The 64,074-nt window shown below is 36.7% G+C and overlaps 2 protein-coding genes across 2 annotated transcripts; one reads left to right on the top strand and one right to left on the bottom strand.

Annotated features, from left to right (window-relative positions):
• Positions 1-8,725: 8,725 nt before the first annotated feature.
• LOC128871762 (odorant receptor coreceptor) lies at positions 8,726-47,758 on the top strand. The gene is made up of 8 exons (XM_054113814.1): positions 8,726-9,083; positions 14,614-14,941; positions 15,372-15,508; positions 15,652-16,029; positions 17,285-17,483; positions 39,163-39,367; positions 42,132-42,287; positions 47,089-47,758. The coding sequence occupies exons 2-8, from the start codon at positions 14,646-14,648 to the stop codon at positions 47,137-47,139; spliced, it is 1,422 nt and encodes a 473-aa protein (XP_053969789.1). The 5' UTR covers positions 8,726-9,083; positions 14,614-14,645; the 3' UTR covers positions 47,140-47,758.
• Positions 47,759-59,840: 12,082 nt separating this feature from the next.
• On the bottom strand, positions 59,841-63,068 carry LOC128858001 (uncharacterized). The gene is made up of 3 exons (XM_054093893.1): positions 62,809-63,068; positions 60,316-60,752; positions 59,841-60,226 (listed from the first exon to the last, which is right to left on the bottom strand). The coding sequence occupies exons 1-3, from the start codon at positions 62,935-62,937 to the stop codon at positions 60,136-60,138; spliced, it is 657 nt and encodes a 218-aa protein (XP_053949868.1). The 5' UTR covers positions 62,938-63,068; the 3' UTR covers positions 59,841-60,135.
• Between the last annotated feature and the right edge of the window lie 1,006 nt (positions 63,069-64,074).

The raw sequence follows: 64,074 nt of genomic DNA, 5'->3' as shown, positions 1-64,074 counted from the left end.
AAATAACGGAAGTCAATGGAAGCATGCATGGTCGCTAAATGGATGTCCGTCTATTTGACGTAGATTAACACAATGACACGCGGGTGCCCCAAAGTAAGGGACTGCAAGAGATTATGAGCAATTCCGAGAATCAACTGGCGCACACAGGAGCGGAGAGTGCACGGGAGAGAACGGAAAAGCCATGGCGCGACCCAGGGGGCGGTAGTAGTGTTCTATTGTTATGACTGCACTTTATGTTGTGTGACTTAAGTTGTTGTTGTTATTGTTATTTTATTACTGCTCTTGGGGTTATTGGTGATGGCTCTACAAGTATAATTTTGTGTCGTTATTCGCTTGAGGTCAAAACGAAACATTGGAAATTACTTACTGACCCCTTCGCGCGCAATCGAAATTCACACTTTCTTATTGCCAGGGGATTTATTTAATTATACCTAGAAGGAATGTGGAAAGAATATTTGAAGTAAAAGGCTCTGACCATTTTCCGCTAGATATGCTTAATAAGTCATATCTCACAAAGTATACATCGGATTATATACATACGAGTATACGGCGATTTAACAGTTTTATGTTTGGTGAAGCCAAAATGGCCTGGTAAAGAGGAGCCTAAAATGAAGGTAAAGAGAGAGAAAATTAAATTCTAAATTCTTCAAAACCTTTACGATCAAGTTAAAAGATAATGTTAGAAGGTCGATAAAGAGACACGTTTTGGTAAGAAAATGGGAATAAAGTCGTGGATATCGTGAAGTTGGACCTGTAGCTTGCATTGGTTGGTGGAGAAAAAACTCAATGTATGGGTGCCACACGAATCGGTACAAAATAAGCGTTTGTTCCCAATTAGCCCCTGGGACTTAACATAAAGATAACATAGTGAAATCAGCCGTCGTCCCACTTTCGAAAGGGATGAAAACCATAAAAAAAAATTGTCAAATACCTCAATAACAGTAGTATAATTGCGGTGAGCTGGCCCAACGATTAAATTAAATTAACGGCAATCGGAACATAATCACCCATTACGAATAGCCGCCATAGCCGAATGGGCTGGTGCGTCACTACCATTCGGAAGTACACAGATTTGCAACTCCGAGCACGAAACACCAATTGATGGAAAAAGTTGTTTCTAGTAGGTTTCGCTTCTCGGCAGACAATAGCAAATCTCCGACATTTCTCACGACATCGGAACCCAAAACTCGTACCCTTGCTCTAGCAAAGGCAGGCCACTCATAGAGAAAGTGATTAGTGCTATCCGCCTCCTCCAAGCATGACAGGCATATTGGGTCCTCAATGATTCCAATGGTGATCATATGCTGTCCCTATGGGTTGTGTCCTGCAATGATACCGACCATCAACCGAACGTCTTTCCTTCTAAGTTTTAGTTTGACAGTTTTCTGTTCGGACTTGTCACAAAGCACTTTGCAGTTCGCAGTGTTCTAAACCGGACCATCGCTCCTTATGTAGATTGCCTATATAATCGCTGATCCAATTCATGATTCCTGCGGAACTGATTCCGATTATTGACTCTGGCCCTTGTGGGGGCACCGCTGATCCACGGTTGGCCAATTCATCGGCAATTTCGTTTCCTTGAACACTAGGGTGTCCTGGAACCCATATAAGTACAAGCCTGGTTTGTCTTGCGACAGAATTAAGCTTCTTCTTACAATCTTGAACCATCTTTGAGGTTTGCTTCGCGTTCTCCAGGGCCTTCAGTGCAGTCTGACTGTCGCTGAAAACTCCAATCTGTTTTCCGCTCCATCTCCTCTCGATTATCCATTCGGCTACTTTCAGGATGGCAAAAACTTCTCTTTGGAAAACAGTAGCCATTTCCCCCTTAGCATAGTGATGCTTATTATTATGGTTTAAGTAGCATCCGGCTCTATACCCAATTTCATTTCTGGACCCATCGGTAAAGAAAATATCCGTCAAAGCTCCCTGCGTGCATTCTGGATTGCTCCATTGCTCACGCAATGGAAATCTGACATCAAATTTCCTTCCAAATGAAACTGTGGGTATCAGGTCGTCTTTAGGTGCCAAAAACAGTGGATACTGCTCAGATAGCAACTTAAAGATTTCTCTGTGTCCCGAAGTTCCGTCTTCGTGCCAGAAACCATATTTATGGAGTCCACACATTGCTTTTATTGCTTCCTGTTGTTTCTTGAGATCCAGGGGGAGCAAATCAAGCATAGTATTTAGGGCATCACTAGAGGTTGTACTCATGGCACCCGTGATACACTTCTTTGCAGTCTGAATAGTTCCCGGATTGTTGACCAAACCATGCTCCGTCGCCACCAGACTACAGAAGCGTAAGTGATGATTGGTCTTAAGTGTTGTGTATATCCATAGGACCACAGCAGGTTTCAGACCCCAGGTTTTACCAAAGCTCGTTCTAAGAAAACCACTCCCATTCGGAGACGACGTAAAACTGTACTGTTCCACCGTTCGCGGAAAATATCAGAACGCAAATAAGGCAAGTGACTTGGCCAAATACCCAAAAAGGGAGTAAATGCTAATTATATATACCTATAGGCTTCTGCTCAGGTTCATAGGTATTCCAGAATATTAGTTTTTCAACAGAGGTGTTTACGAATAAAGAGATTTTCTAATGCATTTCCACTTAGTGATACCAAAACCTTCTCCTAATGACATAAAATATGCGTAATAACTTTCGTGTCTTTTGAGGATAATTCTATAATTTCACGATTGAAGAAGTATTCATAACCATTGGTAAAAAACGTAACCATCTCATTTTCATAACCTTCTCTCAATGTTCTTTTTGTACTATCAAGAAAATTTTGCAAATGCTTGAAAAGATGACTCATCATTAGTAGATATTTTTGGTCGAAGCTTTTTCACTTTGGAAATATTCTGTACTTCAATAATTAAGGGCGATTAGTTAAGCCACACTTGTGTAAGACAGCTATTGAAACATACAAAGAAGTACACCGTTTTCAATCCTTTTTCTATTAATGGTACCTTTTCGTTTCTCTAAAGGCTTTGAGTAGTATTTTTCAGAAATATTGACACCTTTTTCTTTATAATCGGCCAATAAGATGGATTTTGAAGGGAAAGAAAAAATTAAAAAAAAATTACAGAAACCATCATATTTGCAGGCAATTTCACAATTTCACAATATTTCCTCTTTCCAAAGTGAAAAGGCGTCGACCAAAAATATCTACTAATGACGAGGAAGTGAAGTCGCAACCTCTGTTTATTTTTTAAATATTTTATTGTAGAAATAAATCTTTTAAAGGATAAAAAAGGAGAAAATATCATTCAGGAGAATAAATCGACTGTGGTATATAATAACACTTAAAATACTATTTCATGCCTTTCGAGTTTACCGAAGAATTTCGTTTACATCTGAAACATGAAAATTTAGCCTAAGATTTTTTCTCTGAGCTCAATAGAAGTGTATAGGTGAATGAATATTTCCAGTCTGGCACACGTTTGAGCGTTCTCTCAAAAAATCTCAGCTGCACTACTCGCACTTGCTCAAACATCTACTTGCTTTTTCCTTTTTTCATCTATTTCTTTATTTCATATTCGAGCCTGTGCGTATAAATTCTTTACTTAAATAACATTGATTTTCTTAAAGTAAACATCGTACTTTTTCTTCATCTTTCCCTATCACTTATCTTGCCGCCAATCTAAGCCGGACCAAACGAAAAGAGTAGGCATGTTCTTTTATTTGAGGAATAAATCTGTTGGTGACACTTTAGTAACAAGAAAAATTAAAATTCAACTAGGCCAATTTAAGTATATTCGCTCCAACTTTTGCTTTAATTTACTTGGTCCATTTGCTTTCACTCAGCATAGTTAGCGATTGGTGGTGCAATCTGTTTTCTTTACTTCCTTTATAAATGAACTTTTATATGTGCTTTCGTCGATTTGCGGCTTTAGATTTTATAGTGAAAACCAGGCAAAAAGGGTTGAAATGAAAAATGGAACTTGAGCAAAAAACGCCATTAAATGTTGTATTTCATTTCTTTCCGGTTTCGCTTTTAATGCTGAATTTTCGAAGAAGAGGTTTCCCCCTACGTAATAAAAACTGCTAAGCGGTATAGAGGTCATTTACGCATTTCGCAGCCAAAGCTTCATTACCGAGTAAATGCATAGATACGTTGTAATTTCTCAAGGCAAGCGAAAATGAAATTAAAAAAAAAAGTCTACCTGTACTAGTTTTGGCTGCTCTGAATTCTAGTTATAATGGATCATATGGATGGATAGTTTTCCAAAATATTTCAACCCAACCGACACCTGCTTCACCTAGATAGTATCATACATTGTTCAGTATATTTAAAAGTAGACTTTAACGTGCCCAGCAAATTCGTTCACCTATTTGATCAGAAATTTCCGATAAACCGAAAGACAGAATAACGAATACGCTAAAGAATGAGGCTCGACCATAGATTATGACAAATTAAAATTAATACCATTTCTGAGCTCGATTATGCAGTTACGATCGGATTCAATTTCAATTTCAAAGTATGTATTTATATAAATCGGTTTTCAAAACTGGACTGAATATTTCCAATGCACACACCAACAATTGTTTAATGTTACGTAGCTGTCCTTATTGTCCAACTTCAAAAAGTTGCTAATTTATCAATGTTAAATGTTAATATCTTTAAAATCTTCAACATAATATCTTTAACACGTTTCACAAAGACTCTTTTGAGTAAATCCAGCCATAGTAGAAGCAGTAGAATTAGTCTGCATTTCTCAATCAGCGGTCCGAAATACAAATTTTTAGATGAGAAAAAATCTTTATCAACACGGCGTGCCAGCAACTTCTCAAACTGAGAGGAAAGTAGCGCCTGTAACCATAGATAATCGTCCTTGTGGGAGTATAACATTTTCTAAAACACGTTTTGATCCAAAAATGTTAAAAGGTCACTCTGAGAAAATTTTAGAGTCATTGAAAATTTGTTGATTCTTATAAAATTTGCTGTTTTGAAATTGCAAATCTCATTTTTTGCTCCTTTTGAGATTACGCAAGAACATCTACTTCTCTTAACTCTTCTTAACACTTCAAACCTTTTTATGAATTTTAAAAAGCCTCCGAATTTTTTGAATACAAATAGAAGCCATATAGTAATTTTATTAAAAAACATTAGAACATTTTTTTCAAAAAAAATTTTTTTTATGCATCCATTTTCAGCTTGAACTCTTCTATCATTCTCAGTTTTTTTGGAAAACTAATTTTAAAAACTGATAAAAGTATACTTCATCTTTACCAGGTTTGCTTACCCTCTTTTGCTCTAGATATACTTTCTAGGTGAGCAGAAAAGTGTGGTCTAGGAGTCGACCCAGACAAAACACAACTTATATTGTTCACTAGGAAACACAAAATCCCTCAACTAAGTCCAATTATGCTCAAGGGAGAAGCTCTGGTGATTTCGGAAGAAACCAAGTACTTGAGACTAAGCATAGATAGGAAATTGACTTGGAAGTCAAACATCGTAGAAAGAGTTAGGAAAGCGAACCTAGTTTTTTATGCCTGTAAGAGAGCTTTAGGTAAGACCTGGGCAATTAAACCTAAGGGTGCTCATTGGCTTTACACTGCTGTTGTCAGACCCATTCTTCTTTATGGAAATGTTGTCTGGTGGTGTGCTGTGCAGAAAAAAACCTAAACTAATTTATTGAATGAGGTGCAGAGATCAGCGGAATTAGCATTATGTGGCGTCGTGAAAATCACGCCATCCATGGCTTTGGACATCATGCTACATCTGCCACCCCTAGATCTCTTCCTCAAAAACTAAGCGGCCTATTCCGCTTTAAGGCTCAAAGCGAGCTCACAATGGAGGACTGTCACACATGGACATTCAATCATCTTAGACTCCTACACGGATATACCCAGCGACTGTGATTATCACCCGCCCATTCTTTGCTTCGAAAGGAATTTCCTAATTAAAATCCCTTCTAGACTGGAATGGCTTGAGGAAGATCCAACACCCAACACACCCATTAAGTTCTACACGGACGGATCTAAAATGGGCACCGGTGTAGGATCAGGACTATTGTGCGAAGAGCTTTCTATTAGTGAATCCTTTAAACTACCGGATCACTGTAATGTTTTTCAAGTGGAAATAAACGCTACTCATGAAGCTATAAATGGTTAAAGATAAACAGAATGTCATCAACGGATATCTGTATTCTTCAGACAGCCAAGTTGCCTTACGAGCCCTAAATGCATTCCAACCAACATCAAGGAGTATCTTACGTTGTCGCCAATCTCTAAATGAGATGGCCAAGCAATATCGAATAATCTTATGCTGGGTTCCAGGCCACAGAGATATACCAGGGAACTGTGGGGCAGACCAACTTGCAAGAGAAAGTACCTGTATGCCAGACATAAGTAATTTTATGGAGATACCTCTCGCAACTTGTAAGCTTCTCATTAAGGACGCACTAACCAGTTCTGCAAACCAAACATGGACTAGCGTTAACACTTGTGAAATAGCTAAATTTACGTTTGTCCAAGAGTATTATCATACTGAGTAGACTTCAAATTAGGACCTTAGTAGAGGCCCTCACAGGGCATTGTCTCATAGGAAATCATGCAAGGAGATGAGGCGTTTACACGCATGATTTCTGTCGTAGCTGCAGAAATGAGGAGGAGTTGGAAACAATTCAACACCTTTTTTGCACATGCCCAGCTCTAACCAGAAGCGGGAACCGATTTTTTAAATCCTACTTCTTAACGAATATAGATAATCTATACACTTTAGATATCAACAACCTTTTACGCTTTGTCAAAAGCTCAGGATGGTTCAATATGGAGAGGGAAATGTAGCCCAGCCCTCGCGGCTCACAACGGACCCATTTCATGGTCTAAGTCGCATCGTTGTCTCTATGTGCGATGCGGCTGCCAAACCTAACCTAATCTATAAATGGTAATCGAGAGATTTACCAAAGAAAAATGAGGACAGACTGGCCACATAGCGTGCTTCACGGATAACATATGGGCAAGGAGAATCCTAGAATGAAGACCTCGATAAGAGAAGAGGAAAACATCAAAACAGACATCAAAATAATAACGACAATTTAAAAAAAAGGCTTAACTTAGAGAAAATTGGAAATCAATGGAAGAGGCCTGCATTCAACAGTAGACGCAAACGGCTGGATGATGGCTATTATACTCGTATCATGATAGAAACAAATTTTTCTTCACGGTAAATAGAAAATGTCAGGTGCAGTTGATGTGGCCGCGGGCCATTCAAACAAAAAAGATTCATCAAAAATAGTTTATACAGTTTATAATAACACTTTAAGAAACTTTTTTCAGAATTTTGATTAATTTTATTGTCCTGCTGAAAAAATTCCGAAAATTTCCTTAGTTTTTTCGCCATTAATCCATCTATCCTGTAAGCAAATTAGTGAAGAAATATGCAATACTTACTACAAAATGTTTAGTTGGTTATATCGAAAAGAGAAGTGAGAACAGCTTTAGATTATTCCAAATTCAGTAGCACCACACTTGAATACAGGAACACGAATTATCCTTCAGGGACATTATTCAGCGCTCATCTGTGTGAATTCTAATACCTTTGAAATGCACGTTTATGAAAGATTAAATGCCCACACTTATTTGCATTTGTGAATAAATTTCTCCAGTACCTTTGTGCCCTACGAGGGTGCAAGACAATGTAGTTAAGTTTTTTTTTACCTACACCCCCGCTTCAGGCTCAATACCAATATTATCATTTGCATTTGAAATTTCTCTTCCCTTGGCCGTCATTACATGATCCCTTCGCTTTCCATATTCATCAACGTCCAGTTAACAAACAATATCTGCTAATACATGTGTATGTTTTACGTATGTGTGTCATGACCTATCAACGTCGCCATCGTTAAGACTTTCAATGACACACTATTAACTGTGAGTGCGTATATGTGTGTGTGTGTGTGCATGAGAGAATGTTAGAGTGTATGAGTATGTGCAATAATTGTGGGAATTTTGGGGCTATCACGCATCCGTTTCGATATCACATGCATACTAACTGCTCAACTGCAGACCCATTGCACACTCGCACTCACCGAAAATATCGGCTACATCAGTCGATTTTACAGGAATTTTTAATGACCTTTTCAACGCTAGTTTTCAATATCAATGGGTCAATGTGTACCAATCACTTTGAGTGTATGGATGCGTATAAATAACATATAAGTATGTATGCTTGTGTGCGTATAACTCGGTATAAATAAATGTCAGCGCTTGTGTAGCACGTGCCTATTTGCATATTTGTATTTGTACTCCAGTGATACGTTGGACTCAAGCGAACTTTAATTGATGTGCCTTGCAACCTGCGTCGCTACTAAGAGCCCCAACATTAGGCTACTAAACACACAACAATATGCATAAGCTCTTACACAAAAACATTTTAACCGCAAACAGGCTGGTGCCTTTGGATTTGCTCTGTCATGTATGTATGTGAGTTTGCTCCATCGAAGGCGCATATTCCCACTCTTCTATATGAACGTGGCCACGCACATCGTTATGGTGCTTATGGATGTATACAAACTTCAAAACGTAAGTAGATTTGCCCATTTATTATGAGCGTGAGAACTATTTTTTTTCGTTACTTATTGTACCGTTAAGGACACGTCGTCCATTTTATGAATGACCGCATGTGTGAGAAAATAAGCCGTTGCTGCTTGATTGATTTAGCAGTTTAAAGAAATGTTAAGTTTTTGTAGAAAATTCGCTGTCAATCGGAGTAGTGTTACATTTTCGTAACAGACGCGTTGGCAGCTGGTAATAGCTGCTCCAATTTGAATTATTAGAGAAAATAAAATTGAAAAACGAATTTTGGTGTTTATACAAATTGAATACTAATACGTATACATACAAAGAAAGTTATAAATTCAAAGTTCTTTAATTTTTCAACAAACAAAAAGTGAAGAGTGAATATTAAATTAGAGCTGAAACCTGCTGAAATTACAATTCTCCAACTTTGGTGTACAGAAAGTAGAAAAAATGGCTAAATCATAAAAAAGCTGCTTAACGGAATTACTAAACAAGTGATTTGATTAGTAAAATAAGAACCGGGGATTTGTGTTACAGAAATATAAGATATTGAATAAAGGTGATTTTTAATTAAGCTCGAAATTTCAAAATCATTTTAGGTTTATAAAATGCCTAATTTTAGGCGTAATGGATATGTTTCGCCTTTTCTTTTTAATTCCCCCAAGTTATTCGCCACTTTAATTATGAATGCACAATAATCTTACTTATATTATTTATTGTGTTATAGAGAGCAAGTGTCCTAAGAGAAGCAAGTTCACATAAAAAGCAAAAAAAACACATCATTTGTATTAGGCAAGGAGAGAGTAGACAACTATAATTGGGGATTTCTTTTAAATATGTGGTGTTTCTATTATTCAACTTATTAACTTCAAAGATAAACGAGTCTTAATGAAGAATGGCATCTTTCAACTCCTCCTTTGTAGAGCTCTGCTTATTTCCTTCGTACACTGCTCGAACCAATTCACCCCATACGCTCGCCATGATATTGAGATATGGAGAAATTGATCTGGCCACTCAAGAAAGAGAATACATTTTTCAGTAAACCAACTCAAAGTGCGGTGAGATGAATGACAGTCCGCATTATCTTCCTGCAAAATATCATTTTCGCTACAATGCATTAAAGAGAAATGGCAGCCAAGTGTACACACAGCTTCCCGCGACATCAGAGATCCACCGTCAAAAATTCTTTTTGAAAAATATTTTGGCTCTAACGGAAATCTCTCAAATACTTACTAAATCCATCTGGCCCATCGAAGCTAAATTTATTTTCATCAGGAAAGATAACCTTAAAAAAAATTTGGTGAAATTTGCAAAACTTATACATTTTTGAAAAGTTGGTTTATTTATTTTAAACTACACATTCCAACACGATCCATATTACGTCGAACGAAGGTTTGCCCTCTCACTTTGTGATCAGTGGTAAGTTTTGGAGGTGGCTTTATTTTAGAAAACTTAATACTCCCGGAACGCTTTTACCTTTATGCATTTCCGTCAGTTGTGTACCACGCAGCATTTTGATATAAAATGGCAAAATCTCTTCATTTCTTAATAACCGTACACCTAATTCTCTTTTTACACGATAGACACGTTCCCAAAAAGTTCGTGTAAAAAGGGAATTAGGAAAAAACAGTATTAAAAATTTCTTTTTAGAGTTCACATAAGAATTTATTTCATGTTTACATATTTTAGTTCATTAAATACATATATTTAAAAGAAGTAAATAATACTTTGAAAACAAAAAGAAAATAATATCTGAAATTCATTTATAAAGGGTTTTTCAATAAGGGCGGGTAGATGTGCAGAATGTCAATCGTGGCGTTTGCTGTGTGGCACGTAGCGCCGTCCTGCTGGAACCACATGTCGTCTAGGTCCATATGGTTCAATATGGACCATAAGAAATTGGTTATCATCGTTGTGTAGCGCTCGCTGTTGACGGTGACCGCCTCACCAACGTCGTTTTCAAAAAAGTACGGACCAATGACGCCGCCGGCCCAAAATCCACACCAAACGGTAACTCTTTGAGGATGCATTATAACCTGGTGAACCTCGTGTGGATTGGTGTCATCCAAAAATGCGCCTCGTCACTAAAGATGATTTTTCGCCCAAAACTGGGGTTCTCTTCCAAACGATTCGAAGCCCAGTTAGCGAACAAATGGCGTTGTCTATGGTCATCAACTTTGAGCTCCTGGGTCAGTTGGATCTTGTACGGGTGTAGGCCCAAGTCCCGACGCAAAATTCGCCAAGTTGAAGTCTGCGACGTCTACCGAAAAATGGGCACAATGCGCGCAACGTTCGCGTTAATCATTTTGATAATAAAGTTTTATCATTTGAACGTGCTGTTCAATCGTGTAACTTGCCATGATGATTTGGCATAAACAACTGAATAATAAACAAAAGATTTGACAGATGTCACCAAAACAAAATGGCTGTCACAGTGCGCCAAAATCGACCCGCGCCAATTGAAAAACCCTTTATAAGAAAAGTTAAAATAATATAAACATAATAAAATTTCATGATCTTTCACTTTCTGATAATAAACGTATGCGTTTGCATAAGACTACAATATCACTGCCATCACTAGAATTATTTTGTTCGTCATCTTGTGAAACTTTTTATTCTTAATTTAGTTTAATTTCCTCTATGAGATTCAAGAAAAATTCATAAAATATTGAAAATACAGTTAAAACACATACAATAAAACAATTCGTGTAAAAGAGATTTTTTTTAACTCGTGTTAAATTGAATTCGTTTAAAAAACATCCTTGTAAAAAGAGAATTAGTACTGTGCTTTTATACTCCTGCAAGATTTATATTTATCGAATACAAATGATGTGATTTTTGTTGCTTGTCAAGTGAACTTGTTTCTCTTACCACACTTGTCCAAACAGTGCATGTAAAAATATTTTCTCTATAACAAAATAATAAAAAATGAAAATAAAGTTATTGTGCTCTTATATTCATGCAACTGGGTTTATATGTGAAGTTGGCGATTCTAAAAGAAGCATCTTCATCTCTTCTACTAAAAGCCTGTGCCTTTTAGATTTCTTAAAAAAAACATATTACACAACTTTAGAAATACATAGGAACTTGTTTTAAATATCGACTCTCGCAAACACAGCGCATTTAGAAAAATCTAATAATTTGTACTTCAGTGCAGAATGTAATGACTATATGTGCGTATACAGTTAAGATTTGATTAAAAGTTATTTGTTCCAAAAAATTAGTTTATAAAGAAAAGTTTTGGTACATTTCCTATTTTCACTGGAACGTTTCAAAAGTATTGACGTAAAAAGTTTTGAATTTGTTGCACGGTGGAAATAGCTTTATTTAATATGATTTAGGAAAAGAAAAATACTGGAAAAGTTTCATATTATTTATAGTTCCAAATAGTTTTATAACCAAACTTCGATTCCTGGCAATGGTCCGATATTATCAATATTCTCGGTGGCTGACCAACCAGAACATATTTCACGTTTAAGTCCATATTAAAGGAACACATTCATTGCGTATAGGAATGCTCTTGGTACACTAATTTTTACATCGAAATTAATCTCATTTTCTATTCGATCGCATCTGAATATTTCGCCATAAAGTTAATATGGATTTCAGATCATAGGTGCTTTGTAGCATACTGCAGAGCTGATGAGCTGGTTAGTCAGTGTACTCCTGAGGTGCTCTGTCCACGTAAAGTGAGGGGGAGGTTCCTTTAGTCATCTGCAACCTGCTCATAGAGAGATGGGCCTCGAGTTTGCTTAGCAAGTGCTGGCTGAGAAATTTGAAATTTTTAAAGACCTTTTAGCCACGGGCGGACCGTAAGCATTTAAGAAAGCTTCGGGGCAAACAAGGCCACACCTCGCATAAGTGGTGAAGTGATATATATATATACGTCTAAACTGCAGTTGTTTTGGTCTATTCACTTCACAAGAAGCGAACACTGTCCTCAGTTCGTTGAGATCCATGATAACTTCACTGTCCAACACTGGCTACTCAGCTCTCTAGGATTAACTTTTTCGAAAGCAGTGCTAGTCCAGAGGGTTGGATTTTTCTTTTCTTTTGCGGAGGGTTAAATTGATAAAGAATGTTATGTATAAAACGATTTCAAATATTATTTCTGTCCTCAGATTTTTATAATAGAATTAAACAATAAACTTTTTTGTAGTAGATGTAATCCTCTATCTCGTACTCAATAAAGGGTATTTTTAACCAGTTCTCGAAGCAGTTATAATGAAATGTCTATAAAAAGGGCAATTAGAAGACTGAAATGTTCCACGAAAATTTTTAGCAAATAATTTTACGAGGGGTCACCGAAGATAAAGAATCGTACGGGTTAAGATAAGTGCCTAAGAAAGCTGAGTTCAAGTTGATGGCACGTATAAGCATATATAGAAAGCATCTCACAACTTTTTCGGGAAGTTGAAACTTGAGTCGTAGAGTCTCGAAAAATTTGTATGGGGCCAGGTGAGATTGAAGCTTTTTGGGTGATACTAGCATGTTTTTCCCCCCTTTTACTTTGGGGATATGGTTTCGCCAAAATCAAGGCAAATTCATTCAAGGTAGTCCAAAAACAAAACGTTACATGCATTTTGTTTTTGCTTTTGTTACGTACACGACAAACTCCATTCAACAAGTTTTATCCCACACTAGCCGTGTTACTACTAATTTGAGAAAGGAAGAACCCGTTCGCCCTTCAAATATTTTCGGGCGCAAAAACACCATTTGCCCTTCACTTGTGACGAACATCCCCTCTCAAATACTTCAGTACGCTCTCATAATAATCCTAATTTACTGATTTGGACTTGCAGAAGAAATTTTGAGTTGCAGTCAAAGAAAACAGTCAATGAGACCGCAATTTTAGATCCAGTTTGTGGTGGGTTTTTGACTTTTGTCTATGCTGAGAAAGCTAATCAGCAGAAACAATTATAATTTGTTCAACAGTCGCAAAATTTAGTACCTCACAATGGATAGAGGTTGAGTGATTGACAATTGCCAGATAAAAAAATTTTGAGCAAATTTAAGATAAATGCATTCAATCTGAGGTGCGACCATATCGGGTAGCTGTTGAAATGTAATACTCCAAGTCTTGCATAAACAAACAACTCTCAACGCAATAATATAAATAAGTACTAAAATGTTATCTCCCTATCCATACCTGCAGCTGCTGTTACACAGAAATACTCATCCTATAAAGCTTCTCTGCAGTCATCTGTGCCGAGAGCAATAATTGAGCAATGATATCACGGAGGACGAATTCGATTTTTGTCTAAGTGTGCCCTCTCTCTGGGTAACCATTTTAACCTAACCCAACAATTCAGCAAAATTTTTTTCTTTTCAAAAAAAAAAAGGAGAGAGAAAAATTTAAATACAAATAGCTTAAGATGCTCATAAACAGATTTCAAACTCCATAGCAAATAAAGCAGTAAGGAAATGATTTCAAGACGGAGGCTGGTTTCTGCAAGGCTGTGGAAGAAAACGGCAGGCAACGGAAGTTCGCGTTTCAAGTAAAACACCGTTACACATATGACGACGAAGGGACCATACCAATATATAAAGGCGGAGCTCACGTATCTACCAAACAACTGCAAAAACAACAACCTCGTGACTTCTATGTTATACTGGGCGCGAGTATAAGCTATTAAACGGAATCATAAAAAAGAATAAAGATTTATTTTCTCAATATTGCCTACAAGTTGCTATACAATATTCGATGAAAATTTTAAGCTTAAATTTCATAGCCAATAAACTGTTTGAGCTATTCTCTCTGAGAATTCCGAATGGTAGTTACGCACCAACCCATTCCGCTACGGCGGCCGGCGGGACGATATTTTTATGCTTTTTCATGGCAGAAGTACACTCAGAGGGTTGTAATTACCTGCCGTGGGCGACCGCTATTTTATGCACTCCCCTATTTTATAATTTATTATAAATTTATTTCAACAAATAAATAAAATTTATATAAAACGGTTAATAAGATTCACACAGGATTTTTGCATTATTCGTGAAATTCAATTACATTCCGACACTGGGCTAATTTCATCATCACAGCATATACGAATTTCATTAAAGCATTTTATTTCCACTTCACCTTTCAGCCCATCAACCTCACCGTTCGCACTAAGTCAACATGCAGCCCAGCAAATATGTGGGCCTTGTGGCCGATTTGATGCCCAACATTCGGCTCATGAAGTACTCGGGCTTATTCATGCACAATTTTACTGGTGGCTCAGGACTTTTCAAGAAGATTTACTCATCCATGCATTTGGTATTAGTTTTGGTACAATTTGTGCTGATTCTGGTGAATATGGCATTGAATGCAGAGGAAGTGAATGAGTTGTCGGGCAACACGATTACGGTGCTTTTCTTCACCCACTGCATTACGAAATTCGTGTATTTGGCTGTTAATCAAAAGCACTTCTACAGGTGAGTAAAAACAAAAAAGAGTGTAAAAAATTAAATAGATGGGCTTGGGGAGAATAGAAATACCAGTAAAGGCAGAACGACGTGCCCTTCTTTGCCTCTAATTAACATTTCGCTGAGTAACGGAAATGTTTGCAAATGAGAAATAATGAAAGTGCGACCTTGCGTGGCAGAAGGGTGAGCGTGAAAACCAATTGAAAGAAATAATCGAAGCAACTCATCGACTTTCTTAGTTAAAGTGAAATGGAGCGTAGCACAGCCGCTGTTGGAATGGAACTTCCGGCGGCGCATGAATTCGTTTAATTAGCTGCACAATCAGGCGTTTCACCTGCACAGCTCTTAAAGCACTTTTCACTCACACCACACAGGGCGAGCAGCTTTTGTGTGCCAAGCTTAATTATATACTATAAAATTCATTGCATTTTATTTGTAGAACATTGAATATCTGGAATCAAGTTAACTCGCATCCATTGTTCGCCGAGTCGGATGCACGCTACCATGCAATCGCTCTCGCCAAGATGCGAAAATTATTCACTTTGGTTATGCTTACAACCGTTGCTTCGGCTGTAGGTGAGTGCACTTATATTGTACGAGTATTTTACATAATTCTGCATACATACCGATGTAATTACCATATAAGTATATACATACATATAAGGTAATTTAAATTTGTTTGATACAACTTTTTAATGCTTTTGCTTTCTCTGCTCCAGCATGGACTACCATCACCTTCTTTGGTGAGAGCGTCAAATTCGCCTTTGACAAGGATACAAATTCATCCATCACTGTTGAAATTCCACGTTTGCCGATCAAATCCTTCTACCCATGGAATGCCATGTCGGGCATGTTTTACATAATAAGCTTCGCTTATCAATTCTACTATCTGCTGTTCTCCATGGTACATTCGAATTTGTGTGATGTGCTCTTCTGTTCGTGGCTGATTTTCGCATGTGAACAGCTGCAGCATTTGAAGGGAATTATGAAGCCACTGATGGAGTTGTCAGCCTCTTTGGACACTTACAGGCCTAATTCAGCGGCGCTCTTTCGTTCTTTATCGGCCAGTTCGAAATCGGAGTTGATCAATAATGAAGGTGAGTGATTCGAGAATTTCAGGTGAGAAGGTGGTGCAAAATTAATCATCCAATTTTCTTTTTGAATAAAAATTTTGAGTGATGGAAATCTCTATTTTGATTTTTGTCTGCAGCTGGCTAGTTAACAAGTGTCAAATATAATCGGCGTACTACGATGCCCTTTGTAAAAGTTATCATCCGATAGGGTGATTCATTTTACGTCACCCTGTATATATGCAAAGTTTAGTTATATTTGGTTTGAACAGATAAGATTAGTTCAGATGAGAAAAATAGGTAAGGTTAGGTTGACCTGTCTTGCTGAAAGCCTTCACGTAGACCTATTGGTCCGTAGTGGTACCAGATGGTATTAGGCCTTTACATTTCCTTGTGGTAGACTTCTTGTAATAAGCTTACGTCCTTTCCGAATCTAAAGAAGCCCTAAAGCTCAAACCCCGGGAGACATTCTAACTTATCATATTGTAGAGCTCCTAGGCATTTCATTCGGGTTCTAATTAATGCAGGGCAAGAAATAGAAGGTGCTCTAGAGTCTCCCTCTCTTCCAGTTCATTGCGAAATCTGCAGTTATCGTTGTTTGCAATTCCTGTTTTGTCTGCATGTGCCGCTAGCAAATTGTGGTCTGTCAGTACCTATTGTAGGTAGTTTCTTTTCTAGACAGGGTAGTATGAATCTGGCGTATTTATCTACATTCCGTGCACACATTTCGTGGTTTTGCAAGTGGCTAGACTGGTCCACCTCCTGTGCATCGCATTTTCATGTCCGCACCGATGTCATTGTGTATTGTATTTAAGGTTTCAGTATGTCATTTTCTTGTTCAAATATAAACAGAGCTTTAAGCAAACTCATATACTATTTCGTTGCCCGCAATACCGGGGAGCCAATATATGAGCAGCCGTTTGTCTGCAGCCAGTCTCTCTATGACTTCCCTGCTCTTAAGGACATCTTGAGATGAAATTTCACATAAATTTATTGCCTTTATCGCCGTTTGACTGCCAACATATAGATTTGTTTTGGAGTTGCTCGATGCCTTTGCGAATGGTATTTCTGAAGCCTTTTCTACAGCAACTGCTTTTGCTTGAAGGATATTGCAGTGGTCAGGGCGATTATGGCAGCTCGATGCCAAGCTCTGTGCAACAAATCCATATACCTACTCCATCCAACATTTTCAAGCCATCAGTAAATATATGAAGCGTATGGAGCGAGATTTTAAATCAAGTAGATATTTACAAGTCATTCTTTTTTAATATTTCCGTTTCAGAGAAAGAGCCCACTGATTTGGACATAAGTGGCGTCTATAGCTCTAAAGCTGATTGGGGTGCACAATTCCGTGCACCATCGACGTTACAAACCTTCAATGGCATGAATGGTGGCAACCCTAATGGATTGACCAGAAAGCAGGAAATGATGGTGCGTAGTGCCATAAAGTATTGGGTGGAACGGCATAAGCATGTTGTGCGGTGAGTTGATAAAGTTAATAAACATATGGACTTATTGTATTGTAAAAGTCACAAATTATGAGTACAATCAGATTTGGAAAAGTATATTAGAAATATTTTTTTTAATAATGGAGCGTATTTCCAAAGACGCGCATAGATGTTGTTTTAAAATAAAACACATAAAAATTATATTCTTTCAGGTTTCACTATATTTGTTCAAAATACAGCTCTTTACAATTGTATGTGAAAAATAGCATCATTTAAAAGTGCCTCATAAGGTCGTCTACAGGGAAAATCCGTGAAACAGTCGATTCATAATAGTTTAGGTAAGGTTAAATTGGGTGGCTGAATACAATAGTTCTATTTTGACACCACTGGAGTTCATTATTTACACTCCTGAGCCTTCCCTAAGCCAACCGGCAACCCTATTTCTGAGAACTCTTCAATGCTGACGAGAAAGACGAATCCGAGCGTGAAGAGCCTTTTTCTTTATTGAGCATTGTATGTACACAGGAGTTGTTCTATGGCTTCCTCTTTTGCAATATCTTGACAACTTCGATAAAAGTCATTATGTGGTACGCCCAGTCTATTTGCATACCTTCTAAATAGATAATGCCCTGTTAGTATACCTATCGTGTTTCTCATGTTCTGTCTCTTAAGATTCAGTAACGATTTTAGGCAGCCTCGGTTGCACTCTGGCGAAGTTTGCCTAATTAGTTGTCAAAAACATGAATGCTTCCAACGTGCATTAGCAACATTGATATAGTGTCTATCTATTAGTAATTTGCATGTATTTAAGGGAATCAGTATTAATTCATTATCTGGGGGAATATTTAGTGTTGGACCTTTCCCTGCTTGCTCATCTGCTTTGCAATTACCTTTTATATTTCTATGCACCAGCACCCAGATCAAGTTTGTTTTAAAATATTGCAATACTTCGCATAATAATTTGTGGCATTCAACTCCAATTTTTGACAAATGTATTACTGATTCTAAGTAGATATATACTTCCCTCGTAGTTAGGGCTCTCTTCTTTAAGAGCAAATATCGATAGCGTCTGTCAGAACAAATTGTCTGGTCATAATTGTACACAACATGAAAGATCGGGCGTTAAAACTTAAAGTCTCTATTTGCTGACCGCCAACGATTTTTTCCAACACAGAGAAGGCCAGTAGGTACAATCTTCTGGCGGTCGTTCGCTTCAGCGCCCGAGCGGAAGGAAGCAGTTGATTGCTGAGGAAATTTCAATTTTCAAATTCCTCTCATTGCCCTCATTCAAAATGGAGAAAATCGTGCTGACGCAGCTGATGCCGCTGTGACTACATACAAAGCCAAACAATCGCCAATGATCAACTGTTGCAAGTTAACCTCGCTGGCCTTTATCACAAGCTACCACCATTTGTTTTTGTTATTATTGATATTGCTTTTGGAATCACTGCAAATTCCAACAATCTGTGTGGAATCGCAAACGTATAGTCAATACTGAAAAGTTGCATTGAACTTATCGGGCTGGATAAGTGGAATGCGTGACACGATGCTTTTAGCTTGGCAGGCAAAAGCTGTTGAAGATGTGAAACTGCGCAGCAAGCATCCCCTATAACAGCAAACAGTGTGTGGAACAACAACTTTGTTTGCAACTTGCTTTGTTTATTCATTTCCGTTTGTTTAGCTGCGCTCCGACTAGTTTCGACTATTCTAACCTTCCTTTTCATTTGCGCCTTACTTATGTTGGAATGTTGGGAGGTTTGTCGATAGTCTTAGTTTTCGAAATTCGGTCAATTTAAATGGTTAAATTTATTATAACAGCACTCAGATATTTAAATGGCAGGGAGAAAAGTGAAATGAATTGTATAGAAGCTGTTGAATGCCATGGATTGGCGAATGGCAAGGTGTTGATTGATTGGTGGGTCAATTTGGTTTGGAAAAATCACTGCTTCCCATTAGATGCACTTATTCAATTAAATACTTTTAATGATTGGGTGGAAAAAACTTGTCCGTTTGTATTTGATTATTAAGAAATCAGCTTTAAATAAATTTTACAAAAATGAATTGTTTTTTTTTTATATTTAAGAGCGGCATATTTCTGTTCAAGTAATTTAATTTGAATAAATAAGTAGGTAGTAGTTTGGTTTTTAAAATATTTCTTGTTTTCAACTTTTGGTGGAAATATATTCTTTTCGTGATAACTATGGCATCAGGTCGCGGAGTGAGATTCATCTTCTTCTTGTTTTTGTTTTTGCTCTTTCGCGTCTTGTACTTGACTTTCACTCAGTTCTCGTCTCTTGGAGTTTCCACTCTCGCAGTTTTAGCTGGGCTCTTATCTTTGTCGCAGGGCGTAATAACGTCAACTTTTCTGGCCAGTTCTTGCGATATTCTGCTCCTTTTTGGGGGCGTCTTTCGCCGTGTAGAGTTATTCTCACGTGGCCTCTTTGGTGTTGCTTCGACCATTTTTCTGGTCCGCAGATTCTGGCTAGCTTTCTTCCTTAGCTCTGCGTTTTCCACTTTATCACATGGGTGCTGCTTCGTAATAGTGCTAAGAAGGTCCCGCATGCTATTATTAATCGAGCGCTGAGGATGTCGCATCAATTCAGAGAGTTTGTTAATGCTCTCTCTTAGTTTAGAAAGGTAGTCCTTGCTTGGACTGGTGTCACTGTAGGTTTATTTTCATTTAAGGCGGGTGGAGATGGCCTTGATCTTACATCACTCACCATAGGTGATGTCATCTCTGGGGTTCGTGCCAGCTTTTATGCCCGTTGGAAGGGATTTATAGCTGGGCTATCTATTTTCATTGGCCGCCGTAGCCGAATGGGTTGGTGCGTGATTACCATTCGGAAGGTCGTTGGTTCGTATCTCGGTGAAAGCAAAATTAATAAAAACAGTTTTCTAATAGCGGTCACCCCTCGGCAGTCAATGGCAAACCTCCGAGTGTATTTCTGCCATGAAAAAAGCTCCTCATAATATCTGCCTTTCGGAGTCGGCTTGAAACTGTAGGTCCCTCCATTTGTGAAACAACATCAAGATGCACTGCACAAATAGGAGGAGGAGCTCGGCCAAACACCCAAAAAGGGTGTACGCGCCAATTATATATATAATATATATATCTATTTTCATTGTAGTATTATCTGATACGTAAGCCAAGTGCACCACCATCGTATCATTGCAGTCGTTGGATATCGACGGTCGGGAGCTTGCTCACTCCTCAAAACCGCCGCCACTGGGCTTTTTACACCCTGCACCGTAACATTAACATCTTTTCTACTTCCACCTATGATTTATTATTCAGGGAACCTACCCATATCATTTTAGACCTACTGACAGGTGCTAATTCAGCCGCTCCTAACATAGAGGTACACGCTGCCTAAGAAGCCGCTCAATTTGAGTCAGATGCTTTAGGTTTTTATTTCTGGCCGACACTTATTTCTGGGTGGTATCGACTCACCCCGTCACAGAGATTTCACCGAGCAGAATAGCCTTTTCTGAGCCTTACTGAGCGGTCTAGATGAAGGACCTTACAAAGTCTCGCTATTTTCCTGATTTTTTCGACGTTACTGCAGAAATTTCGATAGGATTCAAGTTTGGCTTTCCGTACTTTTTTCTTATACTTTCTCTGTGTAAGTCGATGATTAGCCCAGTCCTCTTCTGTTTGGGTCTTTAAGGCCTTATTACACGAACCGGCCTGTACACGAAGTTTAGATAGTTCAGGGTTCCACCAAGGAACCGCTTTCCCCTGTCTACTTTGCCGGAGTGGTTACAGTTCCTCAAAGCATTTGATTAAAGTACCTTCTAATTTCTTAGTAGCATCGTCAATCATTTCTACTGATTTGAATTTTTTCAGGTTTGTTAATCGCTCTGTTAGAAGCTCACCATACCTGTCCTAGTCCACATTTCGAGGATTCCTACCGGAAGGTATTGATATTGTTTCAATTCCCAGTCGGAATTCGATAAGACGATGATCCGGAAGAGAGTCCTCTTACAAAACTCGCCACCGGTTTGATTTCCAACTGACCTATTGGCAAGTGTTAAATTTATCACCTGTTCTCTACTTTTGGTCACAAAATTTAGTTTGTCACCAGTGTTTTGAATGACCAAATCGGATGACAGGATAAAATCCAGTAACTTGACACCTCTGGGGTTGCATTTGCTGCTTCCCCGTAAAATGTTCTGTGAATTTGCATCACAGCCCACTATTAGCCCCAGATTATTAGATTCTGCATAATCGACTACTTCGCTTAGCTCCCTCGAAGGAGGTGGCTGTAAAGAGTCGTATGGTGGCTAGACCGAAACTATGATAGTTTCGACACTGTTCCCACTCTTCCAGTACTTTATTTTTGCAACAACGAAATCTCTGGAGCATAGCTCTTTTAACATAGTGTGTTCTATTAACCTCCGCATGATAATACATGCTCGTGGTCTCACACTGCCTTCACAACGAAGTATTTGTCCTCACGACAAAGCAACTAGACCACAGATACGCTTGTGACATACCCATAGTTCTTGTATTAGAATTATGTGTGGGTTTGTTTTTGCAGTTTTGCATGCCTACGGCAAAGGGGAGCCGTAGACGCTTTGCTAAGCTGCAGATTTATCTGTGTAAATATTACTTCAGTCATGAGACAGAGTACATTTACGCTTTGTCCTCCACCTTATCCTGGACACGGAAATGGATTCACCCCAGACGTAGGTGAAGACGGCACCCGTACTTCGACTTCAGGACCTTGAGAGACCCAAGATCGATACCCGCCTCCGAGGTGGTAGCGGTTTTCTGCCTGGTGCACGAGTATACTCTCCAGAGAGTCGTGTCAAGATCTTTCTTTCGAACACGGATGCGGGTGAGGAGTTCTGCTGAGCTAGAGGAAGGACCCGGAATCCAGACACTCGCTCTCAACAAGAATGAACTTGCTGTTTTCGCAGGCTGGACTTTTTTCTATCTCTTTTTCCAGCTATTCTCGGGAAAAAGCATTGGAACAGTGCACCTTTACGATGGCGTTCACCACGCTTTTACCCTCGCAAGTCGGCTCGTCTTTCGACTCACCGATAGCTTTCCAAAGATAGCTGTCAAGATAGTCTTGTTGCCCTTTGGACAGTAGACCGTCTTGTTTGTCGGTATGTATCTCCACCGTCATTGCCTTTGCTGCCATTCTCGCGAATGATTCGCCAGACGTTGACGGAAGAGTGTCATTCGACATTTGAGGTCCCTTAGCTTTTGCCTTGCCAGACAGCACATGCGTTCGAATCTCTCACCAGGTTTGACCGTTGTCAATGTACCAGAGATCCATCTGAGTCTACTGAGAAATTTTCCGCCATCTCCACATCCTCCACAACTTGTTCAGTTGCTTCGGATCATTTCGACGACGGTGTATCGCCCACACTCACTCGGTTCTCCATTGGCATAGACAATGTGCCATGTTTCACCACTAGTAGTGCGCTTCCTCCGGAACCCTGGGTGTCAGTTTCGGTCATAGGGGATTGTGGGGTTCGGGCCCGCACATCCGGGCCCGGAGGAGGATCTCCGGAAAGTGGGTTACCTCGTGCAGAAATATCATTTGTTAGCCTCCACATTACGAAAGAGAAATGCATTTTATACCTACTGCCAGGTTGTCGGTACGGTACTCTCCACATAGCACTTTGGTGGTCACCAATTCCGCCGTTCCGCGGATGGTTGGATACCCAATTCCTATATGGAGCTGCCCTCTTTGTTCGTGGTAAGTTAGTCTCCATAACATGTGGTTAATTCACCACTTAAACCTCATCCCCGCAGGAAGAAGACCGACGTGACACTTTTCAATTGCTTACTTCATCGAAAGCAGCACTTGTAGCAAGTCACAGTTAAACTTATTGACCGCTATCTGATTACTAAGTAAGTTAAGTCTCCTACTATTTCAAAGTTATAAACGCGGGTAGTGACGTGGATATGCATACGATAGCGCTTTGGTCTTTAGACGATTTATAATAATTAATATAATTCCGGTTAAATTAAAAAGTGACTAATGCTTCATCAAACATTCTAGGTCGTCGGATGTTATCTTATATATGCTACTGAAATTGCTTCCAAAATATTCATAAACAGGGATTAATTGCTCCTATGACGACTAAACAGTTCACCTCTTTTATCTGCTAATTTATTACTTTTTCAAACAACCATTTCTAAAGCAGAGCACTCTTTCAATCTATAAACTTAGATTTGTATATTATATTGAAGTACATTTGTATGCACATATACGGTGTAAGTACTCTCACAATTGCAATTGTAGAATTCATAAGCAGCTTTCAATGAGGGCACACGTACATTCTTCTCCCCATCTACCAATATGAAAGGGCGCACGAAAACTGTGTCCTTTAAAACGCGTCGTAGTAAATTCATAAACAAATTATGGGAATGCGTACACATGACTTAAGTACCTGTGCACTTAATTCACGTACATGCATTTCTGAAAAAAAACTAACGAACGTCAAAAAATTTAACTACGCACTTATTTTATTTACGTGTGTGTCTGTGCTCATGGGCATTAACCCTTAAAGGGTTAGTATTATTTCACCTCTTTGTATTATAAAATATCAGCAATCAATATAAATTCAATATTAAGTACCTAAGTTTAAATTTTTTACAAAATTAGATTTAGATAAAACAAAATCAAGCAGGCTGGATCTGGAAAATGAATTATCGTTTCGAAGTGTGCGAGCAATGGATGAAATACTCGCAAGTGTAGTCTCAAAATTTCCCCCATAAAAAGGGTAAAAATTGCAAAGATTTCTTCATGGATCATTAAAGCTTCTCCGCTCAAGTAGAACTGGGCAGTCGACGATGCCATTAACAGTACTGAAATTAAACGAAAGTAAAACGACTGTTCTTCTCTTTTCTAAAGGTTCTAGATTAATTAGTTTTAGCCGAGAATTATAGGATGGAATAGGGGTCTAAACTCGTAGGGAACGTAATGCCTGCTTAAGAAATATTTTGTATGCGCTCAATTATATTTATTAAAAGTTGGTCGTAAGGTCTCCAAATGATAACATCGTACCCGCAGTGAGAACGAACAAGAGCTGTAAACAGAAGTTTACTGGTATACGGATATACTGACGCCCCGTAGACGTCAAATGAAAACAGTTTTCAGTATTCAAAGACAGAAGCGATTTCCTGCACCATCAATGAAGATTGTTCAAGTCGAGTTGAGGCTTCTGAACATCTACTTAGTCCTTAATAGATGAGAAAATTTTGAAATCATTCGCAAAGAGCAAGAATTTCGAAAAGGAAAAACATTCGCTTATGTCATTGGTAAAACTGTCAAAAAGATGTGGCCCTAAGCAGCTAGTTTTGGAGTACACCTGAAGTAGCAACAAAGTGGTTTGATAATACTACATGAATTTCTGCCACGTATCTACTGCCCATCAAATATGACTTAAGCCGTTGCAGAGAGGTGGAGTAAAAGCTCAAGCAAGCTAACTTGTTTACTAGAATCTCGTGCGACACTTTGTCAATTGCCTGAAAGAAGTCAGTGTAAATGCAATCAACTTGAAGTCTTTTGAAAATCGATGACATACAGAATTCACCAAAAACAGTAAGATTAGTAGCGGTGTGGATATGCTTGATAGCTTGGAAATCGGCCTATAATTGCGCACATCATTTCTCTTCAGCTATTAATAAAAGGTGTGATGATTGTAAATTTTTATTCAATTAAAAAAGTCCCAGCAGATAAAGAATAATCTCAACAGGAATTTCCAACGCTGGACAATTCTTAAGCAAGATAATTGAAAGACCGTCAGTATCTGCATATATAGTATGACGAAGGTTTGAGAGAAAGCATCCCTTTGAAAATGTCATCAGAGGAGATATGAAATTTTCCAAAATTTGGAAATGAAGATATCTCGGATGAAGGGCAATATTCGTCATATCTACGTAATCCTTTTCAATTTTTTTGTTCATAAAAGCGGTAGTATATAAAATTATCTCAGTACTTTTAATATTAGTAAACCTAATATATATAATAAGTGGATGGAGAGAAAAATGGAAAGAGAGGTGGAGTATTCGTCAAATCTATGACGATTCCCCGTTAAAAATTAAGGGTAGTAACTATTGGGTTCACTTACTCAATGGAACAAGTTTCATATATGTATAATTAAATAACGGTTAATGCCAGCAAAGTAATCACATACGGGTTAACCATTTTGACATTCATTATTATAAGCAAACTGCTCATTTTCCCAACGTTTGAGCTGAGCTCAGCACTGTTTTCCTGATTTTCCGCGATCTCCGCTTTTTTTCCGGATACGAATTTTTTTCACAGAACTACCTATTATTGTAAAAATATACTTTCATATAAGCAAGTTATTAAGAAAATAGCCAATACAAAACTGTCAAGCCAAAGTGTTTTCTGTTTTTACATTAATGATACTTCTCACTAATACCATAATCTGCTTGAAAATAAGGCTCTGTTTTTGGAAAGAAATTCAAAGAAATTATTTTTAAATTAAAATAACACTGTGAGATAAATTTGACGTAAAAGACAAGAATAAGATATTAGAATTATGAATGAGAAAATGTTGTAGAATATTGGGGCATCTGCCTTTTGCTGCTAAACATCACACTTTTTCTTACAGTTTATTAAAATTTTCCTAATTTGAACTCAAGTTGATCTAAATTGTTTAAAAAACTCGTACAAATCGACTTTTAGCATAGGTATCGTTTTAATAGTATGTATATATAACAAAATTTAGTTGCGCATATTTTTATAGGATATTTACCCCAATATATCTGATCCGTTTCGATCATTTCGACCCTTATATTTAGATATTGGACAAATATTAAATCTGTAGGGCCGGTGGAGAATTAAAATGTTGCACAAAAAAATTTAAGTAGGGGTTTTCTTAGCCAAAAAGTGACAGACAATTTATTTCTAGCAAGAGTTATAGTGCTATTAAACAGATCCATTAATTTAAAAAAAATATCTATGAAGCATGAATTCTTTGTAGCATTTGCTTCCCGTGTCATTGCCACATAGCTAACTAATGCCGTGTGGAGGTGGCATATTGTTGCACTACTTGTGGGCATATCGTCCCTTTTTGCCCCAAGCATGAATGTACAAATTTTCAAATGTTGATTTAATGGGTTGACTTGATTAACCTTTGGATGTTTTATATTATGTTACACCAAAACCCAAAATATAATGCGTATAAGAAAGTCACTTATAATTTTTTATGTCAGAAACCAAATCTTCTAACTTTACGAAAGCAGTAAACTTTGAAACTTGATTTAGCAACATTTTCATTTTAAACTTTTTAATTTTATTGGTATACGGTGGACGATGTTTTGTAACTGCATTAGTCAAAACAGATACTTTGACTATTCAATTATCTATTCGTATATGAAATTACAAGTCATGCTCGGGCATCAATCAAGTGACTTATTTCTTCGCAAAAAAGTCCAATGTGCGTGAAACAACTGTCAACAGGTAAAAAACGGTGAAATTACAGCAGCTGATAATCACTTAAAACTATTTTTTCCCAGAGCATATTTTTATTCACTTTAAATACTAAATTATTAGTAATATTACACAACTGCAATATTAATTTGGAATTGGTAAATTTTTGGTATTTTGAGAAATCCCCATTATTTTTCCTACTAAATTTTGAACCATCTGTGCGACATAGCCAAGTGGGATTATGAGCAATTCTCATTTGGTGGACCATTTTTTGCAAAGAATATCAAGTGATAAAAAAATGTACTCTTATGGTAGCCACCTCTAGGAAAGCAATTGCAAATCTCTCAGGACATTTCTGCCACGAGAAAGCTTTTCGTACACTAAGCGAAAAAGTCTCAAGTTGGCACGCAGCTCTCTACCGAGGAGCGCGCTAGTAAATCGGAAGTCTCAGTTCACAAAATAGCGCCAAAAACGCATCCGCAACTTTCCGAAAAATCCTGACGGATATGGAAAAATTAGAAGAACTGGTTTAAGATTGGCTATAGGTGTAAGAGAGAGAGATAAGATGGTAGGCTTTCAATAAAAATACCAGCCCTAACCAAATTAATTGCAAAACTTTCTCTCTATGATACGAAGAAAAGAATACAGAAAATTCTGAGTAGAGATTCAAAGTGAAAATATCAAAATAAACAGGCTAAACCGAAGCTCACACTACGCCTCTCGAAACTTCCACGGGGCACTCTTATAGCCTGGGGTGCTTCTAGCTAACATAGCAAATCCTCAATATGGTTTATTTCGCAAAAGATGAACGCAAACTTAGAGATCTTAGATAATATTTTATCGAAGTTTGCGAAGAATTTCACGGTGAGTCTTGGACGTATCAGCAGAATAATCCTTCAATGTATAGCGCTAAATATACATACGAATTTTTAGTCAAAAAATGTTCCTGTGCTCAGTGGCCTCCAATTAGCCCAGACCTACAAGTAGGTCCATTGGAGAATCTCTGAACTATTCTCAGCAAGCGAGTTTATAAAGAAACAAATCAGTTTAATAACCTATTACAGCTTAGAAAAGCTATTCAAGGCAATGGACAATAATCGGCTATAGTTTCTGCAGTCACTCGTAAATTCAATCCCACGATCACTAGTATCAGCTAAATATACTACTGTGGGCAAAAAGTAAGGTGAATTTATTTGTCAAACTTCGCGGGATTAAAACTTCGCTCTAGTTATTTTTTTCATGAGTTGGCAGCACTGTTATTAACATCTGGGCCAACTTTCATGTGAATGTCATTGTCAGTAATATATTTACGCTTGTGTTTACCAAACGACCAAGAGTGCATTTTTCGATTTTTACAATGTCTGATTTGATTGGCAGAGAAGTGCCATCAAATTTTGTTTGCGGAATGAAATTTCGGCTGCGGAAACGTTTAGCATGTTGCAGAAGGCATTTGGTGATTCGACCATGTCGCAGAAAAATGTTTATAAGTGGTACAAAGAGGGCCGAAGACGTGTTGATGGCTTGGAGCGCTCCGGACGACCATCGACGTCAACAGATGACCAACACGTCAATAAAGTGAAGGAGTTAGTGCTCAAAAATCGTCGGTTGACTGTTAAAGACCTTACTGATATGATCGGAATATCAGAAGGATCTGTGAAAACCATTTTGAAAGACCATTTGGGCCTACGAAAAGTCAAATCTCGTTTGGTACCGAAAACTCTCAATTTCTTGGAAAAAAGTCGTCGCGTTGATGTGTGTGAAACAATGCTTTCAGACTATCAGGACAAGCTCAAATGCATCATTACAGGAGATGAGATGATGATTGGATTTATGCTTACGACCCTGAAACAACCGACCTATCAAGCGAATATCGTGCTAAAGGCGAGGCCAGACCGAAAAGAGCACGTGAAAGTCGTTCAAAAATAAAGGTCATGATGACAGTTTTTTTCGATTTTCGTGGTGTGGTGCACTATGAATTCCTTCCACCTGACCAAACTGTTAATAAGGAATATTATTTGAGCGTTATGCGTCGTTTACGTGAGGCAATTCGTCTAAAAAGACCAGAATTATGGGCCAACAACTCTTGGTTTTTGCATTACGATAATGCACCGTCTCACGCTGCACTCGTTCTTCGTGACCATTTCGCCAAACATTCCACGCATATCGTTCCGCAACCACCGTATTCGCCTGATTTGGCTCCGTGTGACTTCTGGCTATCCAACTCAAGAGACCACTCCGGGGAACGCGTTTCGAGTCGATTGAGGAGATAAAAGCTGAATCGAAGAAGGTGCTAATGGCTATACCGGAAATGGACTATTTGGCATGTTTCGGGGATTGGAAAAATCGTTGGCATAAGTGTATTTCATCGAGAGGGGATTATATTGAAGGGGATGAAATTGATTTACAAGAATAAATAAAGATTTTTCATTTTACAACCAAATTCACCTTACTTTTTGCCCACAGGTAATTCATATATATTTTTTATATTGTGGTCTTAAGATTTAACTTAATATTAATTTTGTCCCATAAATACTTTTACTCCCTTGAAAATGATTAAAATTATTATCCTTTGATTATTTTATTACAAAAAAATTTCGTTCTTTGAGTGTCCCATATAGCTATTGCGTAAATAGTGTATAAAACCATTTACCGTTCGAGGTCACATAAAGCAGGAACAGGCGCTTGGCCAGATACCTCATAAATGACGTACTTGCACACGTACGTGCCCGTAATTTTTAAAGTAGTCTAAATTAATGTTTGTACAAATCGTGCTCAAATTTGCTTTTTTAGCTTTAAATGAATTAGTCCTTTGTCAAGGTCAACTAAATAACCAACGTACAAATAATTCAAAGTAATAATATACGAACTTTATTGGAACCACAAATTTAATAAAGAAATTCGGTAAAAAATCCTGTAAATAAATACCTATAGTAACATAATAGCTAACACAATCTATAGTATTGGCACTTTACTTGTAGTTGCGCTTCCAGTTCCACTGGAGGCGTCATCGTATTGCTTATCAGTGTGGGCTGACTGCTATAACTAATTAACAATTTTTGGGTTTTTTTCTTAGACTTTTTTCATAATTAATAATAAAAGACTTTCGCTCATTGATGAAATAACAAATACTGTCCACGTCTTCACCATATAAGTATACCACAAACTACAAATGCGTCTCGTACAGAGGTTAATATAGATGAAGTTAATGATGCTATCATTAAGATAAAAAATAGAAAGGCACTAGCTGAAGATTTTATAACAAATGAAATGCTTAAATATGGCGGTAAAAAATTACACCAGCAAATAACAAATTTATTCAATATCGTAATTAAAACCGGTGAAATCCCGCAAGGATGGAAAACCAGCATTACGGTACCCATATTTAAAAAAGGTGACAAAAAAAGATCCACAAAACTATCGAGGTACATATATCATTGCTTCAATCAACGCAAAAACTATTCTCAAAGACATTATTGGGCAAACTAAACTCGTACTTGGACACACAGGAAGAACAACAAGGTTTCCGAGTAAATAGATCCACTGTAGATGCAAAATATTGTATATCATTCAACAGATAGTGGAAAAGTCAATTGAATTTAATGCACCAGCATATATGTGCTTCGTTGACTTAACAAAAGCATTCGACCGAGTCAAACTGCAAGATGTTTTGAACAACTTGGCCAAACAAAGTGTAACAGCAGACATTCTTACCGTCATTAAAAACCTGAACTGTGATTGCAAAACAAAAATAAGAATAGATGGAAATTTGGACCAGGGCGCACGTATTGCAGGTTGCATTAGGGATGTTGTATGGTGGAACAAATATATGACCACTGAAAGCAAGACGCGTGTATACAAGACTGTAATAAGACCAATCCTGACCTATGGAGCCGAAGCACGAGCTGAAAACGCAAAAATAAAATAACTACTGCGTACAGCTGAAATGCAAGTTCTACGATCCATCGTAGGAAAAACACGCCTTGTCTGCATTAGAAACGAGGTCATCGGGACGCAACTGGCGTTAATGACGTAGTGAAGTTTACAAGAACAAGAAAACGAGCTTGAAATAATCTCGTTTCTAGAGCTAGTGACGACAGAATTATCCGAATGGCGAGGGACTATATATTGGGTAGTCGAAAAAGTCTTTTCGTATTTTGTCAAAAGATGTCGTTGGAGTCATCTATCTCCAGTGCTACCAATCACATTGTGTCATATCATATGGTGTTAGAAAGGTTAAGCTTCATTTAACCAAAAAAAATTAAATTCGGAGAAGTTGAAAAAAAGTTATAGCTATTCAAAAATGAGTGAAAATAATGAAGAAATTCGCTATATTTTGAAATTTTTGTATAAATAAAAAATTGTTTAAAAAAACTAAAAAACACGCTTTTATTGCTATTCGAACTAAAAAGTAGAAAATAAATTTTAATGACAAAGAGACCTATAATGAAGTAATAGCAAATCGAACGATCAGTCATAGTCAACTACCTCAGAACAGAATTATAACAAAAATTAAGATACAAATAGAATAATTCAAATTAGCGTGGGATGCTTGATATAGTAAATATTACAATCATTCTATTGGCAACTACCTATGTACAGAGGGTTATGAAAGTGAAGCAAAATGCATCCCATGCTTTTAACTCTAATTTGAATTACTCTATTTGTATCTTAATTTTTGTTATAACTCTAAAGTCTTGACCTTTGGCAGTAACGAAAATAATTATAATAAAAAAAATGTTGTGAACATAGTTGGATTGAGGTAACATGACTATTAAGGGATTGTCTCTCTTTTTACTTAGTAACTTAGACCATATTCAAATTCAATAGCACATATTTACACTTAGTGTCATAAATCTTCGCTCCTTTGTGGGTAGTTCAAAAAGTAGCTCGGAAGAAAGGCTTCTAGTTTTTGAAATATTTTTTTTGTCTTTATAACGGCATTAAACTTATTAAATAAAATGCATAATCCATTGAACAAACTAATAAATGATTTTATTTGAAATGCAATAATGACAAACCCCAAAAGTCACTTCTTTAGCAGTTTGTACGGTATCCACGATGTTTCAATACTTCTTTAAGTCAATTGGGCATAGAGTTTTCAAATTTGGTAATCTCTGCCACAGTAATCATTCCCACTCATCTCACATACCATCTTTCAAGGTCTCTTTGCTTGTAATTTGGTTTTTACTTTAAATCTCTTTGCAAAAACGACTATAAGTGTTCAATAGTGTTGGCAATAGCTTGGAGTTATTATAAAAAAGCCATAAGCTTCCTATATGAGCCGTACGCTTGAGATTATTGTCTTGTGGAAAACTGTATTCATTTTCGGTGTCTTGCTTTACATTTTATTTTAAAATATTCAAATAAGTCAAGCTATTCATTGTTGAAGCACTAAACTGCAATTTCGCAACGCCATCAGCTGTTATACACCCCACGCCATCACCCCAACCCCTCCAAGTTTCCCTGTCGGTAATCCATTTTCTTTATTCAGCGTAATGCCAGTGTTCCTCCAAATAAGTTTTTTTCTTTTGATATCAAAAATGCAAAACTTGCTTTTCCAAACTCTGGGGGCGTGTGTATGCACATTCGCAAAGCAATGGGTTTGGCAATCGCCTCACTACGTATTACCGAAAATAAGTACCGTTAGAATCGGATGAGATGCATCCGGAGATAATTTTGGCGGCAAAATTTTTGGTAAAAAAATTACTGCTACGATAGTACATAACGAAAATTATGAGTTTGGATTTATAATGATCTTACCTTTGGAATGACGTTGGTTGACTAATAGTATTTAAAAATAAGAGGAGCGTAGTATTATGAAACCTAGTTTATATGCATTCCCTTGCATGTGCACACAGGAAAAAAACTAGGAAATAGTTCCAAGGAATATATTCATAGTACAACTTTTATATAATAAATAAATAATTGGCGCGTACACTTCTGTTAGGTGTTTGGCCGAGCTCCTCCTCCTATTTGTGGTATGCGTCTTGATGTTGTTCCACAAATGGAGCGATCTACAGTTTCAAGCCGACTCCGAATGGCAGATATTTTTATGAGGAGCTTTTTCATGGCAGAAATACACTCGGAGGTTTGCCATTGCCATTGCCTGCCGAGGGGCAACCGCTATTAAAAAAATGTTTTTATTAATTTTGCTTTCACTGAGATTCGAACCAACGACCTCTCTGTGAATTCCGAATGGTAATCACGCACCAACCCATTCGGCTACGGCGGCCGCCGTACAACTTTTACCCTACCAAATATTACCGGACAAACCCTCTCACTTTCGCCCAGTGCAAAGTACTTAGGGGTAGTTCTGGACTCCAAACTTAGCTGGAAATTAAACGTCGAAGAACGGGTACGGAAAGCAGAAATTGCTTTATATGCGTGTAAACGTATGTCTGGAAGCAGATAGGCCTTCAACCTAAGTATATATTATATTATGGTTGTGCAAGGTGGCGACCAATTTTATCGTATGATTCGGTAATCTGGTGGAAAGCTCTAGGGAGAGATTGCAATAACGGTCGGTCCTAGGGAGGCTCTCAACGCACTGGCACACGTTATTAAGTGCATTTAGGTTAAATGAAGCGGGTCGCTGGAAAGAAAAAAGTTATCGTCATGCCAGTCTACAGGTATTATTGCGACAAACTCAATTAACCCCGGAGAGGACTGACTAAATCGTCCCGACGGTAAAATTGCACGACGGTAAGGAGGAATGGAATAAGGGATTCTCACTAAACAACTTCGACACTAAAGTCTATACAGATGGCAGTAAAATGGATTGTGGGGTTGGAGCTGGCATATATTCTCATATACTTAAAATTCAAAAATGTGAAATGCCTGCAGTGTCTTCCAGGAAGTATTTGTGGAAGCCTGTATTCTACTAATCGCAGATTTCTTTTTTAATGGCAATGTCGCTATTCTTTTGGATAGCCAAGCTGGAACTCAAGCACAGGATTTGGCTACAACAACCTCTAAAGTGTTGGAACAAAGTAGGAATAGCCTTTCCACCTTGAGTGAAAACCATAAAGCTACCCTAATCCGGGTCCCGGGAGATCGGAATATTGCAGGTAATGAAAAAGCAGAAGAACTGGTAAGAGGGGGATCTGCCATGAATAACGCTCTTGCAGAATCGATATTCACACCATTAGGTGCAGTTAAGAATACCATTTCCCTAAAACACCTCCGAATCGCGGATTGTAGATGGAGAGACCAGACGAAATGCAAAATTAGCAAAACGTTATGGCCTACTTACAACCTTAAGCAATCTTCAACATTGATAAACATGAAACGACGCCTAGAGACCAACGGCAGTCATAACTGGCTTTTGGTCTGTGGGAGAACAAGCAACCAAGATGGGCATCCCCCACAACACATACTGTCACTGTTGTAAACAACCAGAGAAAAAGGAAACAATCTTCCATTTCCTCTGTGAATGCCCTACCCTATGGAAGGACAGAATGTTAACCCTGGGCAAATCGCTGTTCGAAGGTATCGAACAACTATCTAACTTAGACGTCAACAACCTAATAAGGTTCTTAAACCGCACAGACTGGAAAAAGTTTTGATAGAAATTACTATTAGACAAGTTGGTAACGAATATGTGGCAACACACCAACCACTTTGTATAGCTCAGGGATGAGGTGGATGAAATGAGAATAGCGAAAATGGTACCTGATCTTTGCACACTTCAGCTTTGGTCACAAAAAAACAAAAAAAAAACTTAATCACCACAGATCAAAGTCATTGAAGATTTTGTTGCTCTCACTCAACTCCACCATTCACAAAACAAAAAAAGTATAACATCCACTTTAATATTTTCTTGTCTTGAAATCGAACTCATGACTGTATGATTGCTAGCCTATAAGTTGTACACAGTAACACCTACGCTAAAGGGGTAATAGAAGCAGACGATTTTTATCTAAATTACTCATACGACACGTCGCGCAACAAAGGCCGGACCATAATTTCCTTCTTAGAATTCAATTAATTTATACAATTTGAATTGAATAATTTCACTGTCGCTTGTGCAAAACCTTATCAATATTTTAAATTTAATCGTTTTCGTAAACTTTACTAATTCATTTGCATAAAATTTATTGATAGCAAATTGTATGTCGGATACTTATTGATTTAATACTCACAAATTTATAGCTTCAAAACTTATGAATAGATACTCGCACATACAACTCCCAATGTACACAAGTTTTGCCATAAATAACTTATTATGCCATTAATGTGTTGTTATTTGCTTATCTACAATTACCTACTTATGTATGTATGTATGTATTTGGTGTGTATGTACGATACAAGTATGTATACGATATTATATTTGCCAAAAGTTATTTGATTATTTGCCGACTTATTATTTTGTCAGCTGTTTCCTTTTACACATCCAATGGGTGTTTAATTCAGGGTCATAGAATTCTTTCCCAATAAAAACACGTGATAATTAGATGATGACCAATAATTTCAAACTATTATCTTGCAAATTGTATGAATTAAGAGTTTATAAATATTTTGGGCATAAGGCCTCTGCATCCTATCCCAAGATAATGTCCCAAAAATATTTCAAAACTGTCAAGACAACGGGCCTACACAGCAAATTGACTCCTTCCTTGGAATGATTTAGCCATCACAAATTCGTTTAAATAAAGTGATGGTTTCTTGCACTATGTGCCATTTTGCATTCTCTTGTTGCAAATTAAAAGAGATATAGATAACACAAAAAACTTAGTGTATAATTCCCAGTGGCATAAATGTATGTATATCATATAATAAGATTGAAACTTTTTGAAAAAAAGAACAGATCCAACTAAATTGAAGTAAAAGATCTATTATCAAAAATTTCATGCAAAACATTTTCTACATATAGACTCCGTTTTTTAAATACATTTTCCGTAAATATTTTTATTGCATTTAGCACAAAGGCTCTTACATCTATTTCTCCTGCATGATGCTTGAAATTGATTGATTCTTCCGTACGTCAACACCATGAATTTTTGAAATGCGAACCATATAGCTTTTTCTTAGCTCTTCAGTTAATTGGAAACTAAAATTCTTTCTTGAAATCATTGCTTGGGTGGTATCTTTATATGGAATCCAAGCTTCACATTCGGTGCTTGGTTTTACTATCTATTTGCCATCATACCTTCGTCAACTATCAGCCGTACCCGAAACCTCTTTGAACAAGGTATGCCTACATCTCTTTCAATGTTTTCCATTAAGACCCATCAGCAGCTTTTTCCTGACTTCCCCCAGTTTTTCACTTTTGTTAACGCATAGTTCCATATCAGTTGCATCCGGTTCATCATCCGATTCATCTTCCTTTATTTTCTTTCGCTTTTTAGCAAAAGACAATTTTCGTAATAGCTAACCTGCTTAATTAGATGTAAAATTAATATATTAAAAAAAAAATATAAAAGTTCTGGTCTGACCATATATAAAACAGATCAATAATATAGGTTATCAATAAAGTGGCACACCAGCTAACTAATAAATTGACAAGATTCATCCTGGATGTTTAAGTATCTGCTTTCTTTAGAATTCTGAGAAGAACTTTCTCGATGTACGCCATGAGTTTCATTTCCTTGAAGCAATTAAGCCAGTGTTAAAATTGTTATAATACTTCCGTTTTATTTAAATACAACAAAAGAATTGTCTCAGTTTTTAAACCCAGTGTTAAAATTATATTATAGTTTATGAAATCGTAGACATCTTTTGGATTGTCACTATTTCCTATATGAATAGGTTTTATGGAGTGTGAATTGCATAATAGGCATACACTTTCTAATAATGCCGAGAAAAAAAATTCAAGATAGATTGCGCAGCGAATTAGGTTTGCTTGTAGATATAACAATAAAGCAACACTGCTAGACTGTAATGCTTGCTATGGGAACCGGAATTGATAGAGAACTAACAGAACGGTTTTGTGTTGCTTTGTAGACGAGTGCTTCCTATCTCTATACTTGACGAATTCTTTCTATCTCTATCCTATTTCCTCAGTAGAGGCACAAGAGTCTAGTAACAAGGACATGGGAAAATGTTTCCATGAAAAAATTCTGAACCTGACACGAATACAGATCTCTTGAATCTACTGCTGATTTCATCGGATCCATATAAAGGGTGATCAATTTAGAGGTATGGGATTATTAATTGAAATAAAACTACGAAAATTCAAATTTTATCATTTTTGTGATAAACCATATATATATATTTTTTTAAAGATAATCCGTTTCTAGTTTTGGCCGCAACTGCGCTGTAATTCGGCCATTCGTAAACATCAATTTTTTTATGACTCGCTGAAGGGACTCGGTCGGTATCTCGTGAAGGACTTTAGTAACTTTGGCTGCCAATGCCTCAACCGAAGCTGGCTTATCCACAATATATTTAGACTTTACTTACTCTCACAAATAAAAGTCCAAGATCATACTATCTTGGTGGTCCGAGATGGGAAATAAACTGCTCACCGAAACGATGGCGCAGTGAATCCATTGTTTCACAGGCTTAATGGCAAGTAGCACAGTCTTCTTCGAATTAAATGCTCTGGCTTCAATTTCCGGCAGCAAAAAGTCGTTCATCATCGAGCGCTCAGAACTCGCGTGAACACTTTTCACACAGTGCCGATTTTCGTATTACAATTGTATGATTTGTAAATGTTGTTGAGGCATAAATCTTTCAACGATGAAATGTCAATGAATACTGAAAACAATAAAATTAAGAAATTATTTTTACTTTTATTTGGCGCAAATAAATTAAAACTGTTTTGTTGTCGATCATTTGCTCCAGGGCGATGCTACGACTACTAACATTGGATTGATTTTATCGACATTCTCGGCATTATCTACATTTTTTTTAACATCAAAAATAACTAAACAGAATCGATGAGACCAAAATTGTAATTTGCAGTTACAGTATCGGCACCATAAATACCATTCACCATTTCAGCGGCCTGTCTTGTATTTTCGCCTTTGTCAAAGAAAAACTGTAGGTAGGTAAGTAGGTGAAATGGTTGAAGTGCCAGTCTGGCACTACTCAAGTAGCACTAAAGCGCCGTTGTGATACCATTATCAGACCACCAACAGGCAGATATCTACAACCAGCTAGAGCTGTTGATATAATAGAGAAGATTGATGGTATTTAGGTTGGCGCACTGCTTCAGGCTGTCTAAGAAAGGAGCATCCAATGCTCTTAATCGACTAACTACCAAGCCCATACATTTACAAAGAAAGTGCTCAACAGTCTCCTTCTCTGAAGGAGACACAGCTTCTGCAATGTGGGTGAAATGGTAACCCTAGCTTTTGCGCATGTGTGCCGATCATCCAGTGGCCGGTAAGCACAGCCACGAGTTTGAAGATTGTATATTGTACTGGAGCCAAAGGGTTTTCGAAATAGCACTGGAGGAAATGGAGCTCTATCTCTACGCTTTCCTGAGAAATAATTTGTGCTGTTCCCCTTTTAAAACTCTCAGCAGGATGCCGTTGCCTGAGTAGGAGGTCTCTGAGGCCAATTCAGTCCCATTCCTGAAAAGCTCATCATCATTTCATTTCCCTCTACGTTCCTATGACCTAGAGCCCAGATTAGAGAAATGGTATCTGCACACCCAAGAGATTTGATCTCCCCCTTACAGGAGTTTAATAGTTTCCATTGTTAACACCCTGTAACTCACAACTGAATGAAACAAACCAAAAACAGCAAAAGATTTTCTTCGGTATGAACTATCGCCTTGACAACGAAATTGTTCGATCTATACTTTACGAGATATCGATCGCTACAGCCATCTTATTTCTAAATAATGAATTTCTTTTCGGACATGTTTCTATTATTACTTAAGTAGATATGTAATAATGGTGTTTATTCGAATCTGTTACGATCAATTCCGGTAGTTTAACTGTAAACTAAAAATAATAGAAAAAATGGAACCATTTTAGAATGCCGTCTAATATAAATCAAATTTGTCATTAACACGGGAAATTTTGTCTACATCATTGGGAAAATTTGAGCTGCTATTCGATGATGCGGGCATCGCAGATACGATATAAATATATGGCTCTTAATTATACAATAACATTCTAAAATATACCACACCAATGTTCAAAATGACTAACTGTAAATTCCCATAAACAGTTCTATACATATGCATGTATATTTATGACTTCTGCTGTTGGTACCTGCAAGTCGATAATCTTAGAAAATATATTTTTCATCGCACTTCTTCTTTTCTTCTATTTTTTCACTCGCAATCAAATTTAGTTTAATGGTTTGCACAAATTTTCAATTGCATTTCACAGATTGGTCGCGGCCATTGGTGACACCTACGGCGGTGCTTTGCTCTTGCACATGTTGACATCTACCATCATGTTGACGTTGTTGGCGTATCAGGCCACTAAGGTAACCGGCGTCAATGTTTACGCATTCACGGTCATCGGTTACTTGGGCTATGCGTTGGCCCAAGTATTTCATTTTTGTATATTTGGCAATCGGCTGATTGAGGAGGTAAGTAAAGTTAGTAGAGCGGAAATGATAATAAAAAACCTAAAAAAATTAAGAGTGTAATTCGTCATTTCGATAAGAAATAATGTGTGACTCATTTCATTAGAGGTAAAGCAGGTGCTGCCTATTTTTCTAGGAATATTAAAATTTTCAACGCAATTGTACTTTAAGCAGATTATTATCACCAAAAACGTTTGAAGAGAAAGGCGACATATATTTGATAATTTAATTTAAATGTTATCATTTAATAGTGACTCACTTGCGAAGTTTATCTAGATAGGTGTATATCCGATTATTCGTATAACGAGTCAGATTTTTTAAATTATTTAAATGGGGAATACCAGTTATTTTATTAGACTACTTTTACGACGAAATATTTCTTAATAGTGTTGCCACCTAGTTTTTAATGCTAAGTTCATATTTAAACAATTCCGCAAAAAATTAAAATACAGGGTCTTCCAAGCTTGAGTTTCTATTTCTTAATTTAGCGCCTATTTTGGATAAGAGTTCATTATTGAAATATTTATAGTATGTAGTTGTCTAGTTTACTTAATGACGGAATATATGTAGATAACATTTCACCATGATCCCTGAATGCACGTTTACATATTGTGCGTCCATTATTGTTGTAAAATGTCCAGAGAATATTAAACGTACTATATTTGCAGCTAGGAACTCAAAAAGATAGAAAAAGTGTTTCAATAGCGGTAGCTCCTCGGCAGGCAATGGCGCACTCGCCATAGAAAATGATAACCTCAGTGATAACCTCATTCAAGCTGTTATAGTGAAATACAACAGCGATCAAAGGCCGGTCCAGAAGGTATGTCGCCTCACTGGACCAGATGAAGATATACTGAACCGCGAGTGTTCAGCCAGGAAGGATTTATAATATTAAAACAAGCGCTATCTTCTAGAATGTGGAACACCTTCTTGCACAACCTTTCTACTTATAGCGTTCGGGGGCGGCATACAATTGTAGGTCTCGATGGAAAAAATATACGCAGATGTTCAAGTTAATTTCTTAGCTGCTCTACGATTCGCCTCTTGATATTCAACTTGTGAGAAGATAAACCCTGAGAGCAGCTTGCATGCTTCAGTTCCTGTCTCCGGTTTTCAGACTCCGTCCTCAAGCACTCGTCTGCTTACACATTTCCGCGAATATCACTATTGCACTAATCTTCGACTTCCATTATCAGGGGTATCCTCTGTATTTTCAGTAGTATAAGAAGTCGCGCTACTTTCCATTCAGTATTCTTTAAGGGCCATGTTATTATTTTCCCCTGCTGCTCAGGCTGCACCAACAATGTTCGAGAGAATGTTTGCGCAGAAGATCCCAATCTATCAAATAATCTTGATTTTCAATTAATGCGTTTTCCTGACAACTACTCGTACTCCAATAAGTTCAAGTTCATGCCGCATCGCGACGGAATTCAGTCTCAATCTAAGTTTTTGAATCATTTTTAAGAAAGCAAGAGCAGGCCACTGAAGACTCTAATCCGATCTATCTCCTGTACACTTCCCCACAGTACAACCTTCAATCACTTATCCCTTCCGCTACCCTAAGAATAGTTGTGCGTACTTTAGGCTTTGTTTGCAAATATTGAAAAATAGTGAAGCTTAATAAAGATCCAGCGGCTCCGCTTACTTGGTTAAGTCGTCCGAATGGTACAACATTTTAGCTCCAAAATTGTTCGATGCGATACTGACAATAGCAGAGCAAGAGAAAGGCCTCGTTTGAGCTTCTTTAATAAGATCTGGTGGAGGAACTGAACTTACTTGACTCTGATTAGTGCGAAAAAGAGATTGCTGGAACAAATTGTTGAACACGACCAAAATCGCTTAAACCATTATAGAGACAATGCAGAAGAAGCAAAAGCTTAATAAGCAGGAGCCTACCATCTCTACCGTATGTCTTACTGTCTTAGAAGCTAACGATTCAATGGTAATTTACATCCTGTCACCGACAGGTTGTTTGCGAAACGGTAGTCAGTTCATGTGGTGAAACTATTCATTCTAATCAATTTGGACATTCCTGAAAAATGAAATTTTAATAGAACAATTATTGTGAATATTAATAATATATATGAACTAATTCAATGTACAAATTGGATATTCCTGACAATCCTTTGTACGACTAAAAGTTGCAGGTTCAGGATTGGTACGCATCTCATAAGTCTTGTAAGAATTGCAGAGCTGGTACAAGAAGAAGAAATTTGAGCATAAATTAGTAAATTTAGGGAAGCCAATTCAAACAGTCCTACCACTCGTTAAATTAAGTAATGAAAAGTGAATATTCTATAAATGGCAAACGATCCATGGGAGACAACTGAATCTTTCGAAAGAACGGTCTTCTGCTAAACAACGAAGTGAAACTTAGTATATGCGCCAATGCACGGAAATGCACTCGACACAATTCCGCTTTCCATGTTTTTTTCAACGCTACTCCTCCACCCTTTTTTTAGCCCTGCTAGGATTACCCATTTTCTGCTACTTTGCGACATACATATGTTGTTGCCTGACGCACAACTTGCTTTGTAGCACGTTGCAAGTTTCGGTGAAAATATCTTCCCCGCGAATTTCCCTGGTCGCACGGCTTTCGCATTCTCTTCCACTAAACTCGGGCATTTCCTTGGCATTCCACCAAACCCGCGTTTGCACTCAACTTTATTTCACTTTCCGCTTCAACTTTTTCAACAACTTTTTATTTTGTAATTTTTCATTTTCCATTTGCTATTATACATTCTTTTTCCGTTCTTATTACCCACAGAGCTCATCCGTCATGGAGGCAGCCTACTCTTGCCATTGGTATGATGGCTCCGAGGAGGCTAAGACATTTGTCCAGATCGTTTGCCAACAGTGCCAAAAGGCGATGTCCATATCAGGAGCGAAGTTTTTCACTGTTTCATTGGATTTGTTTGCATCGGTATGTATATATGGACACATGTCATTGGTATTGTTAATAGGATTGTACTCGCTGCGCGCTAATAGTTAGTGAATGCACTTTTACTGTTATTTTTCCATAGAAATTGTGGTAGTTTGTTTGTCTGCTGCTGCTGCTGCAGCGAAGTGTCACCAAAAGTGTTCACAAATTTCCCTTTCTACATAAACACACTCCCATACACACAGCCACTCTTACCCTTAAAAGAAAGCACTCAGCAGACATTTGAGGCTATGAATCGATATTTCACGGACGAAGTCTACGAGTACTAGTTCGAGAGAGATTAAAATTGGACCATAGCAAAATGGCCAAATATAACTCTTTGTAAAATAGGAATTCCTCCTATAATGTTGTTGTTCTGGTTTTTGTTTTTTAGAATAAATAAAAAAATAGATATGTAGTTTTTAAAAATGAAATCATATTAGGTCAAACAAAAAATCTAAATTTAATTATTTTCGTAAAGCTCATTTATCAATTTTTATTTATTTCTTCAAGTCATCCAAATCTGGTGATTTTTATTATTTATTTAATAGGACTATCAATAAGTTCGTGCGGTTTTACAACAGATGGCGTAACTTGATTATTATTCCATCGATCCACATTTCCAAACATTCATTGGAGAGCTACTGTCGTAAGGCACAAACGTCAGTATAAGTTTTTTATTTGAAGCGTAAACAACAATATTTTTACCACACTTGAAAATGTCGAATTTCGTGCCAAATAATGTGTTTTTGCGGGGAATTCTTCTTCATTATTTTAATATGAAGAAAAAAGCAGCCGAAAGTCATCGTATCTTGGTGGAAGTTTATGGTGAGCATGCTCTATCTGAGCGAACGTGCCAGAAGTGGTTTGCACGCTTTAAAAGTGGTGATTTTGGCTTGGAAGACGAAGAACGCGAGGGTGCGCCGCCAAAGTTCATGGATACCGAATTGGAGGAATTGCTCGATCAAGATCCGGCTCAAACGCAAGAAGAGGTTGCAAAAACTTTGGGAGTTGATCAATCAACCATTTCCAAACGTTTAAAAGCCATGGGAATGATCCGAAAGGTAGGCCATTGGGTGCCGTATGAATTGAAGCCAAGAGACGTTGAACGCCGTTTTATGGCATGCGAACAACTGCTTCAACGGCACAAAAGAAAGGGTTTTTTGCATCGAATTGTGACTGGCGATGAAAAGTGGGTCCATTACGACAATCCAAAACGTCGGGCAACGTATGGATACCCTGGCCATGCTTCAACATCGACGTCGGCGCAGAATATTCATGGCCTGAAGGTTATGCTGTGTATCTGGTGGGACCAGCTGGGTGTTGTGTATTATGAGCTACTGAAACCGAATGAAACGATTACGGGGGATGTCTACCGACGACAATTGATGCGTTTGAGCCGAGCACTGCGAGAAAAACGGCCGCAATACGCCGATAGACACGACAAAGTTATTTTGCAACATGACAATGCTCGGCCACATGTTGCACAAGTGGTCAAAACATACTTAGAAACGCTCAAATGGGATGTCCCACCCCACCCGCCGTATAGTCCAGACCTTGCGCCATCCGATTACTATGTCTTCCGATCGATGCAACATGGCCTGGCTGACCAGCACTTCCGTAATTACGATGAAGTCAAAAAATGGATCGATTCGTGGATTGCGGCAAAACCGACCGAATTTTTCACAAAGGGAATCCGTGAATTGCCAGAAAGATGGGAAAAAGTAGTAGTAAGCGATGGACAATATTTTGAATATTAAATTTGTAACCATTTTACGTCAATAAAGTTTCAAATTTCGAAAAAAAACCGCACGAACTTATTGATAGTCCTATTAATAATCTAAACATACAGTAATTCTTACAGACTATAAAAACACAATAATCCTGAATAGTTCAATCAAAAATAAATTAAACTTATAAATTACTTGTTTCATTTTCTCATAGTTTACAGAGAAAGAATATTAAATAATACTTAGAACCTATTTCAATAATTCATTTAGTAACATTTTACGTGGTGCTTTGTGGAAGAGAAATCTACACCAATATATTTGAAAGCGAATTAAATTCTCTCAAGGCATTGGCAGCATAATTAGTTCTGACCATCCCTAACCAGAAAATATTATGATTTTGTAAGCTTCGCTGAGGAATATTGGAATTAATTTTCTTGTCGAAAACGAAAGTCAGAGGAGAATAATGCTTCTTATATTTAGTAGTTTTAGGTTAATGAGCAAGCACTGACTTATATAGGAAGAAATTGGATCAATGAAATTCAAACACAACATATAACAGACAAAGGCTCATTCAAGCCTACTAAAGACGGCGTATTGCAGCTTAGAACGCTTCAGAGAGGTATATAACAGCTTAAGAGTATGTGGATCAACAAAGTCCGAACTAAAACGGCGATTAAAAGCAAGTACGGAATATGGTTTGCAATAGTGTAATTTAAATAGCTGAAGAGAATTTAGAGCCAAATACCACAGTAAGATGAATAATTTCACTTCGATTTGATAAACTAGAACCGTCAATGTAGTAGAAAGGGAGTATAAGAGAGCAAGATTTAGATAAGACATATTAAAACACTTGCTTATATTTAACTTTAACTCGTTTTTTTACACCAAGCAACGACGTTATCTAAATCAGATTAAAGTTTTACAGAGTCTGCTGTACTTACAATCACCGAGTATACCTCTCAATCATCAGCATACAAAAGAAAATTTGTGTTATTGAAACAACTGGAAGTGCCATTCACATTGCCGCGGAGAACAGAGTGGAAGAAATAGATGACGAATTCTATAGCCCTCAATTTGGAAACTAAAACCGTGTGATTAATCTTATCAAATACTTTTGAAATGTCTGTGTCTTAACAACCTTAACTTAAACTTTTTTGGAAAAGCTGGTACACAATATTTACAAAAAACTGTAAGATTTGAAACAGTAGATCTTCCCATTATAAAACTATGTTGGGCTAAAGAGTTAATCTACGGATACTTGCAAAATAAATTTTATCTACGCAATAAGTTCAAATAATTTTGAAACCGTGGGTAATTTGGCGATTGGTCTATAATTGGCAATACTACCTATTCTTATCGTCACTTTAGAATACTGGTTTAATAGTCGTTACTTTCCACCCATCTAAGGGACTTGTTGAACAATAATATGAGCAGATAGGCAATTGCAGAGCAGTTTTTAATTATTTCCACAAAAACCAAGTACTATTTGTAATATACATTACATAAATAAATTCTTAATTTATTGCACTAATATGCCAAAATAATTTTTTTATATTAATAAATATTTTAATATTTGGTCCTTACGTACTAAAATATTATAATTTATTAAAGACAGAAACCAACCTGGCTTACGCCGGTCTGAACTCAGATCATGTAATGATTTAAAAGTCGAACAGACTTAATTTTTAAACCGCTACACCCAAAAGTATACCTTAATCCAACATTGAGGTCGCAAACTTTTTTTACGATACTAACTCTGAAAAAAAATACGCTGTCATCCCTAAAGTAACTTAATCTTATAATCATTATTAATATCAATAATTTATAAATTAATGATTTTAAAAAATTAAAAGTTCATTAAATTTTAACATCACCCCAACTAAATAATTAATATTAAAAAAATTAAATAAATCAAAAAAATTTAGTTATTGTAATATTAATTATAAAGATTTATAGGATATTTTCGTCTTTTAATAAAATGTTAGCTTTTTAACTAAAATATAAAATTCAGATTTGGTTGATGTCTTGAGTTGCCGAATTCCAATTCCTAACTGAGGAATTCATGACACTCATGAATTACATTTGAGTTTACTTCAAATTTTAACAGAAGAAATCTGCAAAAAGATTCACTGCATCTAAAGAAGAGTAAGCGTGAGTTTCTTTATAATAGACAACGGAAGGAGTACTTGAGCACGATTTCCTGGTCTTGGCAAATCGCCAAGGAACTAGAATTTAATTGTCAATTGGCTTTTTCATTTTCGGAATAAATTTATCAAGCATTTTTTTGGGCCATTGTATTGTTCATGCATAGGCTAACTTTTTTTGTGCCTCCTTTACTAAGTACACCTGTCATATGACACTAAGTAATTCTTTCTACAGCTTGGATTTCATAACATTAATCATTATCAATATTACATTTTGGGTTAGTTTTTGTGTGAGTTTACAAGTGTATGTGCATAGCTTTAAATTATTCTAGTCATCAGCTGAGTTGGGGTTGGTCGTTTGAGCCGCCTGGAGATTGCCCTTTCTGCTGATGGGAGTTGTCGGATGTCAGTATTCGTATGGTTCATTAAACGGACAATACGATTTGTGCTGAGGTCACGATGAATATCTTCGTTTGGGACGTACCAAGGTGCGTTGGTTATACTTCTGAGTTTGTTAAATTGTAGATGCTGATGCATAGGCTGCCAATTAACCCCTCACAGGGCATAGCCACGATAAAAGTACCAGTTGCCAACATTGATGAAAGTTAAAAAACAAACTACTTCAGCTCCAAATCAAAATGGCACTCGTAATAAAGGAAATAGTTGAATCGACTGCATCGAAATACTTTCACTTGCTTATGTGTGTGTGGGTTGCTAAAAGTCTTGGCTGCACTTGGCTTCTTTGTCGCCGGCCAAAGTGCCACTTACCATTTCCACACGAAATATTCAGTATTTATCTTCAACGGCATGTTTGTTTTTCTATATGTTATTTTGCTATTTTCTCACTTTCACCAAGTCTTTTCGTCCTTTCTAAATGCAAGCTTTAAATCACTAACAACTTCTCCACATTTATTTTTCCTCCTCTCTAAGGTTCTTGGCGCTGTTGTCACCTACTTCATGGTGTTGGTACAATTGAAGTGAAGCAGCGTAAGCGAATGCATAAACAACCACACTGACTTAACTAACAGAATATATTTCAAAAACAATACTAAGCAGAACAATAACACTGTCAAGCAGCAGAGGAGAAATGGAAATTGAACGCGTGGGCCAAAACAAGTTTGTGTTAGCAGTCGCCTGGAAAATCGGCACAATGTGTGGAGACTCTTCGAGCTGTGACCACCTTAAAAGCAGAAACAACAACAGCATGACTCAAGCAGGAAATGAAAGAGCAAAAATTATAATTTGTTTTGTTTTTGGATTATAAAGCAGGAAATTTATCATTTTTTAGTGCAACAAAATATATATTTTCACAGCAACATTGTTGCCTAAATTGAATTTATGTACTCGTATAACGGTGCAAAGCACTGCAGATTGTTAACATACTTTGTTGATAGATATTATATAATTTACAGAATATGTCAGCATATTTTTCTTATATGAATACTTTTATATAAAGTTTTTCTTTTAATGCATTCCCTACGAGTTCGCAAAAATTCGCAATACATTTACATACACACATATTTTATAAGCCACTTTTAAACACAGCTAGCAGTATTTACTTTAGTGAAAAGTACAATAAATAAAGCAAGTAGTGAATCACTTGACGATCAAACATTATAAAATCTGTGTTTTAATGTTTCAAAATTTAATATTTCGTGATTTTCAATATGGGAGGATCAAAGTAGATTCAAATAAGCTGGGTGTGAAGTACCAGCGATTTTTTATTTATTTAGAAGACCCATCTATGCACTTGGATATAGAATAATTATAACATCCCTGAAATCTGAGAAGTGGCACTAACACTTGGCTTCATTTTTCAATGACTCCGCTGAATAGATCCGGCTCTGTTTGAGCCGCAATTAAATGCTGTTGGCTTTGCGGGTTTCAATCGATTGAGCAGGTAAGCCAAATCGCACGATCTTAGTGGTCAATTCACGTCATCATGCGAACGATACCCCTCAACTTATCCTCAAAACACTCATAAATTTATCATAATTACTTAATAATAAAAAAAGCAGTGTGACCACGCGCCCTAAGATGTCTTGCTCAATGCCGAGCACCTTTATTGAAGTGCAATAATTATTGAAAGGTTCTTTACGTAATTTTTTATCAATATAAGATATAAAAAAGAGACAATTCGATATATTCTTCGATACAAATATGCCAAAAAGGAATTACGGAGCAGGCGGCTGAAGAAATCTGTCTTATTGAAGGCCGCTCTAACGGTTTAAGACGATACACGTTCTGGTAAGCCAACGGCAAGAATATCAATATGAGCGTTAGCATACTTTTTATATAGGCCAGAAACTACAGATTAGTCAGGAAACCATTTGGCACCATTTGCATAAGGTTAGACTCGAAAAGTAGCTGAATATATGAGTGATCAAATTGAGTGACCAGAAATAACTTTTTGGATCGAATTAACGCCTACGCCGAATTAAGATTAAGTTGATCCATTGGATGGTAACATTTGTTCGAAAATGGGTAACATAAGAGATCGTAAGCCGGAATTATTTATTTTATTATGATAATATTGGTATGGCTCAATTACGTATTGAACAAAATATCGGCCAAATGGCCGCCACGGCCTTGGCGGCACACCTCCATCCGATTGTCCAAATGCCGTTAATGTGCCGAATTATCTCATCCTTTAGCTCTTGAATTGTTGCTGGCTTATCGACGTACACCTTTTCCTTCAAATCACCCCAAAGAAAGAAGTCCAACGGTATCAAATCACATGATCTTGGCGGCGAATTGACATCGCCGCGACGTGAGATTACAGGTATTCGGCCATAAAATTTTTCGCTCAAAAGAGCCATTGTTTTGTTAGCTGTGTCACAAGTGGCACCGTCCTGTTGAAACCACATATCGTCCACATCTATATCTTCCAATTCGGGCCATAAAAAGTTCGTTATCATCTCACGATAGCGAGCACTATAACTGAATAACTGTCTGACCGGCCTCATTTTGGAAAAAATACGGCCCAATGCTGCCGCCGGCCCATAAACCGCACCAAACAGTCACTATTTGTGGGTGCATTGGTTTTTCGGCAATCACTCTTGGATTATCATTCGCCCAAATGTGGCAATTCTGCTTATTGACGAATCCACTGAGGTGAAAATGTGCCTCATCACTGAAGATGATTTTGATTTTGATTTGAACGCCCGTTTTCATAATAAGCCTGAATAACTTTAACGCGTTGCTCGATTGTGCATCTTTCCAAACTTCGAATTGAGTTAGTCTGAAATGGAAAAATGTCAAATGAAATGCCGAAAAAGACTTGACGTTTAGGTGTGGTTTACATTCAACATCGGTTCTTGAAATTTAACCACCCTTTAGTAAACCTGCCGAACTATAGGTGCTATCAAACTTATACAGAAACTGATGTTTAGATTTTTAGACTCCACCAAACTTATACTTTATCACACCGGATTGAATCGGCTATAAAACTGCACACCTAGAAATTTTCCAAATATCCTGATTAAAAAATTGAGAATTTTTATGACAATTTATGAAATTTCTTAAATTTTTCTGAATTTAGAACTTTTATTAATAATTATTTTGTTAAAAATATTAAAACAAATACCATGGCCACGAAGATATATTACGAAAATTGTAAAAAATATAAAGTGACTTAATCGTGTGAGGACAAGTATATTTATAGTCATCCTTTTACTTTCATGAAAGTGAATTTTCTTGTTAAGTTTAAACAAGTAAAAACAATAGTCTTTGGCTAGCTGACACACATACGATGCACCTCTCGTCCATCGCATTAAAAGCACAAAAAAAATTCACTCATGAAATTTGCTTGGTGAATAAAGTGCCACAACGCTTAAAATGTATCGTACGGAGCTCTGCTGCTGTTAGACCTTCCAACACATAGCATTTTAATTTCTAAGCTCTCGAAAATTGGACTTTATGCCGCACTCTTTAACTGGCTTAAATCTTACCCTAGTAACCGATATGTCATATATCAAAGGTTCACTCGAGCTAAATATAAACAGTTCTAACCTGCTTTGGAAAGAATAATACTACAAAGATTTGTTTGATGTATGTGAAAATGAGTGCGCTCAAAGAGCAATGGTGAGTCAACTATCCCATTTAAAATATCGAAAACAAAGCAGAGTGAAAGTATATTTCTTCTATTCTGTAACGATCTCAAATTTAATAATACACACCTTGCAATGCATGAAGGAATCGGATCAGCAAAGTTTAAAGATTTGAGCGCAAAACGAAGAAATTTCTTTGGAATGCGTTCAAGACCACTGATGTGAAACTGATGATATGGCCTCCAAATAGAGACGGCACACTCCAGCTTAAGCCGTACGAGCGAGGTAAATAGTGGCTTTAGAGTGTATGGATCCGTAAAATTAGAAGCAAAACGCCGAATGAAGGCAAATAGAGAATACGACTTGGCGATGACAAAATTCAAACTAAAAAGTAGAAGCTAAGACTACTCCCAAATCAGAAATTGCATTAAGAACATTTATACGCGAATTTTTTTTTTTAATATAGGCTAAAGATCAAACTTAGACTTAGAAAATGAAGCATGAGAACATTTCTTAAAATTTGTTGAAGTTTGAATGAAACAAACATACTTAATGTAGTTTTACAATTTTTTAAGTCGCCTTCATACAAAATGAATGCAGGGAAGTATAAAATTCGGTAGTAGTTGTGGGTAATGTTATATCGTATTCATTCATTGCATCGTCAGGTGTTGCACAAGGAAGTATTCTTGGAAGTATTGTTTGTTTTGTTTAATGATATTTCTCAATGGTTTTTAAACGCATAGTATGTTTTATGTCCACCGTAGCCGAATGTGTTGGGGCTTGACTATCATTTAGAGGGGCGTAGGTTCGAATCTCTGAGCATGAAACACCAAATAAGAGAAACAGTTTTTGAAGTGAAAACTTCTTTAGAATCGTTGGGAGTGGTTTGAGACTCGATGAAACGAAAAAGCGACACTACGAAGCGTTATATGTTGATATACGTATATGTGTGTGGCTGCGTACTACTGAGCCACGCTAGTATAGTGAGTATTGTAGTATGTATACTACACTGCCTATTACTTGCTTTGGTGTTTAGTTCAAGCGTCATACGTATGTATGTTTGTATGTATGCTAGTACGTATGTGTGCGCGCCTGCGTATTACGGAGCCACGGTGAGCGAGAAGGCATTATGTATACCTATACTACACTACCTAATACTTGCTTAGACCAAGCGTCCTACGAATGTTTGTGTGTATGTTAGTACGTCTGTGTAATATACGCGTATTGCGTCCGTATTTTTATATTCGTAAATATTTTCATTTTTAAATATAATATTTATTTACCGCAGAAAAGTGTCGTGAATATCGACAGAAAAAAAAATAAAGTATACACCAGAAGTATCGCGGATACTTAGAAAAGATTACGATAAAGTTCCAATGATTTTAAGTGGCGATTTTTACGTAAATTTTGCATTGGACATAGCGGTTCCTTTAAGGGACTTTCTCAATACAACATTCAATTTAAAAATGTGTAACAATCGCACTGAATCGACAACACGATCAAAAACAACAATTGACGCGGTATTTCAAAGATATGTTGACAACATCCAAACCAAAGCATTTGTATCATATTTTATCGTATCATTTGTTGAAATTGAAAACATTGAGGATGAATAATAATAAAATGAAGAAAATAAAATATGAACTTTATAGCAATATTATAATGAACCTATAATTATCCCGCCCCTAATGCTGCTTTCGTCTCATTCTCTCACAGTTTGTTTTACGGAAGGTTTCACTTCTATCGCGTCTAACCGTTAGACTGGTATTTTTTTTCTAATAGCACTCGCTCCTCGACAGGCAATAGCAAACCTCCGAGTGTATTTCTGCCATGAAAATTCTTTAAAATTTTGTTACAACCAGCTTTGATGACATCCTGGCTTTTGGTGTTGTTTTCGATTCCCGTTTCACCGTCATTGCCCACTTAAACTAGAAACTACCAAAAGCTTATTCTCTTTTGTTCGACGTAATAGCAAGGAATTTACTGATTTTACACTCTGAAGCTCCTATGTGTTTTGTTTGTTGGCTCAAGGCATGAATGCGCACCCGTAATTGTGAGTCCCTGTTGTACATCGTTCATTGCGCATTCAGAGGAGATTCGTATGCTGCACTTAACATTCTTCATACTTTGCTCTCAGGTAGTTTCATATAGTGTTTGTAAATTAACTGGAATTTAATGGCAGAACTGGTTGATCTGTGCTGTTAATGTTCGTCTTAAATACCTGCAACTTAACAATTTGTTTCATATAAACTTACATCGCACCAAATATGATTTAAATGAAGTTATCACTAGCCTGCTTTCAAAGTTGGATAAGTTACTAATAAAATATATATTTTTTTTTGATATTTCATTGCTTAGAGATTTTCTCAAAAGAGGTTTGCATATATGTAAAAAGGGTTGTAAGCAGAAGTTGCGGCAATAGAGAAGTTATAGAGCATAAATTGGAGCTAGTATCGTGCATCGAAAATGGTCGAATCGTCCTTCACGTCATCAAGTAGCCAAAAAATGTGTTCATCGAAAACCCGCTGACATTGTTTAAGCCGTTAATGGTCAAGCCGTGAATTCGTCGGGTTATTCCAGCCGTTCCTGAATTAATTTTTTAAACATTTCATAATATTATGTTTATAACTTTCAATCATTTTGTATTTAACTATATTAATTGAAATAAATTACTTTACCGAACATTTCAAAGTCAAAGAAAATTCTATTTACTTATTTCTATCACAAGTATTACTTGTATTTGTATAATCTATCTGAATTGTAATCTTATTAAATAAATATATGGTATACCCGAAGAAGTTGCCAGGCCAATTCTTTAAATTATTTGTTGGCAATATATGATAACAACAACGAGAAAAGGCCGAAACACCTCAATTCTGACATACTTACATATATATCGAAGCTTATCACTCCAATTTATAAAATGCCATTGGGTGATAAGGATCCGCGTAATGCAAAAACGGAGATTATGGATGCTTACAATATTGTTAACTGTTCGAAGAAATATTGTATGATTAACTCAAAACGTTTAATTATTGCCGAATGTATCTCTCTGTCAATATGTCAATAATTGGGTACATACATATGTATATATGCATGTTTGCATGTTAATTTTCCCTTGAAATTATAACGAGATAGCAGATTGGCAGATACTAGAATCTTTATCAGTTATAACCGAACTTGTTCTTCAACTTGTGGTTCACTTTGTAATGTTTTCCTATACTTTTTATCGCCTTAATTGATTTTTTCCATTAATTTGCTTGGAAAATATCCAGCAATATTAGGCATAAATTGGCAAAGCTATAAATTTTATTTTTTTGAGATATGCACAATATTTTATATAAGTAAAATGATTGAGTGTTTCTGAAATTACCTGAAGATAAAACTGGTAAGACTACTTCAGAGCCATTTAAATGCAGCATGATGTGTTAACATGAACGGTGATAAATAATCATGAGCGTGTTTTGAAGACCATTCCATGTTGCCGTTGTGCCAATAAGATCCCTATTGATATTCAATCTTAATTGATGCCATTAGCCGTTAGCTTATGTGATGGCCGAATTTAGTAAAGAGCGCCAATTGTTTCTTATTCGTACTAACCCACATCAGTAGAGCACACCAATTTAAGCCAATTCTTTCTCACCCTGGCCTTTTCAACGCATGAATACTATCAAAACTGAAGTGTTTGTCTCTATTCGTACGACATGATCCTAACAGTGGATCCGTTGAATGATTATTCGCTCTACTATGTCTATGTCCCATGAAGCCCTCACAACTCATTGCCACATCATAAAAATAGAGACAAAAAGGGTGATTTTCGCTCGCCGAGAGAGTACTTCGCTAGTCATGATCCAACATGATCGCAACATGATCCACATATGTATATGAAATACCTGCTTTCAAGAAAACTGGTTGAGCCCCAACCCCTCCTATGGGGTCACTATTTAGTGGTCTGCGTTGGAAAAGATGATATCCAATAGCACAATGGGAAGAGGGCTAAGTGCAGTATCCAGCTTATCACAGGAGCGCTGCCTTCTACCTCAACTAAAGTTCATAAGACTCTATTGGACCACCGCGCCATAGATGTTCATGTTGTCAATGGTAAATTCCGGATTTAGGCACTCGTAAATTCTCGGAACTATTCCTTTAGATTACACTGCTCCTCAATTCTCTTTTGAAAGTATTTCTTTCACAAGAATGCCATGAAGATGTGAACGCGATAACTTTAAGGATCTTGACCTAGGGTGAGCCGCTATCTTCACTGATGGCTTAAGACGAAACAACAGGGTCGACAGTGGCATCCACTCAAAAGAGCGGAAGCTGAAGCTTAGTCTGTGGCTACCTGACTACTGCAACTTCTTTCAAATTGAGCTAATGACAAAAAGAAGGGCTGCGTAGTAAATTAGAGACTCGTCTGCTCTAGCACATGTTATCACTATCTACCGCCCAGTCAGGCATCTACAAATATAATATATACAAATATATACAGTGGCAAAATACTTCATAAAAGGCAGCAAGGGAATATAGCGCTATTCTAAAAAAGCTGGCTGTGCGATACACTCAAGGACATTCAAGGAAATTGAATCGCAAACAGGCTGTATAGAAGGGGAACTGATGTTAAATCAGTAAACTAATATGCGTATCCTTTTTTCCTCAAGTAAGCTCTGGATCAAATCTGTTTACATCTCCCAGACCAACATCTGATGTACCACGGATGCCACTTTTAAGATAACTAGACAGGTCTAGCCTAGAAGGAATGAACAGAGAACTATATTATTCATCAGTCTAGCCAGCATCCATTATTTCAGTAGTTGGTATCATCAAATGGCACTGCCTATTGGGAACACATTTAAAACTTATGAGGTTTCCGTTAGTGAATTGGTTGCCCGTTTAAAGACATATTTTCCTCGTTTACGACTAACCTTATTCATGTTGCTTATTAATGCATCTTAGAAAAAGCGCGGTTTTCAAGACCGCTAATGTCAATATCGGAGACATATGGCAGAGCTTCTTCCAACACTAGTTTAAAAAGTTCATACGACAGAGATTAGCTGCACTCGAGGTCTTATTGGGTATCATATGTCTCGGAAGATTCCTTTCACAATTTTGAAAGAGCTGCTGGTATTGCAGCAACGTTTTAGTGGTCACGAAAGTGGCTCTAAAATCGACAAAGAATACCTGGTGTATAGTTGATTGATAAAGTCCAATATTTTGGTTGTTGATGGGCTTCAGTTTTTCATACAGCTTCCTGTATGAACATTTACGAGATGTCCAGAGGACTAATTTCGCGATAGTTAATGTAGATCACTAACAGGTGGTAAAAGCCTGCCAGTTACCAAGGTACTAGTTTCTCCTTATAGGAAATCACCCCGGCCTTGAAACCTTCTATGAACCGCCGAACTCTCTATCGAGCTTTATTCTACCGGCCAGTTTCATTAGCCCTTTGCTCTATCGATCCCACATGGCTGGCGTTAAGTCCGTGTAGTCGTAGGAGTAAGTCGTCTCTATTAGTACCAAGGCAAATTCCGCCATATTCGAATATATAGAGAGGTATTCTGAGTAAAGATACTTTTTATTTATCAGGTCAGTCCATAAGTTCGTGCGTATTTTACCCATAATTTCACTTTTGTACGATTTTTGCTTACAAAAAATTATTCGCGGAATATAACGGAACTATTTATACTTTCTGTGATATATTGTGCATTCAACAAATGATTTCAATCGCGGATAGAAAAAATAAAATGTAATCTTCGAACGCGTATAAGAGGCATATTTTGTATTTATTTTATAAAAGTGGTAAAAATGCGCAAAAGTGGTTTTCAAAATTCCGAAGTGGTAACTGCGAGTTGGAAGATGCCCCGTGCGCTAGTCGTCCTGAAGTCTTTAACTCCGACGCCTTGCTCGAACTCGTGGAAGTTGAGCCAAATTTGGCAGTCGATATGATAGCTCAGAGGTTAAATTCATCGCATGGAATAGTTCACAGGCACCTGGTTCAGTTGAAAAAGGTTTCAGAGCTGTGAAAATGGGTTCCGCATAGACTTTCCGTCGCCAACCTTCAGCAGAGAGTGAATGGGTGTTCTCAGCTGCTGCAACGGCTTGAAAATGAAAGTGTTTTGAAACGTATTGTTACTGGTGATGAAAAATGGGTCCTTTACAATAATCCTATTCGCAAACGCCAATGGTTAGATAAAGATGAAACACCAGAACAGATGGCATTCACCCCAAGAAGATTCTCTTGTCTATTTGGTGGGATATGGTCGGTATTGTTTATTATGAACTTCTGGAACCAAACCAGACGATAACTGCTGATTATTATTCCCATCAGCTATCAAACCTGAATGAGGCGCTTAACAAAAATCGACCGTCTTTAGTGAATAGACGCAAAGTTTTGTTTCGCCACGACAACGCAAGACCTCATACCGCAAGGCAAACATTAGGCAAGCTGAACGAGCTCGGATGGGAGCTAATGCCGCATCCACCATACTCTCCGGATATTGCGCCTTGTGATGATCACCTTTTCCATGCCACCATATTCCAAATAGTTGGAAACTAGTCAAGGTAGTCTTCATACCAAAAGTTGGTAGGAGGGGACATGAATCAGCGAAGAACTTCAGGCTAATAAGTCTCTCGCCTTTCCTGTTAAAAACTTTTGAAAGGCTTTTGGATATGCACCTCAGAAGCTCTTTGGAGGGCTCTGGTATAACAACTGCACAACACGCATACCTTAAAGGCAAATCTACGGAGACAGCACTTCACGAGGTAATCCGAACAATAGAGGGCTCTCTAGAGAGCAAACATTATACCATGGCGGCATTCTTGGATATAGAAGGCGCCTTCAATAATGTTAGTACAGAATTCATCCAACGGGCATTGATAGACCTAGAGGTGGACAGTTGCATTAGTAACTGGGTCATCTCTATGCTAGAAACCGGGATCATCAAAGCTAATATGGGTAATATCAACATAACCAAGAAGGTCCACAGAGGCACCCCACAGGGGGAGTATTGTCTCCACTTCTCTGGTTATGCGTTATTAGCAAAGTCTTAACAAAACTTTAAAGAGGTGGGGTAAAAGCGATGGCGTACGCGTGTGATATGGTGTTAATGGCGTCAGGACTGTGTCCAAATACGATCAGTGGGATCATCCAAAGGGCAATAGGCGAGCTTAACTCTTGGGCCACAGGATGTGGCCTAAGTTTAAACCCGCGTAAAACAGAACTTATGCTTTTTACCACCAGATATAAGGTACCAACTTTTACCCTTCCAAATATCAACGGAAAAACTCTTTCACTATCACCCAGTGCAAAGTACTTAGGGGTAATTCTGGACCCCAAACTTAGCTGGAAATTAAATGTCGAAGAACGGGTAAGGAAGGCAGAAATTACTTTATATGCCTGTAAACGTATGCTTGGAAGAAGATGGGGTCTTCAACCTAAGCATACAGTTGGTTGTATAAGGCAGTTATACGACCTATTTTATCGTACGGTTCGGTAGTTTGGTGGAAAGCTCTAGAGAGAGAGTACAATTCCGAATTACTCGGCAGAATACAAAGATCAGCCTGTGCAATAACGATCGGTGCAATCAGATCTTGTCCTAGAGAGGCTCTCAATGCACTGACACACGTTATTCCAATCGACCTACATATAAGGAAGACGGCAACCATGAGTGCATTTAGGTTAAATGAAGCGGGTCGCTGGAAAGAAACAACTTATGGTCACGCTAGTCTGTTATTGCGACAAGCTCAGTTAATCACGGTGAGGACTGACTACAACGTCCCGATGGTAACATTGAATAAGAATTTTGTCACACTCTTTCAATCTAAGGAAGGACGGAATAAGGGATTCTCTCTAAACAGCTTCGATACCACAGTCTATACAGATAGCTGTAAAATGGATTATGGTGTTGGAGCTGGTATATATTCTCATAGACTTGGAATTGAAAAATCTGTGCGTCTCCCCAATACCAGCAGTGTCTTCCAGGCGGAAGTTAGGTGCGGTCAAGAATGCAATTTCCTTAAAATACCTTCGAATTGCAGATTGTAAATGGAGAGACCAGACGAAATGCAAAATCAGCAGGACGTTACGGCCATCCTACAACCTCAAGCAATCGTTGATAAACATGAAACGACGGGACGCCTGTAGGCTAACGGCAGTCATAATTGGCTTCTGGTCTATCGGAGAACAAGCCGCCAAAATGGACCTCCCTCACAACACATATTGTCATAGTTGTAAACAACCGGAGAAAAAGGAAACAATCTTCCATTTCCTCTGTGAATGCCCTGCCTTATGGACAGAATGTTAACCTTGGGCAAACCGCTGTTGGAGAGTCTCGAGCAACTGTCTGGCTTAGCGGTCAACAACCTAATAAGGTTCCTAAACCGCACAGGCTGGATATAGTATTGCTGTAAATAACTGTTAAACAATTTGGTAACGAGGATGTGGCAACAAAATGGTGCGGAAGCGCTAGTTGGATTCTGGATGAATCACCACTCTAACCAACCAACGCAGGTGTCCAACGTTAGGCAGCACGATTGTGTGAAAACTCAGCGCATTATGTGTGAAATGTAGGTAATGTATGCATAAAAGGCTGTATAATTCCGTTCGAATATTACAAACAACTGTTATATTAGTTTATACATTGCCTATTGATTGGAAACAATCGAATCGAACCTAACGCACGAGTACTCTGAAAGTAGAAATACTTCCGGCAGCAGTCGACATGGCGTATGAGTCACTTGTTTACTCTGCCTACACATGTGTACATATTGTGTGTATGCGTGTATATGTGTATGCGTGTATGTATATAAGCATAAGTCAACATCAATTATTTCTTATCAAAAGTAAATGTACATACATGATTAATTTGTAACTGTACATACCTACATATGTATTAATGATGTTCAGCGTGCACTGCAGAAGGCTGGCGACAAAGGAGTTAATGAGGAATTATTTGAACTCTGATTTATCTTATCATTGTGGCATGTTGTCGCTAGCGTATGTCACGTAATTTACCAGCGAATAGAAATTAAAAAATTGTAAGTACGTAGGAATAGGTGTGTGATAAGGTGGTTCCAAAAGACAAGAGCCAAGCAAAAACAAATATTTAGTTTAATTATTACCGAAACACTGGAGTGCAGTGCTGTGGCTTACGTATCAGTATGGGTGGCTGCTTTTGATGAGCTGCGCCTTGATTATTTCGTTTTTCTTTCCTACCTTTTACTTGTTAAGTTGTGATGTGAGTTTGAAACATTTTTTTCCTATATGCCACTTAAGGCGTAGTTTATTGGCTTGTGGGTTGTTGGTATTTTTTGTTCTTATTTCTTAGGAGAATGTCACTAACTAATTATGGTATAAAAGTTTGAAATTGGTTTTTTTTTTTTGGTTTTGTACACATATACATATGATAGAAGTAAGCATGATAATATGATTTTTCATAAGTATAAGCGCTTCAGTGATACAAGCACAGAATGACAAAGCAATTTTTCTTAATTTAGAAGCATTCTACCGGACTTTTTTTATCAACGTTTTGTAAGGCTGGAACTCCATTAGAATTGAAATCAAAAAGTATAGCAGAAAATGTTTCATATGAATACTGCACTATAGATTGACGCATCAAATGATCTGCAAATTGTATCTAAGCTTCTAAAATATTTTTTTATTAATTGAATTAATGAAATAATATAAATGAATAAATTAATTTAATAACAAGGACAAGTCACTTAAGGACTCCTTCTATTAGTGTTTTATTTGTTCATTTAAGCCAATGTTTTGGACCGTTAATTATGTAATATATAAACTAAACTTTTTTAATTAATTTACAGAAATAAAGAAACAAAAATAAAAATATATATACAGGAGCTTGTGTTAAACTGGAATTTCAAAGTTCTAATAAATATACTCATAAACTAGTTTGCTGTGTTTTTTCTGCTTTTAATTAATAAGTTTGAGCATAGCATAAATAGTTGCAACAATCAAAGACAGCATCGAAACATGTGAGGCAGCTGAGCTTGCTAGATAGCAACTGTAATAAAAACAAAAATTTCAAATTTGGCAAAATATTTTTAAGCAAAACAATATATTTTTTTATATCACAAATTGTTTCACACTTACGTGCTGTTCTGCACAACGGCAGTCATATTAGCGAAGTCTGCATAGGAGGCATTGCCCATAGTGACGTAGGACGTTAGAGTCGCATTCGAAACTGGACGTTGGCGTGTAAGGATGGCACCAAATGTACTACCTGTGTTATTGTAGTAGCCGCAAACGAGCGCATAATTGGAATTGTCGGTCATCAAGACTTTTATTGTAACATTCACATTGGCGGTGGGTGCAAAGACATAACCGCCAGCTGGTGAAGTTTCATTCGATGGGACTACTGTTGAATTTGCCAAACTGTAGCTAATGGTGGAATTTTCGTAAAGCAATGTATTACTAGCCGATGCGGTTAGATTGAGGTATAAGCCGGAGGTATTTGTAAAGATGTTGAGACCGACACAACTCGAATTGCTTGCTGGACTGCGGCTCGCCTCGTACCATTCGCCAACAAACTGTAGACGAAAAATAAATTTCGTTTGTCAATTTATACTACATTCTTTACATATTTATTACAAATAATTCTTCCACTTAAAACACTAAAGCGCTGGCTACTATAGCCTTCGCATAGTATGCTTAACTACTTCCTGAGAAGGTTACCTCTTTCTCACTTCATGCTTTAAACTATTAGACAATTTTTTATTATATAAATTTAAAGCTCTATCAAAAATTTTAACTCCAAAAATTTAGTAAGTTGAAAAAAATATTCAACTTTTACAAAAATATTTAACTCTTTAAACTGTTTAACAAATACATAATTGCCACTTCCACCCTTTATTGGGTGTATGACCGGGCTCCTACTTCTATTTGTATTGTGCGTCTTGATGTTCCAAAACTTTTTAATTATATTATTGTAAATCACTTAATTCTTTACAGATGTTTAACTCTTAAAATTTTAAACTTTTCAATAATGTTTAACTCTATCGAAAATTGTAACGCCATCATTTTTTTCAGTTTTTAAAAACCTTTTTGAAGAGTAATATTTAATCCAAACTCCTTGAACAAACTTTTTAAGCTTTTTACTCCTTCAAATTATTGACTTTTCAAAAAATTCAAACTTTCAACTTTTCAAAAATTTTTTAATTATAAAATCAAAAAATTTGTAAATCTTTCAAAACTCTTTCCCCAACTCTTTCAAAAATTGGTATCTCTTCAAGCTATTTTAAAAAGGTTAACTGTTTCAAAATCTTTCCTTTAGCTTTTTAAAAATATTTAACTGTTCAAGATTTTGAATTTTCAAGAATTTTACATTTTTACCATTCAAAAATAGCTAAATTTTTAGCTCCAAATGGTTTTTAAATATTTGAAAATCTCTAACGATTTGTGAAAATTTAACTATTCACACTAAAAAAAAAAGAACTTTACCCCTTTCGAAATAATTGAGTACTTAAAAATGTTTAATTGCTTAAATATTTGGCTTCTCAAAAAAAATTGTAATCTTTAACTCAGTTTTAAATGTTTAGCGCTTTCTTTAAACCTCTAAAAGTTTCTCACTTTTGAAAAAAATTTAAAACTCCTTACAAGATTTTGCTTCTTCACATTTGTCACTCTTAAATTTGTAACTTTTCAAAGTTTTTTAAGTCATTAATTCTTCCAAAAGTTTTAAAACTAAACATTTCTCAAGTCTTTAAAAATCTGTAAAATTTCTTTTATTTTTTAACTATTGATTTTCAAAAATGTTTAACTTTGCAAATTTTTGAATCTTTAATACACTTATCAATTTTAAAGTTATCAGGCTTTTTTTAACAAAAAATACCAAACTTTTGTATTTCAAAATGGGTCAACTTTGAATTTTAACAGCTTGATAAATTTTAAAATTGATTGGTGAAACAAGGCATAAGAGCATAAAAAACTCCTCCCAAACAATTATACAAATTATAAAATTTGCTACGTACTGCCTAAGATTTTTTTTTAAACAATTAAATTCCAAAATATATTTGCTTAAAAATGTTTCACTCTCTTAAAAAAGAAGTTTAAATTATTATAAGTATTTCATTTTTACATCTATCGATGAATTTCAAGTATTGAGGTGAAGTAAAATCCGTTTAAACTACACTTTTACACAGTGGATATCTTTCTTTGAAAGAAGACGATTTAGCAATGCTTGCATATCAGTTATAGATGAATTTAATTAATTATTTGTGTGTTTCTCTAAACATGGACGTGGCTATTAACCGATCTTGTATGCCAATTTTGATTGAGTTGTTTCAATTGTCCACCGGAAGCGCAAGCAGACTTGGGTAAATCGACACCATTTTGAAGATATTCGTGCACACCCGCCATACATAGGTATATACATATCATACCTATGTCTAAAGACATTTTTTTCCATCGATCTGAACTGAAAGCAGTAAATTTTTTATGCAAATATTTTATTTTAATATCTCTCCTTTAAACGACTATTGTCCTTATTCCTTCTTTGAGAATTGTAATATAGTTGCATTACAATACAAATATCGATAAAGATCCAATATTTTTTTTTTTTTAACTTGAAAAACATATGACACTCACTGAGCTGTTAAGGCTAGTTAAGCTGGTCGCATTTTGACACGAGATTTGTGTATTATTTTGCGCCATAACGCTACTGCTGCAAAGGCAGAGTAATGCCACAGTTAGTGCGTATTGTAAAAACGAATGCATTTTTAAGATTCCTTCGCGATTATTCAAAAGCAGTAGCACAGTTAATAAATCGAATTTTTGTTTTGAAATTGTACACCGCGTTTCGTGGAACTCGTTCGAGTGGTAAAACTAAACTGAAAGAGGACGTATTTTCGATCATTTATATCATGTCGTTATTAATATCTTCGTAGCTGACACATTTTAGCGCATACCTGAAAGTCTTACTTTGAGGCTCAGTATTGTTATTTTGTAGATAAAAAATTGCCTCCAATTACAAGAAAAATGAGTAATGACACATTCACCATAGGTTATCAGCTATTGAAAAGTGTAGATGTGTACATGTATATAGCTATATACTTGGCAAAAAAAAATATTTTATTTATTATAAATATATATATATGTAATTAATATATTATATATACTTACATATATTTATAGCAGAGACAGATATAAGGCAGTGCGGGAGGGTTTTCGGAGGCCCAAGTCTCCCTATTTCATGACAAGGCAATCTTAAAGAATAAAAAATAAAGAAATCAAAAGTATTGTATAAGTGTAAGTATAAGTATAAGTATAAGTATAAGTATAAGTATAAGTATAAGTATAAGTATAAGTATAAGTATAAGTATAAGTATAAGTATAAGTATAAGTATAAGTATAAGTATAAGTATAAGTATAAGTATAAGTATAAGTATAAGTATAAGTATAAGTATAAGTATAAGTATAAGTATAAGTATAAGTATAAGTATAAGTATAAGTATAAGTATAAGTATAAGTATAAGTATAAGTATAAGTATAAGTATAAGTATAAGTATAAGTATAAGTATAAGTATAAGTATAAGTATAAGTATAAGTATAAGTATAAGTATAAGTAATATATAAGTATAAGTATAAGTATAAGTATAAGTATAAGTATAAGTATAAGTATAAGTATAAGTATAAGTATAAGTATAAGTATAAGTATAAGTATAAGTATAAGTATAAGTATAAGTATAAGTATAAGTATAAGTATAAGTATAAGTATAAGTATAAGTATAAGTATAAGTATAAGTATAAGTATAAGTATAAGTATAAGTATAAGTATAAGTATAAGTATAAGTATAAGTATAAGTATAAGTATAAGTATAAGTATAAGTATAAGTATAAGTATAAGTATAAGTA

The sequence above is a fragment of the Anastrepha ludens genome, chromosome 2 (assembly GCF_028408465.1).
Source record: "Anastrepha ludens isolate Willacy chromosome 2, idAnaLude1.1, whole genome shotgun sequence".
Taxonomy (NCBI): Eukaryota; Metazoa; Arthropoda; class Insecta; order Diptera; family Tephritidae; genus Anastrepha; species Anastrepha ludens.
Note: the sequence above shows the minus strand (reverse complement) of the source record. Positions and strands in the feature narration are given on the sequence as shown.

Coding starts and splice junctions, on each gene's coding strand:
- LOC128858001 (XM_054093893.1), bottom strand. CDS start 62,937: ATGCATTCGTTTTTACAATACGCACTAACTGTGGCATTACTCTGCCTT. Junction 60,753..62,808: donor TAACTAGCCTTAACAGCTCA/GTGAGTGTCATA, acceptor TTTCGTCTACAG/TTTGTTGGCGAATGGTACGA. Junction 60,227..60,315: donor GCCGTTGTGCAGAACAGCAC/GTAAGTGTGAAA, acceptor TTTTTATTACAG/TTGCTATCTAGCAAGCTCAG.
- LOC128871762 (XM_054113814.1), top strand. CDS start 14,646: ATGCAGCCCAGCAAATATGTGGGCCTTGTGGCCGATTTGATGCCCAAC. Junction 14,942..15,371: donor AATCAAAAGCACTTCTACAG/GTGAGTAAAAAC, acceptor TTTTATTTGTAG/AACATTGAATATCTGGAATC. Junction 15,509..15,651: donor AACCGTTGCTTCGGCTGTAG/GTGAGTGCACTT, acceptor TCTCTGCTCCAG/CATGGACTACCATCACCTTC.